Source organism: Taudactylus pleione, unplaced genomic scaffold, assembly GCF_031769625.1.
Source record: "Taudactylus pleione unplaced genomic scaffold, aTauple2 ptg000612l, whole genome shotgun sequence".
Lineage (NCBI taxonomy): Eukaryota > Metazoa > Chordata > Amphibia > Anura > Myobatrachidae > Taudactylus > Taudactylus pleione.
Window position 1 is genome coordinate 5,960,119 of NW_028285014.1, and position 62,930 is coordinate 6,023,048.

Here is a 62,930-nt window from a genome sequence, read left to right on the forward strand (position 1 = left end):
AATTGTGAATAAAAGCCTCTGACACTTATGAAATGCTGTAATTTTACTTCAGTATACCATGGTAACATCTAACAAACAGGTCTAACAACACTGAAGCAGCAAACTTTGCGAAAACCGATACTTGTGTCATTCTCAAAACTTTTGGCCATGGCTGTACTGACAGTGTCGGTATGTCAGTCAGGGAGTCTGCAGCGCTGAAGGTTGGCAGTCTGTCAGTCAGGGGGGCTGCAGAGCTGATGTTCCCGGAAGAAAACTGCTACTTAGTCACAGGCAGACATCTGATGGTCTTGGGAGTGTGTCAGGGGGTCTGCAGTGCTGATGGTCCTGCAGTGTGTCAGTCAGGGGGTCTGCAGTGCTGATGGTCCTGCAGTGTGTCAGTCAGGGGACTGCAGAGCTGATGTTCCCAGCAGATGACTGCCTCTTAGTCACAGACAGACATCTGCCCGTGACTAGAAAGCAGATTGATGCCAGGAACATCAGTGCCTGCTGCCCGCGCCACACACATTCATATGGGATGTAGTTGGCATCCTGGTGGTTGGGATGCCGTGCTCAGAATGCCGGTGCCGTATTCCCGACACCAGTCACCCATTGTAGCTATGCCCCTGGATCAATCCCGGTGACAATGTGATCTAATGACACTGCCACGCTTAATGGGTTGAAGGATCAATCCCATGTAGGAACAGTGATCTGATGACAGTGCCATGCTTAATAGGGGGAGTACTCCTGAGTTCCTGGGAGAACTCCCACATCCCGCCACCTTCTCCAGGGACGCTGAGGCATGATAATGTGATGTGCTGCGAATCGTTATATCATGGCCCATCCACTGTAACATAATGCTGCAAATCGGGGTTGAATGTTGAGGTACAGCGATACGTGATTTATGGAACCATGCCTCACCACTTCCCAGTTTTCCTCTCCTCAGATCTCCCGGAGAACAGAAGGAAAATGCAGGTAAGGATGGGACACATTGACCTAATGTCAGTGACGCATAATGTCAGATTCATTTACAGAACCCTGCTATCAGTGACTATGATGATTTGCTGAATATTACCATAATGATCACTCTGCTTAAGAACAGATTTCCAGAGTCATTTCCTTCCTTTCTATCAACTGTAAAGTGGCTAATAAAGGTACATGTCCTTATTTCATCATTCACACATTTATCTTTACCAGAGTTAGGCAACCTGTGGGTCTCCTCTATTGTAGAAGAAATCCCAGCAGGCCTGCTGGAACTTGTAGTTCTGCAGCATGTGGAGAGCCACATGTTGGCTAAGCCTGATATAGAATGTCTCCCTGATTACACAGTAATGCGAGGTTGGAAGTGGAACAAGCTGGTTGGTAAAAAGACTGTAATGTTTTAGAGAAACATTAGACAATTGCAGCTGTGCAGATGAAATGTGATGGCGACAGAGGGCCTGATTCAGCAAGGATCGCAGTTGCTAATATGCACGCAAACGGCCCGATTGCTGCATTCTGCGCATGTGTATGCATCACAGTGTGTGTACGCGAACCGGCCGCTGCGATGGGGACTGCGATAGCAGAGGCAGTGTAGACCCATCGCAGAGTGATTTACAGGAAGTGCCATTTGTGGGTGGTGACGGGGGGGAGGGCGAACGCAGGCGTGCCATTGCAGGGGCGTGCATAAATAATCCACTGCGATCCCATACGCAGTGTGAGGTCTCATGGAGTGCGCGGCTGTTAGCAATTTCTGAGTAAGGTCAGGGCTTGTGCAAGTGTGCGTATGGGTCCGATGGTACTCGATTGTACCGATGGTTTCGCTATTCTGCTAAGCATTACGGATGTGGGTAGGGTAAAGTGGGTGTAATTATGTGGTGCTGAGATTGCATTGCAATCGCAGTGGTCTGGCTTGCTATCGCAGATGAACTGCCTGCGTACGCCATATAGCGATCCGTAGTGAATCAGGCACAGAGACATTTCCTATTAGGTAAAGGGAATAAAAATAAAATATTTTTGGGGGGGAGCTTCAGTTTGTCATGTGTCACATCACACAGTTCTCTGTCAGATATGGAGTTAAAATACCCTGGGAGCCTGGATAAGCAGTTTTTATTCTTTCCGTTCTTTGTCAAAACACTGGAGAAAAAAACAGCCTATATGAGGTGTGTGACAGGTCACCATTTGTCTTCCCTGTATTATGTGCAGTGACATTAAAGTACAGAATGAAAGAAATGGCATTCTGGGATCTGTCACACAATGGATAACCTTATGCAGTGGAAAGAGTAGTATTTAACTGAATGGCCACTGTATGTGTCACTGTCACTTGTCGAGTCCTGTGCTGTCTCATATGTACAATATGTATGCAGCTCTAATTGTTATCAATTGTCCAAGCACATTTTTAGACATCTATATAATAGTATACAACATGCGGTATTTAACAGCTGTATATATAAAGTACTATAACGGACCTGTCATTCGCCGGGTCGTTAGCTGTTGCAGCCGGCATTGCGGTTTTATTTTTACTCCCCTTTCTCTGTAATCCCACCTTCTCCGTGTCTGCCCCCCTTTTCCCCATCTCTCTGTGTCTCTCCCCTCCAGTTCTATGTCTTATCTGGCTTTCCCCATTTCCTCCCTTTCCTATATCTCTCCATGCATCTGAATATCCACCTCTTAGAAGTCTATTTACTAACGTTGGATGGAGATAAAGTGTACGGAGATATAGGACCTCATTCAGACCCGCTCGCAAGCGCTGAGCGCTTGCAACCGGGTCGATGTTTAGGCCCTGCGCACGCGCAGTGGCCGCACTGCGCATGCTCAAGCCCCGGAGCGAGAGAGAAATTCTCTCGCTCCGGAGCTCACTACAAAAGGGACGGATGTCGATGGTGATTGACATCTCGCCCCGTTTTGTAGGCGTGGCGGGGGGGTTGTTTCACTAACGGAGGCATTCCTTAAGGAACGCATGCCGTTATGTGGGTGGCTGCACTGACATCAGCAGTGATGTCAGTGGAGAGTTTCCTGCTCAATCAGAGCAGGAAGCTCCCTGGGGCTTGCGGTTGCCGAGACCCAACCTTAGGGTCTCGTCGCAAGCCCCCATGGTCGCAATGGTCTTGACCATCACGACCATCAACCTGGTCAGTTGCTAAAGCTGTAGCTAGCGACCAGGAGGCCGCACTTCAAAAGAGAAGTGGCCGCCCACATTCAGAGCAACCGCTCGCATTTTGTGAGCACCTCTGAATGAGGGCCATAGTCTCAATCAATCAGCTCCATACTGTCATTTTTCAAACACAGCCTGTGACATGGCAGTTAGGAGCTCATTGGTTGGGATTTCACAACAGGGCGGGCATTTAAATATGCCCACCCAGTTGTGATGTCATTGTCGCTGGTTCCTGTGGTCAGCATATGGGTCTTTTGTCAGTGTGACACGTTCAGCGCCCCTTCACCCACAACTCTCTGTCTCACTCCTCCCTGGCGGGTGTATCTGCATGTGACATTACAGTGTCAGCCTAGTGTGTACTTAACATTAGTCCCAGATATTATTATTAGTAATGTAATTATGTGTATGCACTAAGCCTTGGAGACAAGTGCTCTTAACTTTCTTAGGGGCTGATTCAGACCCGCTCACTATCTGCGTACGCTTGCTGGATGCGTATGCAAATTTGTGAAAGTGCACCACGGGAAGCGAACGCTCGCCAAGGCATAAGCATGCCCACCATGTCTTATCGAGCGGCCACTTTGTCTGAGCATACGCCCAATCGCACAGGCAGAGCCGCCCACCAGCACACGTCATGTCCAGGAAGTGTATTAAAACATTGGTACATGATGCTAATGCTGTGCTTGTGGTTGCTTTACCCTACCGCAAGCATTGCGAGGAAATCAGTGTAAAAAAAAGGCAAGTGACGTGTACTATGACACTGCCACGGCAAGTGACATGTAATTATGCACGCCTCTAAAACAGCGTTGAAACTCTCAGGCACGCCTACGTTCGCATCTCCGACCCCCCGTTATTAGTGTCCTGCCCCTGTAACCACCCATAAACGGCCTCTTCTGTCACTCATTACCCTGGGCTGCCTTTGCTGGGCGAGCGAGGGGGATGCGATTGCATTGTGTAGTTCGCGCACGCGCAGAACGAAGCGTGCACATACGCAGGACATCAGGCCGCTTGCGAACGCACAGCGAGAGTGAGCGGCTCTGAATCAGGCCCTTAGTCCACAGAACTATGAGCTGTATTGGCTGTTCTTATATCGCATATCTGCACTTATTGGGACTGCCAGCGGACTTTTAGCGACTATCGGTCAGTATCGTACTGGTCCAAGCATTCTGGATTTTCCATCAAAGATATATTCAAGCCGGCCAAAGCTGGATATTGTACACTTGCAGAATTTATATTTTTCATATGCATAGGCCACATTTTACATTTTTGTTACGAAATACAGACTGTTGCTAGAGAAACAACACATTGTATTTAATTGGAGCATACAGCTGGTGCTCCCCATACACAATTTTGGATAAGACCGTGAATGGTTCATTCGAGATTTCTATATTATCTGTGTCTGTTTCTAAAAGGATTTAGATTTGTAGAGCTTATAGATATGGAGCAGTTTATTTATTATTGCTTTTGCCATTTGTCATTTGGTATTCACCTATATACGTATCTAGGATAATACATTGTTTTTACATTTATCCCACATTGTGGTGTGTCTTTTTGGGTCCGGGATAGGCATTGTGGCGCCATCCTTTACTATTTTTCTAAAGTGTATGGAGATAAAGCACCAACCAATCAGCTCCTGACAGTTTATAGGCTGTGTTTGAAAAATGACAGTTAGGAGCTGATTGGTTGGTACTTTATCTCCATCCACTTTATCTCTCTCCAAGGCTTAGTACATGGGGCCTAAATCAGCTTTGGGAATAGAGTGAGAAGCAGCACGTAACGGATCATCTTGGTGAAACCAATGCTGCACTGCAGGTGGGGCAGATGTAAAAGGTGCGTAGACACTGGGCGATCAGGAAGGAAAGTACGATTACGACATCGTAATCCTACAGTCGTTCTTGATCCCCTGTAGTGCCTACACTGAACGATCATTCATTCAATGTAGGCACCCTCCCTCATCACTTTACCTGCACAGCTACTTGTGAGTTTCTGGACACAGCCACTTAATCAGCAGAGTATAGCGCAGCATACATCAGCGTGTAGTGTGCCCCCTATACACAATCACTTTGCCAGCACAGCCACTTGTGAATCCCTGTACACAGTCAGCTATCAGCAGAGCAGTGCGTAGCTTGCGGAGCGTGGAAGTGAATGACAGATTGTTCTGCATGTTCAGGCGATGGACAATGTCAGAAACGACCAGCGGGAGCGCGCATCACTTGTCGTTTCCGTCATTATAATGCACGATTTGTGTACGACTACTGAGCAATTGCACGATTACGATGTCGTAATTGTGCAATAGCTCAGTAATATCGTCCAGTGTGTACGCTGCGTTAGATTTGGGAGGGAGGTGTCCAAACTGACATCTAAATTGCAGTGTAAAAATAAAGCTGTGCAGTATTTGTGAGCTACATGCAAAAGCAGCCAGTATTTACACTACATGCAAAATAAAATGTATGTATTTGCACCCCTTGCATTGCAACATGGTCTGTCCTGGTTCACAGTTACGTGCTCTTTCTCACTCTATTCCCAAAGCTGAGTCAGGCCCATAGACCCCTATATATCTTGAATGACTATTGTAAGTTGAAGTTTTCTATAATAAAAAAATAGATTGCATATAAAAATATATATAAGAAAAAAAAAAACAGTAGGGGGCACTGCTAAGAGCAGTCAGATACCACATGCAGCACTTCATTACAGATACACTGTATGAAATAGGAGAAGTGAGATTATATTATTTACTGCTTTAATTATCAATATACAGCCATGGCCAAAAGTGAGAATGACACAAGTAGGGATGAGCGGTTCTGATCCTGTGGAATCCGAAGCGCTCCGAACAGCGGGGATCCGAGTCCACCCGAGCCGCGGCTCGGGTGTTCCCGTCTGACTCGGATCCCACTGCGAGGCCGAACGTCATCCTCCTGATTTCAGATTCTCGCGAGAGTTCGTGTCTACATAAGGCGCCGAGAACGGGACTCGGCGCCATTTCACTTCCACGCTCCGCAAGCTGCGCACTGCTCTGCTGATAGCTGGCTGTGTACAGAGACTCACAAGTGGCTGTGCTGGCAAAGTGATTGCGTAAGGGGGCACACTGCACGCTTGTGTATGCTGCGCTATACACTGCTGTTTAAGTGGCTGTGTCCAGACTCACAAGTGGCTGTGCTGGTAAAGTGACTGTGTATAGGGGCACACTGCACGCTAATGTATGCTGCGCTATACTCTGCTGATTAAAGTGGCTGTGTCCAGACTTACAAGTGGCTGTGCTGGCAAAGTGAATGTGTATAGGGGGCACACTGCACAATGATGTATGTTGCGCTATACTACTATACTACTGATTAAGTGTTGAAACTCACAAGTGGCTGTATGTACAAAAAAAAAAGTAAAAAAAAATAAACAAAACTTCAATAAAGTTAAAAGTTTAAAAAGAAAAAAAAAAATTTTGGTGCTGTACTCCACTGTGCATACAGGTTCCGTGACTCCTTGGGCCTTAACCCTCTGTGTATACAAGCACCGTGACTCCTAGGGCAGTAGCTCTCTGTGTATAAAAGTACCGTGACTCCTGAATGAGACCATTCATGTGTGAGGTTGCTTCTCAGCCAAGGGAGTGGGCTCACTCACAAGTTTTAGCGAGAAATGGGTATGTGCGCTCTAATCGTCAGAGCTAGGTAATATGGATGGGAGCGGCTCAATGGTCGGGTCACTCACAAGTTTGCCTAAGAACACAGCCATGAATAAAGAATGGTACCAAAACATCCTCCAAGAACAACTTCTCCCAACCATCCAAGAACAGTTTGGTGATGAACAATGCCTTTTCCAGCATGATGGAGCACCTTGCCATAAGGCAAAAGTGATAACTAAGTGGCTCAGGGAACAAAACATCGAAATTTTGAGTTCATGGGCAGGAAACTCCCCAGACCTTAATCCCATTGAGAACTTGTCAATCCTCAAGAGACGGGTAGACAAAAAAAAACCCCACAAATTCTAACAAACTCCAAGCATTGATTAGGCAAGAATGGGCGGCCATCAGTCAGTATATGGCCCAGAAGTTGATTGACAGCATATCAGGGCAAATCGCAGAGGTCTTGAAAAAGAAGAGTCAACACTGCAAATTTTGACTCTTTGCATAAACTTAATGTAATTGTCAATAAAAGCCTTTGACACTTATGAAATGCTTGTAATTTTACTTCGGTATACCATAGTAACATCTGACCAAAAGGTCTAAACACACTGAGGAGGCAAACTTTGTGAAAACCAATATTTGTGTCATTCTCAAAACTTTTGGCCAAGGCTGTACACTGTAGATGACAAGGTGCAGAGTGTCAGAATTGGTTTAATACCACAGTACAGTGCAATACAGTGTAAGAGACAAAACAGCTGTTAATACCGAAGCACTATCCACCGAGATTGAGGAGCTTATTTATTAATAGAGCCCTATTTGCAGTGATAAGGCTGATTTTTCTTTTTTCCACTTATCACTACGATAAAAAAAACACTGTACAACATATTAATACTTTTAATTTGTTTCTTTTCTAAAAATAGTCATACATTACTAATTTGAGGTAAAAAAAAATGAAAATGATTTCAGAATGTTTTTACTAGCTCTATTTTTTGAGCTACACTACTTGCACTATACTGTATGTACATTAGTAATATAGTCATAGTGAAAAGCTATTTTAAAATAATCTGATATTTTCTTGATAGAAAATAAACAACAGTTGTTTTAATTCAATCAATCACAAATAAGAACACAAAACAAAACAAACATACAGCATACGAAACAAACATACAGCATATGAAACAAACATACGAAAATACTATCTAATATAGTGGCCTATTCATGGGGGTGCTTTCTCTTTGCTTGTCGCTTGTACTCCTCTTCTGGGGCATCTCTTGTCACTGTCCAGCAGTAGTGATCACCTGCCCAGATATCTTTGTTCCATTGCTGAAAAGTCTTGGTGGAATCGCTCACTATGCTTGTCACTCAGTGCACCACAGTTATCTTGTGGGGGAAATCCCGTGAATCGCATATATTTGAATAGGGGAGGGGACAAATAACTGATTCATTTAATTAGGTCATTAGGCCCCGCCCCCTCTGCGCGGAACGCAGATTGCTGGTAAGATTCTCTCCATTCTGCCCACTTCACTAGGAATACACCTACATTGTCATAAATGGGCTATATCTCGGGAACTCAGATCTAACTGAGAGTTTTAAATGTCATGGTCATTCTTTGCATGCTGAAATCAACTAGAAGTAACTATTTTCACATCAGAAACATTTTCATTGTTGTGCAGTGAAATCAATTACAAAAATATATTGCTGGGAGAGCTGATGATGGACAATCTATATATATATATATATATATATATATATAAAAGGCTAACGCTGTTCCTCATCTCTATAGAATATAGGCAGAATTTAAGTGTGCTGCGCATCGACGCCCACTAGATGGCGCCCGACAGAGCAATTCAATTGTTGCCCTTTTTGGGCGCGCACAGCCCCCGGCGCTGACATTTCTACTCGCAGCCCCCCGGAGCTGGCGACCAGTAATTACCAAAAAGTGATTAGTTTGAGCGCTCAAACAGGATTTATCACGGGCACGACAATGTACCGTCATTTTGACAGACTGCTAACTAGTCACTGAATAATACCTAAATACAAAGCATTTTGAAACGAAACCAGGGTATTAATACCTCAGTGCAAGGCAGTGTGCTGCATTGAATCTGTGGGTTACTAATACTATATATATTGCAGTCTGTGGGACTGATTTATTAAATATGTTTCATGGCATAATTCTGCACAATACATTATGGTAACTACAGTACCTAAGTAATAACGCTGTATTTGTGTTAAAAGAAAATAGTAGTAAAATGGAGTCACACTGCTGCCATTATGTGATTTGTCTAATTTTCTTTCTTTTTTTAAACCTATTATTAACAGCGCTGAATATATTCACATATAAATGTAATCCATTGGGAACCTCCCTATTCACTTTACAGAGTGTTCTCTGCTGTTCATACTGGCAATTTGCAGATTATTATGCACCTGCGGAACATTCCCTGGAACTAGCTAACCAGTGACTGATGCATACTGATATATTCTACAGATCTGCACAAGCACATTGTGAGATATCTCTCCCTACTCCTCCAGAATCCCCCTCTGCACTTCTCTCCCCCTCTACATAAATCTCTCTCCCTCTCACGTCCCCTCTCTCCTAAAGCATCATTATTATAGAGATCTACTCTGCACAAGACATAAGTCATTCTCAGCTCCCACGGTTTAGTTGTCACACTAGTAAATTAAATTTTTGCACTCTGGCCCAGCATAAACAGAGCAATGAATCTCTATATTATTTAGAAGATGCAGACTCTCTGGGGAGGGTCACAAAGAGACTTTTGTGCTTAACCTAAATGTAAAAAACATCACATATTTTCTTGAAAAAAAAATTACACTGTTTAGTGTTTTTCGACCGCTTCTACCAATTATGTCCAAGGATATATTATGTATACGGTGTTGCAGTAAAAAAAAAGTTAAAACAACTATTTATTATCCATCATGTTTAAGCTTCAATTGAAACCCATCGTCGATGTCAGTCGGTTTTTGCCGCTCTGAATACCGTCGGTTTTGAACAAACTACGGCAACTAGAATTTAAAAAACGACGGCAAACTTGTTCAAACAGAAGCACTGCATAGATCAGTATGATCAGTGCAGGCTTCATTACTGTAAAATATCCCTGCTAGGTCTCATACTTACCCGCATACTTACCTTCGGGATCCCTGCGGTTGGGATGCCGACGTCGGTATCCTGATTTCTTCGGGATGGCGTCATCGGCATTTTGACGGGCGTCGGGATTCCGGCATCGGGATCTTGACGTCCGGGATCCAGTCCGCCGGCATCTTGAAAGGATCGCCTCCCAAACACATCTACCGCAGCCAGGTCTATTGTTTGGCTGGGTTTTCCGCCATTTTGCATATGTTTTATAATTTCTATTTGACGTCGTTTTGATTGGAAATGTGATAAATAGTTGTTTGTTTAGACAGCAACACGTCGTCTATATCCGTTGGTTACTGACGGTTTTGGAACAGAACCAAAACCATCGGTTAGTAAATTTAAGCCCAAGTCTCTTTTTTCATTTAGACACAAATTGCCCCTCCATTATATTCACATTCCACTGATACTGTAGTGTAAATGTAATTCCTGTATACTCATGTCCTCAGCTGCTCTCAGCACTGTTGATCACCTCATTGTCCTTTATGATACAGGGGTCTATTTACTAAGCAGTGTTAGGAGAAAGAGTGAAAAGTGATAAGAAAGTGATAAGGTGCCAGCCAATCAGCTCCCAACTGTCATCTCACAGACTGTGTTTGAAAAATGACAGTTGGGAGCTGATTGGCTGACACCTTATAACTTTCTTATCACTTTTCACTCTGTCTCCTAACACTGCTTAGTAGTCCTTTCCTGGTTCACTTCCAACCTATTAAGCTGCTCATTTAGGAGGGCTTCTTATCATGGCACCCTCTGAGAGGGATCCAATCGGATTCTTCCCAGCTCACCACCCAGTGCAGAAGACGTCATAAGGACTTCTAGCTGAGGCTATCACAAAGGAAAGCTCTTATCGGGAGAGCTGTCCTTTGCGATTTAAACTGCATTCCATAGTACATACCGCGGTAATCAACTCTAGTATGTACCCAAAAAGAGGCAGGATGTACCGCATCACGGAGGCGGTGCTTAGTACATCCCGCCCCCAGTCTCTCTCAGTCCAGTCACCTCCACCTTAGAAATATTGGCAGAATACACTCATTTCTTAACCAATATGCTACCAAAGCCATTATCCACTCATACTATCTGGCACTCTACACACCCATTTATTCTCTCCAATCATTCTCAAATGCCCCACAATGTTGATCTTCCTCTCTCCCCACTTCACATCTGCCTGACCATTTTGCAAACCCTACACTGTCTGCCTGTGTCCTCTGGAGCTGTCAAATTACTCACCCTTACCTGCACAGCCCTCAACAACACCACCCCTTCATACTGTACATCTCAAATATCATAGAATACGCTCTATCTCGCACTATTAGAGCTACCTCTGCACCTTGCCTCATCTGTGGTAACCACCCATCATTCCCGCCTACAAGACTTCTCCCGTGTTGCTATCCACTTGAAAATTCTTTACCATGCCCAACCAGTCTCTCCCACAACCTTCGCATCTTTAAACTCTCTATCAAAACCCATCTATTTATTAGAGCTTAGCCTACTTTGGGTAATATTACCCACATTAGTGCACCCAAGCACCTGTATCAATGTCCACTCTGAGCCACACTCACTCCTCATTTCTGCTGTGTCCACTTTTTATTAGAATGTAATCTGTAATGAGCAGAGCCATCTCTACAGTTGGGTTTAATACCTGCATTCATTTGGTCTAATTTGTATGTCACTGTTTTAGGTATGTCCCTGATTTATGTATAATAATCTTTATATGACCAAGATCAGCAGAGACTGTTATTACTAGTACAGTATACCAAAGGGCGGAATTCAATTGTTTTCTTAAACCCAATCTCCCATCTAAAGTGACAGATCGCGGGGCGAGATTCAATTGATTAGATTATTGTGCTGATCATGCCCAAATGAGGTCAGGTTTAGACCTGTAAAATGGCTACCGCCGACCAAAGCGTTGGGTGCGGTCTCGAAAAGTGCCCTTTGGGCGCCCAAATGGGTAACTTTTCACACATATCAGCTCATACCCCCCGGGGGGTGCGAGCTGAAAAGGTGCGCAGGGAGCTGATCGCGCCGACAGGAGCAACAATTGAATAGCTCCGTCGGGCGCGAAGGAGGCTGGAAACAATTGAATTCCGCCCATAGTCTGTAATATTGTGAGAAGGCCACTTTTACCTACGGTCAGGAAACAACCATATCAAAATCAGTGATAAAACTCGTTGCGTATGATAAATGGTTCTCCAGCTAATCAGCTCCCAGCTGTCATTTTTCAAAAAGATGACAGCTGGGAGCTGATTGGCTGGAGCACCATTATAATACGCAATGAGTTTTTTTCACTCGTTGTGAATGATAAAACTGGTTGATAAATGAGACCCTCAGTCTTGTGCAAAGTATGCTGGCACAGATGAAGTCATGGGTCAGATTTCCAAGGGGAAATTATATGGGAAACTACAGGCAGGGCCACCAAAATTTCTGGCAGGCCCTGGGGCAGCATGGCCGAAGCTCAGTACTTATCTATGATGTGCTCGGAGGCAGGGTCATGGCATAGCAGCCCAGGCCCAAGTATTCATACCCACTGCCACCCTCTCTGTGCCCTTGTCTACAGGGTGAGCAAAAAGTCACTGAGCACCTAGAAAAGAAATGACAAATACAGCAGCTGCATTATTACCTGTTACAAGACCTGATGGATATGGTACCCATGTGCTCGTAGACCTGCACTTACCCATTTTATCTTATTGCCAAATATTTGGGACAGGTTAAAAGGTAAGACATTGTATATAAGTGGTTATCAAACATTTTCCTCCTGTGTAGCCCCAACATTTGCAAACCAAAATATTTGGAATTAATATTAATTAATATTATTGCTATTAGATAAAAAGTTTATATATAAAAGCAATAAATGTGCTATAAGCAAAAAATACAAATTACACAAGAATAGAATGAATTGTATGTATATATTTCCTATATACTGTATTACAATTTAAGGAGAAAAAAAAAGTTATCTTCTAAGAATTACAGAGATGCAGGGATAGACTTCATTTTTTTATTTTAAAACACATTAACATGCAACCATGGGCGCCGAGAGAGGGGGGAGTGGGTACTAATTACCTAAGCCCAGGCTTGCTTGCGGGGCCAGGCGGGGGCCCAGGTCCGTCGCCGCCCCTTACTGTCAGCTGAGCAGCCCAGCACACGCTACTGTGTGCTGGGCTGCAAAGGGAGACTGCTTGCTGCTGCTCTGCCTGTGGGGAGGAGGGATCATTCTGATCGTGCCCCCCCTGGATTTGTGCTGGGCTGAGGGACTCACAGCGCCCCCCTCCCCAGCGCGAAGCAGCACTGTAACAAAGTTTTTTCTTTTTTTCTTAAGGGGGCGTGGCCACGCCACCCGCCATTACGGCCTCTTGGCGGCCCTGCATGCAACATCATAATGTATGTGATAGTCACATGTTTTGACATTACTGGCGCTGTGCCAAAATATATATTGGTTTCACTAAATCCAGATAATCTCTTTTATGCAGGAAACACCAGACACTGTTCTCCCTGCTTGTCTAATTATCACGTAGGTGTCTCCCTTGCAATTACATTTTTTCATACCCCTGAAAGTCACAGCTTGAGAACAAATCACCTGCATTATGAAGCATCTGCTCCATTAAGACCTGAGCCTTGATAAAACCATTTTCAGTGTAACACACTTTGGAACTGCATGTCCTTCAAAGCATCAATGACGAATGAGGGCTGCAGCAGTGTGAAGGAAGGGAGGGAGGTAGGATGGTTGGTGCACAGTGACTTTTGATTCACTGGAGAAGAGCAAAACCAGATTTCTGATGAACAACATAAAAACCTGAACATATTTTTGGTGGAGCACATTTGTTGGAACATACCACAGGGACATATAAATAGCTTAGACATGTCTTAGAGAAAACATATGAAGAGTAGGATATACTTCTAGTGAAGCACATTTGTGGGAACACACCATAGGAACCTTAGGCATCTGTGAGGGGACACAAAGTGCTGGACATATATCTGCCGATGCACATCTATGTAAACACGCTGTAAGAATCTATGAAGAGTTCAGACATGTATGAGTGGATACATAAAGGGCTGAACATACAGTATGTCTGGTGGAGCACATTTATTGGAACACAACATAGCAACCTATGAAGAGCTTAGCCATGTGTGAGGGGACAACTGGAGGGCTGGACATATGTCTGGTGGTGCACATCTGAGGGAACACACCATAAAAACCTATGAAAAACTGAGACATGTCTAAGTGGCACATGAAAAGCTGGATATATTTCCTGGTGGAGCACATCTGTTGGAACCTATGAAGAGCTTAGGCATGTGTGAGGAGACACCTGAAGGGCTAAAACACATTGCAGGAGTCACAGGTGGGTAGGGATGAGCAGGTTGTCACCATATAGTTTATCACAATTGTTTTGATTACCAGTATTCTTAGTGCTTACAGTGTGCACCTGCATTTTCTTTTTGCTGCATGGTACTACAAGTCTCAGCATGGCAGCACCTATTATGTTTAAAATTAGGATGTGTAGTCCAGCACCCTCCCCCTTTTCCTCTGTATAAATGTATATAAAGTACACTTGAATGTAGGAACTCTTTCTGCCTGGTACTAGAACCTCTCCCAACTGGCTTTAGGCAATTTTATTTAGTACAGGTCCTTGCATTGCTGTCTACATATTAGAATGGGCACTATTATAGGTAAGTCCCAGATAAACTGATTTAATGTGTTAGTATTAGGGACGTGTTAGGGACCCATCTGATGAGGTTCACCTTGACTTGGCAGATGGACATGCATTTTTGGCCAAATATGTGCTAAGTATCCTTATTTATACTCCTCAGGCAAGGGGGGGGGGCTGCTGTCATATTGGACAATAACGAAGAAACAACAATTTTATTTTTTTTATCGAAGCAAAAAACACTATACATAGTGAGATATAAATGTAAAGAATCCAGTACAGAAATGGCTAAGCAATACACATATTGTCTATCAGCATAGAAACATATTCCAGGGCATAACCATATGTTCGCATACAGTACAAGCATTCATTTTGCCCAAGGTTTGATCCAATACTAGTTAGAACATAGTCATAGATAGCAGAAAATAAATCAATAATAAATGAATTGATAAATGAAAAGAAGAAGTATGTCCGGCACTCACACGCCAGGCAACGCGATGGGAGGATCACCCAAGAGGATTCTAGTTTCATACCACTGAATAAGACGCATACTATGATAAGTCTGGGTTTGTGTTGAAATTGGCAGAGTCGTAATAAAACTTTCCCAGGTGTGAAAGAAAAAAGTGTCCCTTCTCTCCTTTTCAAACACTGTGTCAACCCCATCCATCCGTAAAAGAAAATTGAATTTCTCCCTATACAATTGAAAGTTGATGGGGGTTGGGAGTATCCAATCATGCAAAATGGTTTTATTTGCTGCGGCACTTATGGCGAGTAGTCATTTCCTGCTACCCGGGGTGAGTCTCTGACCCCTCGGAGAGATCCCAGGATGGCCATTCTGGAGTAAATGGCACAAAATTGACCAGATGGTTTTCAGCCTCCCGCCATACTCGTCTCCAGAAACCTTGGACTACTGGACACTCCCACAGACAATGATAAAGGTCTTCCTCCTCCTTGGCACATCTAGGGCAATTGTGGGAGTTGGATAAACCCATTCGGTATAGTCTGTGAGGGGACAAATAGGTCCTATGGTATATGTTTAAAAATAGTTCATTATATGAACTGGCAGTTAGCAGTGTACGTGACCTCAGTAGCCCTTTTACCAAGTCCTTGGTAGAAAGAGTTGGAAATTGCGTCAACCATTGGCGCATCCCCGGACTGACCAAGTCATAGTTTAAATCCTCACTTAAAAATCTATAGTATATAGAAATGGCTTTACGGGAGGGTATTGGTCCGGAGAGGCGTTGATCCAACGGATTACGCCAGTCAACAGCCGAAAACATCCGCACCACCAAGGCTATATAATGCTGTGCCTGAAAATAAGCTAGGGGATAAGCCCTTAAAGTCTCAAATCTCGCAGTTGCCTCGTGGAATGTCAGGGGTTGCCGCGCATCTAAGTTGAGTAGATGACTTATATTGTGAATCCCCCCGCCCTCCATACCGTAAAAGGATAGGCTGATCCGCCCTCCTGAAAATCTAAGTTGCGCAGTAGCGGAAGATAAATAGATTTTTGAGCAAGAAACTAATTTTTTATTGCCCCTAACCGTCTCCAGTTTGGATCCTGCAATGGCCAATTAGTCTGAAAAAAATGGTCTGTGAGGACCTAGCTATACATTGCTGAGCTTTAGTCCTTAAAGAGTTATTCATGACTGTGTATATATTAGATCTTTATGTCAAGATCAAATATTATTAAAAAAAAGTATTAAAAAAAATGTCTTCATTTATTTGAATTTGATGTAATTTTTCTATGATATATGCATCTTTTTTTTAATAGCATGATGATATACCTTTAAATTAAACATTATAAAGTAACAGCCATTTCATACAGCCATTATTGTACAGAATAGAGCAGGTACAAGAGCAGCAATGTGCAATAAGCATAAGATAAAGATGTGCGGTTTTTAGCTCTCAACTAAGATCACACCACAGTAACAAAAGAGATAAAAAAGACTTTGATTGACCTCAATGGAATGCATAAGACAACTACCAACTCTTCAACTGCACGGTACAAGGTCTAGTCTTTAATGTACTGTGAGACAGTATAGTAGATAAACAATAGATTCACATACCTTCATAATGGTCTCTTGTTAGCGGGATACAATCCAATTGCCAGAAATATACCACCCTTTGTTTAATATCGAGGAGAGACATTCTACTATTAAAGACATAATTAATATATTTAATTTTACAGAATCAGTGGAGCCTCAAAAGGTATGATGCAGTCATTATGTCTACATTGACAATGTGGACATTCATTTAATATTCAAGAGAAACGTCCTTCTATCAAACACAGAATTATTATATTTACTATTATATTTATAGATAAAGCTGAAGATATCAGCGAAACGCGTTAGAATCTATTGGGCTTGGGGTACCCTAACAGAAACTAAAGACTCTCCCATTTCTATATACTACTAAAGTGAAAAGAACTTTTACCACATTGGAAATTTTGCTGAATTTATTATGGAAGTTAAACTATCATTATCTGTATTCTGACAGTGGCATCCAACAACACAAGGCCTGATTCAGCAGTGCAGGCAAGTGATAACAAAGGCCTCAGAGATGGATATGATAAGAGTGGTTTCAGCAGCAGCTACAGTATAAATGGAACAGCCATAATAATAGGAAAATACACGTCTACATGTATGCACATGCAAGCGACTCTAACAGAAACACTAGTCACACCAACATATAGATTTTCTGAATGGTCCCACTAATTACTTCACAATTGGCATCATAGAAGATTTATGTGCACTAGATCAGTGTAGTCTGTGTACTGGATCAGTGTAGTCTGTGTACTAGATCAGTGTAGTCTGTGTACTAGATCAGTGTAGTCTGTGTACTAGATCATTGTTGTGTGTGTGCACTAGATCAGAGTAATTTGTGCTACATCAGTGTAGTCTGTGTACTAGATCAGTGTAGTCTGTGTACTAGATCAGTGTAGTCTGTGTACTAGATCAGTGTAGTGTGTGTGTACTAGATCAGAGAAATTTGTGCTACATCAGTGTAGTCTGTGTACTAGATCAGTGTAGTCTGTGTACTAGATCATTGTTGTGTGTGTGTACTAGATCAGAGTAATTTGTGCTACATCAGTGTAGTCTGTATACTAGATCAGTGTAGTCTGTGTACTAGATCAGTGTAGTCTGTGTACTAGATCAGTGTAGTCTGTGTACTAGATCATTGTTGTGTGTGTGTGTGTGTACTAGATCAGAGTAATTTGTGCTACATCAGTGTAGTCTGTGTACTAGATCAGTGTAGCCTGTGTACTAGATCAGTGTAGTCTGTGTACTAGATCAGTGTAGTCTGTGTACTAGATCATTGTTGTGTGTGTGTACTAGATCAGAGTAATTTGTGCTACATCAGTGTAGTCTGTGTACTAGATCAGTGTAGCCTGTGCACTAGATCAGTGTAGCCTGTGTACTAGATCAGTGTAGTCTGTGTACTAGATCAGTGTATTCTGTGTACTTTATCAGTGTATTCTGTGTACTTTATCAGTGCAGTCTGTGCACTATATCATTGTAGTCTCTGTCTGTACTATATCAGTGTAGTCTCTGTCTGTACTATATCAGTGTAGTCTCTGTACTAGATCAGTGTAGTCTGTGTGTTACATCAGTGTAGTCTGTGTACTAGATCAGTGTAGTCTCTGTACTACATCAGTGTAATCTGTGTACTAGATCAGTGTAGTCTCTGTACTATATCAGTGTAGTCTGTACTATATCAGTGTAGTCTCTGTACTATATCAGTGTAGTCTGTACTATATCAGTGTAGTCTCTGTACTAGATCAGTGTAGTCTCTGTACTACATCAGTGTAATCTGTGTACTAGATCAGTGTAGTCTCTGTACTATATCAGTGTACTAGATCAGTGTTGTTTGTGTACTACAGTACATCAGGGTTAACTACGCACAAAACTGAATTGGTCTGATTCAACATTATGAAACTTCAATCCTCTTTAGACACTTTTCAGGGTATTATTTACCGTCACAGTGTGAACGCACATGCAGCGCCGGCTCCCTCGGCCACTACTAAACTTACGCTTACCGGCCCGGTGACTGGTGCTCCGGTGAGGTCCTCTGGGTCAGCTGGTCTCTGGGATCATGCTCAGTGACCCCGGTCAGCTGCTCTTACAGCATAGAGCAGGTAACCAGGCAACTCGTACTGAGAAGTGGGGAGCAGGATCACTAAATACATTTAGTGAAACATTTAGTGAAACTAAAATAATGTGAAACAGTGTGAAAACACCCTTTCCCATTTTTTAAGTAAAAAAAAAAAAAAAGATTGATAAATAGGCCAGAGACACTCACTTGCAGTGGCGCAGATCTGTCTCAGTGCATCTTCAGACGCACCATCGGACGCACTATTGAAATTTGCTCCAGCCCTGTGGCAGGTGCAGTTTCTCCATCTGAACTTGGCGTCCTGTGTGAGCGATACTGCATCTTTAAATGCAGCCACTGTCAGCAACAAGCCCACCCCACGCCCGCGTCTGGCTAGCCACCCCTCTTACCTCCCAGGAACACGCACTGAAACCCACTGTCACTGCATCCAAATTCATTCTGCGTCTCCGTGCAGTAACCATCGGGCGCTTGCATAGGGCGACTCGGACACATAGGCAGACTTACTTCATCGGCCGTTTGCGTGCGACATCATCATTGCGTCCACCTCTGAACCAGGCCTAGTGAACTTAAAACGCATGTCCATGGCACAAAGCTGGCTGATGGGCTCTCAAGCTAGGGCGTATGAATGTTTATTTTGTAGGTGACATCTGTACATGATGAAATGTAAAAATTCTCATTTAGTGATGGGCAAATACAATCTATGTCTAAAACATTGTAGAATGATGGCGGTGCAGGCCCCTACAGGCAGTCTTACAGAATCACATTCATTATGTTATGGGTAGATAAAAGAAGACTCTTTGTTGGGGGCACTCGAATGGTAAATCAAATTGATTTATGAAACAATTAAAACTTAACTTTTAATCTATTTAATTTAAAATAATGGATGTTATACACTACATCACATATAACTTACAAAACATATACGTTCCTAATCAGCAATTAATAGTCAGTTAAACACTCAAATGAGTGGGAGATGGATGTGCACAGTGCACCTAGTCACATAGATGTGCGAGCTGCACCAAATCAAATATACAGAATGATAACAAATATGTTACCATTCGTGACAGCGAATTTTGTTAAATATGCACTAGCCCAAACAATGTGCTTACCAAAATACCAAAGGATAATTCCAAAATGATAAATAAAATTGTCTCTAAATTCTGCCTATAAATTGTAAGAGACACTTGCAGGTTCACAATATGGAATAGTGAAAGGAGAATAAAAAGTATTTTCCCGGGCTTCCAGAGTATATAATTGTAGGAAGCTAGTTGTATATTAGTTTTTTCTAGCCTCAGCAAACGAGTACAGCTGTGTATTGCTAATACTTAGTATATTGAAGGTTAATTGGATGGATATAAGTCCAGGTCTACTAAAACATAAAGAGTATAATGCTTTGCACTATCATAATGAATATGCTAGGAAACCACAAAATATCAGAATACAATATTCTTGGTTGAAATATAACACGTTAGAAGAGCTACAGCTGGTAAGATGTCATATGAGTACCAACAGTTCCCACCATAGTTGCATGGTAAAAATAGGTTACTGCAAATGTCATAAGATGAAAGGTTGCAATGCCAGAAACCCAAAGCTCAATGAAATACACCAAAAATATTGGATATTCCGACTGTATGGCGGATGGATAGTGACATTGAGTATGAGATGAATCACATTCATATTAGTCAGCAGTTTAAGTTTCGGAAGTGCGCAGCAATATTCCTACTTCTTCATATGGTATTTACTAACTCCCTAAAGATATACATGGAGATAACAGGAAGAGATGATTGGTCAAAAAAAAAAGGGATGGGGTAGTCGCTATTCTCCACTTGGTAAATGTGGTTAATACCCCTTTTAAACTAGTCCTGGCTTCTGATCCGAGATTTGGAACACGGTTCTGAACTGGGACAGACCCCGTTCACATTGCGCCATAACTGGGGTCCTTCCCCGGTCCAACCATACTGGCTACACAGGTTGGATTGATGGGTCACAGGACCCGGGTTATTTTTCTAGGACTTGTTTATACTGGGCCATGATCTGGGTTGACACGGCAATAACCCGGGTTACTTGGCCAGTGTAAATGGGGTATATCAGATCAGCCTGGGGGCAGTATGGGGGTGTGGCTATGATTACTTCAAACTTCCATCTCTATTCTCTTTAGTAACAATGATCTCACCACCCATGTGTAATATGGAAGTTGGACGAATGTTAAGGGACTGCTATCCCATGAGAACCAGGGACTGTTGCGGACACTGGGACATCCGCAGTTAAGAAATGTGCAGATATGCAGGGTGGTCCATGAGTGTGGAAACACCCTTATAAAAAGGAAATGAGCAAGAATATATTAATCCATATGATATGGGAGTGGGGGAAAACTTTTTAGGGTATGTCACCAGTATGGCGGCTATCTTGAAGTCGGCCATCTTGGGGCCGTATTCAATTAGCCGCAATAAGTCAGTTTCTGCGAAAAAGTATCGCCGGTGACGTCATTTCACCATGCGAAAAGTTCTCTCTGTATTCAATTCCAAATCCTTTTTCCCCGTACGGGAACTCAATGCAATGGGACCTGCGTTACATTTTCGCCTATGAATAGGTGTCGAATAAAGTGCAGAATTGGGGTTGTGGAGTGCAAAGCTGCGGGAACCCCCCTGCACCCTTCCCCAAAGGTAAACTGTGTTAAAAAAAAGTTTTAAAAAGTCCTTAGATCACCCCATAAAAGTACTTTTGTTTTGGGGCGCGAAGAAGTCCAAAGTTGGGGGACAAACTTAAAAACTAGCGAAAAATGTTTTTAAGTTTGCAGGTGCTTGCAGCATGTGGATTTTTTAAAATTTTGACAAATTCACTTTAGCAACTTAAAAATATGCTTACACCCATTTTCAGGTACCCCAAATTTGCTGGGACTGGTTATTTTGAGCCTAAAAAAATGCCAAATGCTATTCTTCACCACTTATGCTAAGACGCGAAATAGCAGCTACTGAGAGCATTTAAGTACCCCAAATACCTTCAGCAGGGCTATTCAGGGCATCTACAGTGATCCCCAATGTCAGTTATCTTTGGGGGGTCTCAGGCTGTTTTCCCCAAATCTGACAGCACTATTCGCATGTTACAGTTTCGCCGGGTCCGTTTTCACCGATTTCTAAGTGAATACGGGGAAAAGCGGGCACGTGCGCGATACTTTTCCGCATTGAAAACCAGCAAAGTGGTCGAAAAGTGCTGCATGCGAAAAGTATGGAACTTTTCGCCTGGAATTGAAAATGGCCCTATGATGCAACTAATTTTTTTAATTGGGAAGGTAGTCATGTCACATATCAAACAGATGCAGAATTTCATAAGAAAAACAATGGTATTCTTTATTTGAATGTATCTTTATTGATTCTTGAGTTTTAACTGAGTTTTCTTTTGCAGGTAGAGACATTACTGACAATGACTAACACAAACAGAACGTGTTGAGATGGTCTTGATATCTGGAGAACGAAGCACACGTGCTATTGCATATTATTTTAACCGTCACCCACATAGGCCACCCATTACTCACAGTACAGTTTTCAAACTCCTTGCCAAAGGTAAAGAAACCAGATCATTTGCAGATTAACCAAAAAGTGGACAACCAAAAACTGTTACAGATGAAGCAACAACAACTGCTGTGCTGGCATCATTTTCAGAGAGCCTACAGCATAGCACTCGTCATCTGTCTTGTGTAAGAATTTTGTCTACACATAAATGGCACCCCTACAAGATTCCAATGTTGCACCCCCTGACTGAGGATGACCCAGGCAGTCGGGTGTAGTTTGCACACTGGGTAACACAGCAACTTCAACTGAACCCTTATTTTCCACACAAGGTATTGCTTAGTGACGGGACAAATTTCTTCGTCAATGGTGAGGGAAACAAACAGAACCACAAGTACTGGCCAGATAGAAACCCTCAGTGGATGGATGCCTGTAGGGTTGTAGTCTCGGCAAAACAGTTGGTATGGTGCTGTTTGTGGGGTACCCATATTGTGGGACCATTCTTCATTGATGGAATATTCACAGCAGCTAGTTAAAAGAGGTTGTTATGTGGTACCCCACTATTCTGTTGGGTAGTCTTAGGCTGCCCATACTATATAATAAGCATTACTTTATTGTATGAAAGGGGACTGTTTGCATTTAAAGTGAAATATTGGACTCTGCACTAATGCTAATTATTTGGGGTAATGGACAATGTATTGCCACCCCACTTCAGTGGGCAGCACCTAAAGACTCTTTATAGGATGCGGTTTGCAGTGGCAGAAATTTCAGGGTGCCTGGCATTCACATGGGTCAGGTGGGCAGGAGCCGGCACGTGCAGCAGAGAGAACAGTTATACTTCCACAGCCTCTCTAACTATAGTGCTGACTGAGGCGTGAGGAGAGTGGGGAGACGCAGCACACTTTTCGGAGACAGAGAGGTGTTACCGGTGACCGGAGATCGTCAGAGTGGCTCTTGGACAGCAGTGGCGATTAGCAGTAGCTGGTCCTGGGTGAAGCTGGTCCTAGTGACATCTTCCGGCCAAGTAAGCAGCTTCTTCCCTCCCAGTGGAGACAGACAGAGGGGCGCTTCCTTCATCAGTACAGCTTCTGGTGAGCAATATACAGTATTGCAGGGGCACCATAATCAGCTGCCAGAGGGAGGAACCTCAGATCATTGGGCAGATCCTGCCAGCTCAGGGGGTAAAGTAAACGCCTAGATGGAGGTTAGTAAGCCCCAGTTAACTGACTACACCGTCCTGCATTGCTAAACAGTGAGAGCCCCAGCGATTACCAACAGACTGTGCTACAGACATCTTATTGCAGGATTTGAGGACTAGTATACCAGCATACAGGAGCGAACTCTTTAAAACTATATTATAAGGCAGAACAGATGGTTGTCACAATATTTGGCGCTACCCAATACACCAAGTGCTGTAGTATAAATATGGATTTAATACAGGAAAATTCTCTTTACAAGTATAAAAATCACAGAAGGTGTTGGGACAATGATGAATGGCAGCTTATAGAAAGAATGCAGCAACAAAATTAGGTAACATATTGCAAGTATGGTAGGACACACATTGCTAGAAAATGCAATATGTTGCAAAGTAGTAAGTAGCAACAGCAATAAAAGTACATAAAAATAAATATATTCACATGAGAAAACTCATGTGGGCTCTCACAGATAAAATAGATGAATATGGAGACAAGTGCATCAATGAATAAATAGCAAACATTGGTTTCCCAGAAAAAGTTATAGGTAGACCAATTCGGTAGATCAACTTAATGAATCAAACAGATGGAAAGGTCACATAAACAAGTGAAGAGTCCTACCGCCTGGCTGAGATGGGGCCGCAGGTGATGATAGGGACAGCATGCAGAGTTACCTGTATACCCTGCATGAGGCTCCAGAAGACTTTTACCAGTTGCGGTAGAGGAGATGGCTAGCCGGCGTTTCCGGATGACACAGGGAGTCTCCTGTGGCACCACCGTGGCCAATTCAGCTGAACTGAGTTATACAGTATATCTTTATGGGGACCTGTGGTACCCAATATATGTGATTTCATTTATATATGTATGAAGTTGAACCTGGTAATACATAAACATTGTTAAATTGTTACATATACAGTTTATTACCTAAGGTGATGTTCCTTGCAATTGTATGCTACTGTAATTGAAAGTGTTTTGTGAGACTTTCAAAACAACTTTCAAAATCCTGCAAAATTGAGGTGTTGTGACATTAAAGTTGAGGTCTCAGTGGTAAAGTCCAATTGTGACTGTTTCTGAGTTAAAGTAGACCTCTTACTATTCAACTGGAAAATAAAAAAATTTGTGTTGGAAGGAAAGGCCACCAAGTCCTGCGTATCACAGTTATGGTGCATACACACGGTCAGATCTGTCAGACGAACAATGAACTACGAACGATAAACGACAAACGATTTGAATGATTTTACCAACGATTTCATGGACTACGAACTACAAACGATTTTTGACAGTATTAAAATGAATTAATAGTCTGAATCTGACTGCAAACACATCAGATGTCAGATATCGTTATCTGACAAACGGGAATGCGCATCGTTCATCGTTGCAGGGACACATGTCAGATTTTCTTTTGGCTATGAACGATTTTTAAAATAGTTATTGTACAAATCTGAAGGAAAATCTGACCGTGTGTATGCACCATCAGATGAAGAGATATTTCTGAAATTGCAACTGCGACTCTGTACAAACAATGGCCCTCATTCAGAGCCGCTCGCTATTTGCGGTCGTTCGTTCTAAAACAAGGGGTGGCTATTCAAATGAACCGTTCGCTAATTGCAGTCTGTTCACGCCTCTAAGTCTGAACGAGCGAGCAAAACTTGCGGTTGTAATTTTGAAAAATACGCCCCCTTGCCGCTCGCACCATACGTCATGTCCGGTATTTATTAGATTAATCGAGTACATCGAACAGCGTATGAACTGCTCGCTATTCTTGTGGCTGTTTTTTTCAACCGCTATTTTGCGAGCAGTTCTGAGTAAAAAAAAACCAAGTGACGTGGTCAATGACGCTGCTGTATTAATTATGCACTCCCTTAAAACGCCCGTTTTGACCTTTAAGCACGCCTGCGTTCGAATTCCACACCCCCGTTTTCAAGCACCTTCCCCTGTTACCACCCACATACGCCTCCTTCTGTCACTCAAAATAGCAGGCATTCGCTATATAGCGAACAAACGATTTTCGGCCGCACTGACTGGTTCGCGCATGCGTATTAAAATCCGTACGCATGCGCAGATGTGTGAACATCGGTCAGAACGAACGAGCGGCCGCTTACGAGCGGCTCTGAATCAGGGCCTATGTTCCTGGCATGTGGAGGGCGTTTTGCTAGATGCACATTAGCACAACTATAAATCTCTGAGTATTTGTGGTCAGTGTTGGTAAATAACACAGTGGCGCTGAGGTATCATTTCCCAGCCAAATAATATTAAATAACGCCATCTCCATCCAGCTTCTGGACCCACGATGCCCCACGGTCATTGCTGTTCCAGCATCTCCTCAGCTGCTCAGTGAGCTCAACTGCCATAGCTGCTGCCGCCTGTGTCTGACCCACGGAGCCCAACTGCCAGCATCCTGGTCATAGATGGTGCGATGGCCAAACATTAACCTCAGCCAGGGGGCGTTACAGAATACCCCACCTTCTCCACTCTCCTGCACAGGTTGGTATAATAGTTCCTCCACCTTCTCTCATTACATACCCCATGCTGTCCCACTGTCATCTACATCTCTCACATCCCTCCACCGTGCACAAACTCAACTGTCCTTCTCTCCCCCCTACTCACTGTCCCCACACTTCTCTCCCAAGGATCCTATTTCTCCTTACCACTGGAGGAAACGCGATCCTATGCAGACATATTTTACATATCTAATATCCACCCTTTCTTCTAACCCATGTTCTTTCCTTGCTACCATGCCAAAATCAAATTATATATTGCCCTCCCCCATAAAATCATTCAGACACCCTTGCTAGTGTTTTAGCACCACATGGTGTGAGATTCATGGTATAACTTAGATTCTCTGCCACAGGTAACGATTCCCATAATTTCGTACTATGTCCTGAACTTTGCATCTTAATCACATTGTAGCTGCACACGTATTCATTTATAGTGGGGACAATTAGCGGCGGTAAATTGATTCAATTAGCCCCCGAAGTGAGGCTACCGCAGCACTTATCGGTGACTTTTTTCACCAGTGCACAGGCACTGAAAAAAAATCCCTGATAACTAAGTGCCGCAACCCGTTAACTCACAAATCCATGAACTTTTCACAGATTCTGTGTGTTAAAACGCGTTAAACTCCAGTTAACAAAGGTATCAGGTGAAAAAGGGAATCTAAATGTATAACCTCGGGCGATAAAGCCTGAGGCTACCTCCTTTTTTCACCCCCTTTAAGTTATCTGGGCTAAATGAATTTCCCCCATAGTGTCCTAGGTACTAAGGATTAGTATTGTCACAAAGCAATTGGTAAAAAGTCTCAGATTAAGTACAACGATGTACACCACAAGGCATGGCGCAGGTCACTAGTATCGGGCCTCTTTCTTTTACCTTTTTACCCAGATTAGCGAATGAGTCGCACACAGAGGCTACATGAAATGCCAGCGTCAGTATACAGGGTACAGGTACATTGTATTTTTCTCACATTACTGATGTGAATAAGGTGCATATTTTGGGAAAAAGTCTCTGGCATGACGAATCGCGCTACTAAGTCACAAAGACCATGGTGCACCAAATGGGGATATTTGGTGCGATTTGAGGATTGGTGTATGTGGAGTGTGGACACATCTGTATAATCGGTTTCCTTTGTATGTTCTACAGACACTTACCACATAATTCTTTGATGTCTCGTCTAGGTGTACAGAGAGCAGTAAAGATGGGCAATACGCCATCTGGGGCAAGTCAAAGGCCAAACCAGAAAAAAATATTAAAGCAAAAAGTGTCGAAAGGCAGCTACGAGAAAATAGAGGATGAAACATCTGTCTCAACCCCTAATGCATTTGGTAAAAGTTTATTAACTGTAGAAAAAGAGCTGGTGTTTGTGGGGTCCCTGGCAGAAGACATAGGAGAGGTAAGCATTGGAAATATGCCCTTGAAAGAAGATAGCTTTGAATCAGCGGAATCCAAATCATCGATAAGATGTCCAAAAAGTAACTTAAAATGCCAGTTTATAAATGTACTTAATTTGGAAAAAAAGCAAGTAAAAACAAGCTTTACAGGGTCTAAAAATCCACCATCAGAAATGATGGATAAAAAAGAAGATAACATTGAGGGCAAAAAGAAGGGGACAGGTAGCCCGGCATGTAAGGAGACTTCTGTCATGTTGCCACAGGCACCAAATTTTCCACCTGTGATGCCTTCCAACACCAGCCAGCTGAGCACCAGAGGAACATCTCACAAAGCAGAGACTGCAGCCACTCTATTAGATGGTAGCCAGAATATCAGCGAAAAGGAAAAATCTCAGACATTTATTGAAAAATCATACCCTGTATTACAAGTAAAGTTCACCAAAGCTCAGTCTAGCACTGTGCCCTCTATGGACATTCTGTGCTCAGAAACTAAAAACATTAAACTAGAAACAGTTGAGGCATCAGATCTTATGAAGACCTCCCCATGGGAAAATCAGCCCAGAACAAAACTGCCAGACGCAAAACAATGTTCACCTTCAGCAGGTTTCTCCTATGCAGAAATCCTCAAGCAAAGCTTACCGGTAAAGCCTCCTCAGAAGCTCTCAGATGCTAGACCTGTGGGCACACAACAAAAGGATGCTTCGGTGGTTGATAAAGATCTTACAGGCACAGTTATATTGCTTGGTAAAGGTGAGAATAGGTTGGCAATGCAGCAAACATTCAATAGATGTCAGGAAACAACCAATGTGGAGAAGCAGGAAGGGGTTCAGAAATCAGAGAGCATAAAGAGTGTCCAATTCAGCAATAAGGTTAAAGAAATAAATCAGAGAAAATCAGAGAACTTGCGGGAGAAGATGACCACTACAAACCCAATGACGGAGGACAGAAAGCAAGCACCAGTGCCTTCAAACAGAACTGTGAGTCCACCACGTTTTACATACACAGGTGAAAAGCCCAGGTATGACTGGATATCCCCGCCTAAAATGCCACAAGAGTATTTAAAATTCAGTGGCTCTTGCAAAACCCAAGCCTATGTACCAGAACACTCAGATCTGTTACACAAGAAGGACCAAAGAAAAGAAGTACAGGACATAGTCATATCTTGGCCAAAAAATCCCATTCCTGAGAACCTCCCAGATTCTTCAGTTATTAATGCACAAGAACAAAGAATTGTCTCCTTCACTGGCACTGACAAGCAAGGAGTGTCTTCCAAAACCTGTTCTGTTCTGAAACAATGCAAGTCTACGCAGCAATTCACTGAGAGTGCTACTACTTTTAGTGAACTTGGAGCAATACCGAAGAAAAAAGTGGTAACTATTCTGCCACAAGCCACGGATCTACCAATTAAATCTGCATCATCAAAGGGGCATTCAAGTGAACAGCCGTGCAGTCAACCAAAAACACCACGGAAGCAGCCTAAAATAAAGACTGCCCCACAGAAAACCACTTTCCCAACACATACTAGGGGAAAAGACCAGACTTCCCTGAAGCACCACATTAGTGTCTCTACTTGGAACAAATCATTCCCTCCTGATCCTCATATACAACAGATACAAACAGAGGAATCTTCAAATTGTAAAAACTCAGATCAGTCTCTGCCAGAAGTGGAGAAAGCATCACCTGATGAGCTCACCACCAGTACAGAAACTCAAACTCACAACATCATTCTGAATGAAGAGACTCTGGATGCAGCCTCAGCAGATCCACCTCATAAAATATGGAAAGATTTCTATGTAGACAAGACATGCACCAAGAAATGTAGGTGCAAACATCATCCAGGAAAGCTTCCCCCAAATGTAACAAAGTGGTAAGTACTTTATATCATTAAGTGATCGTCTTAGGGCCTGATTCAGCAAGGATCGCAGATGCTAATATGTTCGTAGACGGCCGATGATTGCTTTCTGCGGATGCATCATAGTGCGCGTGCGCAAGCGGCTCACTGCGCACGGGAAAGCCATTGCAGAGATCACACAGATTCATTGTAAAGTGATTAACAGGAAGTGCCGTTTGTGGGTGGTTACGGGGTGTGGTCGGCCGAACGCAGGTATGCCAGTGCATTTGAATGCTGATACAGGGGCGTGCATAAGTTAGCCACTACGATAGCATAAGTAGCTTGAGTGTTCACTGCGTACAGGAATGTTAGCAATTTATAAGTGAGGTCTGACCTGCCTTAATTGTGCGAGTGGCTCCGATGGTATTCAATGTTACTGATGTTTTAGCTGGATTGCAAGTAATTACAGTTGTACGACAGGGGAAGTGGGCATCTGCATGTTGTCCGTGCGAGAGCTTTGCAATTGCAGACATTAGCATACTCTCGCAGCAGACTTGCGTGCGCGATCGCATTAGCGATCCTTGCTGAATCAGCCCCTTACTTTCCAAATTCAGAACATGTTTTTTTTAACACCGTATAGCATACCATCTTACATATTTCTGGTAGTGTAGCTACCCATGCCCAGACTTTTACTTACTGGGTCCTGCTGTTTTTATTGCCCTAACTGTCCCCATTTTGCATCCTACAATGGTCAATTAGTCTGAAACAGATGGTCTGTAAGGACCTAGCTATCCATTGCTGAGCTTCATTCCTGAAACAGTTATTCATGACTCCTTCATGACTCTGTATATTTTAGATCTTTATGACAAGATCAAATATTATTAAAATTATTTGAATTTGATGTATTTTTTTCTGGGATAGATACATCTTTCTTTTAATAGCATGCCATGGTGATATACCTTTAAATTAAACATTCTAAAGTAGCAGCTTAAAATTAAAATGTTTTACTTAGAATTATTCTTATATTTACTTGTTTTTTCATAAAGCCAGTATTGTACAGAATAGAGCAGGTACAAGAGCAGCAATGTGCAATAAGCGTAAGATAAAGATATGAGGTTTTTACATTTTTAAACCATGAACATATTAGCTCTCAACTAAGATCAACTAAGATCACACCACAGTAACAAAAGAGATAAAAAGACTTGGATTGACCTCAATGGAATGCACAAGACAACTACCAACTTTTCAACTACATGGTACAAGGTCTAGTCTTTAATGTACTGTGAGCATAGTAGATAAACAATAGATTTAAGTACCTTCATAATGGTCTTGCTAGCGGGATAGAATGCAGAAATAATTGCCAGAAATGTACCATCCCTTGTTTAATATTGAGGAGAGCCATCCTCCTACCAAATACAGAATTATTATATTTACTTTTACAGAATAGGTGGAAACCCAAAAGGTATGTCTACGTTGACGATGTTCACATTCACAGCAGCAGAAGGTTAATGTCAACACTTGCAAAATGACATAATGTCGACATTTCCATGAGGCTTAGGGTTAGCGTAAGGGTTGGTATTAGAGTTAGCATTAGGGCTGCCATCAGGGTTAGGGTTAGTGTTAGGATTGCCATCAGGGTTAGCATTAGGGTTACCATTAGGATATGAGTTAGCGTTAGGGTTGCCATTAGGATTAGTGTTAGCGTGAGGGTTGCCATTACTAATAGGGTTAGTGTTAGGGTTGCCATAAGGATTAGGGTTAGGGTTAGCGTGAGGGTTGCCTTTAGTAATAGGGTTAGCGTTAGGGTTGCCATTAGAATTAGTGCTAGGGATGTGAATAGGTGGCAATCTTGCAGATATTGCCGAAAAGTCCTAGCTTTGGGCGCCCAAAGCCAGGACTTTTCCAAACTACTGTTTGGGCACACTAACAAGGACTTAGACGGATTTAACCACTTTACGCGGCTGAACAACAAGTGCGAAAAAAGAATTATTGAATTATTCACCTCGTCAGTTTAGACAGGGGATAAGGCATGATCGGGAGCGCAAAAACAAATACATTTCCCATAATAAAAGCAGTTTCAACTGCAGCTATATATGGAATAACCATGATACACGCTACACAGCTACATGTATGCAGTATACACATGGAAGCAGCTCAAACAGCAGCACTGGTCACAGCATATACATTTTCTGAAAGGTCCCACTAATTACTCCACAAGTACAATTGTCATTATAGAACTTTGTACTAGATCAGTGTAGACTGTGTACTAGATCAGTGTAGTCTGTGTACTAGTTCTGTGTAGTCTGTGTACTAGATCACTGTAGTCTGTGTACCAGATCAGTGTAGTCTGTGTACTAGATCCATGCAGTCTGTGTACTAGATCAGTGTAGTCTGTGTATTAGATCAGTGTAGTCTGTGTACTAGTTCTGTGTAGTCTGTGTACTAGATCACTGTAGTCTGTGTACTAGATCCGTGCAGTCTGTGTACTAGATCCGTGCAGTCTGTGTACTAGATGAGTGTAGTCTGTGTATTAGATCACTGTAGTCTGCGTACTAGATCAGTGTAGTCTGTGTACTAGATCAGTGTAGTCTGTGTACTAGATCACTGTAGTCTGTGTACTAGATCAGTGTAGTCTGTGTACTAGATCACTGTAGTCTGTGTACTAGATCAGTGTAGTCTATGTACTAGATCACTGTAGTCTGTGTGCTACATCAGTGTCGTTTGTGTACTAGATCACTGTAGTCTGTGTACTAGATCATTGTAGTCTGTGTACTAGATCACTGTAGTCTGTGTACTAGATCACTGTAGTCTGTGTACTAGATCACTGTAGTCTGTGTACTACTTCTGTGTAGTCTGTGTGTAGATCACTGTAGTCTGTGTACTAGATCACTGTAGTCTGTGTACTAGATCATTGTAGTCTGTGTACTAGTTCTGTGTAGTCTGTGTACTAGATCACTGTAGTCTGCGTACTAGATCAGTTTTGTCTGACTGGATAATCATGGGTCATAGGGCCTGATTCAGAGCCGCTCGTAAGCGGCCACTCGTTCGCTCCGAGCGATGTTCGCACATCTGCGCATGCGTATGGGTCGTAATGCGCATGCGCCAACCAGCCAGTGCGGTCGGAAATCGTGTGTTCGCAAAATAGCGAGTGCCTGCTAATTTGAGTGACAGGATGAGGCGTTTGTGGGTGGTAACATGGGAAGGTGCTTGAAAACGGGGAGTGGAGATCCGAACGCAGGCGTGCCAAACGGTCTAAACGGGCGTTTTAAGGGTGTGCATAATTAACAAAGCAGCGTCATCAGCCACGTCACTTGGTTGTCTCTTAGCCTGAACTGTTCGCATGATTGCAGTAGGAAAATCCAACCACAAGCACTGCGAGCAGTTCAGACGCCTTTTCGATGTACTCGATTAATCTAACAAATAGCGGAGATGACGTAGGATGCGAACGGCCAGGGGGCGTCATTACAAAATAGCGAGCGCATATTTCGTTCGCTCGCTCAGACATAGAGGCGTCAACAGACCGCAAAGAGCGAGCGCTCTATTAAAATATCCGGCCCCTTTTTCTGAACGAGCGAGCGCAAATAGCGTCTGGCTCTGAATCAGGCCCATAGTTTTATCATTTTTTTTATTTTTTGCATCTTGACCTTCTGTACCTTCTGTCCTAAAAATCTTCAGATTACGCAACAGGTCAACATACTCATATCTGTGGGCCACATTCATGAATATAAAGGTTACTAGGGAGCGGGAGGGAGGCAAGTGTATTGCAGGTTTGGTGGGATTTTGGATTTGCTGTGCAGCACATCCACCTGTTTGTCATGACTGCAGGGCTAGTTGGGAGGGACAGTATGAGTCATTATGCTGCCCTACAGCACGGGGCAGCACAATGGTAAACAGTATGGAGGGACTACACACATACTTTGTCCTATGCACAGGATCTCCACTTATGTATTATGTACAAATTAATCACAGGATAACCAGGCACTAGAGGACTGACACAAACTGCACATCAGAGTTACATGAGATTGTCTGTGACTATGGGAAAAACTTATTTTTTAAAAAGTAGCAAAACATGGTTTTCCCATGGTGCTGATCCGCGGGAGCAACCTCCATGGACCCACCACAGCCCAACACACAGCAGAGTTTGCTGAGCTGGGGAAGACAGGCTACTGCCACTGACAAATAAGGGGGGTGGACCCAGGCCCCCCCTGGGCCCCTCCATCAAGCTTGGGCCTGGGTAATTAGTATCCACTCCCCTCCCCTCTTTGTGCCCCTACGTGGCCCTAATACTGTGGTCTTGGGCAGATGAAGAAACAGGTTGATGCTGAACAGTTGCAGAAGGATAACACAGTCACTTTATCTGTACCATGTGTTAGATTACAGACAATGGGAATCCTGTGGTTGATATTATTCTTACTGATGTATGTTATGCAGAATATGTTTTATTATGACAGTGTTACCATTATAAAAGTCTTACTGGACATTTATAGAAAAATGAACCTAAAAAACAAACAAAAAGTAAATGCTGATCAGTACGGATGGTTGTGCGGAGGGAAGTTGAACTTAAGAGTAATCTGTATTGGCAGCTAGACAAAAGTGTATGTAAGAAACCACTGGTAAATAAGCGTAAGTGGTGTCCTGAGCCCGCATGGGTTTCCCCAGGTGTCCCAGTTTCTTCCCTGGCTCAAAAACATGTGGTACTGTACTGTAGGTGATTTGGCTTCTAAGTGAGGAAATTAGATTGTAAGAACCACTGTAAGAACCAATGGGGAAAGGGGTGAAACTCTCTCTTTAGCTCTATATAATAATAATAATTTTGTAAAGGATCAGAATTGTATTGTTAGAAGAATACAAATGACGGTTATAGTGTATTAGTAGTATTGGTACTTACATTACTGCCTTCACACACAGGTTGTCAGTGTCAGATAACAGGCTGGCAGAACCCGCAGGGATCACCACTCTAAAACTGGCATCCTCTCTGGTCGCAGGAACCAAACTTCTGCTGGATCACACCGCTTTCACTGTTCCCAAAGACAGCGGCATCAAGCAGAAGGAGCAGCTGATATGAAAGTGACGATGGTACTAGTCTGATAAACGTAATACTGCTCCCTCTCTTCCTCATAGCTTACACTTTGCCACGGTTCCTGTAATAGTTCTTGTTTATTTAATAGTTCTATAAGAAAGTCATACCTGATCCCGGGATCTTTGTGTCTTATGCTGCAACTGTCTGGGGCCTATGGAGTTGTGGATTTATATACAGCCATTCACTCACCTATAGCGCAGTAATAAAGAATAAATATCAATACATGGATCCGTAATCAATACTGACAGTATACATGGTTGTAACTAGATGCTACTTTATAACCCCAGAGCCTAAGATTATTATATACATTAATTTATTTGTAATTGTTTAAGTTTTATTGTACGTGTAATTTTCTGTTTTGTTTTTTTAGAATCAGTAAATTGCTCTCATGTTATCCAGTATATTGGTGTTGTTTTGAATTTTTTTTTTTTTTTTATCACAGCACCCTATAAGCAATTTTAGAGCTCCTTTATTTCTATTTTCGTTATTAACAGTTATAGCGCACACATATTACGCAGCACTTTTCACAAAATGTTTTAGTCATTCACATCAGTTCCAGTGGAGCTTATGATCTATGGGCCTGATTCAGACCCGTTCGCTAACAAGCTATCGCTCGGAGCGAGCGATGTTTTGCAATGTGCGCATGGGTATGCATCGCAATGCGCGTGCGCGAACTAGGCCGGGCGATCGGGAAGAATTTGCTCGCCCAGCAGAGACAGCCCAGCTGAATGAGTGACAGGTCAAGCTGTTTGTGGGTGGTAGCAGAGGCAGGGCACTGGAAGCGAGGGAGTGGAGGTGCAAACGCAGGCGTGCCTGGGCATCTTATCGCCGTTTCAGAGGCGTGCATAATTAACAGCCAGCATCATAGTACACATCACCTGGCTGGATTATACACTGAAGTGCTCGCAGTGCTTGCTGTAGGGTGTAGTCAACCTCAAGCACTGCGATCACTTCCTATGGAACCCGATGAACCGATGGTTGCATACACTTCCTGGAGATGACGTGCGCTAGTAGACGGCTAAAGACAGGTTGGTGATCGTCTGCATACACACCGCCATCGCTTGCCAAGACATAATGGGCTTGCTTATGCCTTGCCGTGCGATCGCCTGCCTTGACGTCACTTAGACGAATTTGCATACGCTGGGAGCGAGCATACGCATCTAGCGAACGGGTCTGAATCAGGCCCTATATTCCCTACACATGCGTACTAGGGTTTATTTTATAAGAACCCAAATAACTTGTCAGTATGTTTTTAGAGTGGATGACACCCACACAAACGTGAGAACATACAAACTGCGCACAAAATTGGTATTCAGAGTTGGGAATTGAAGTCCTGACCTGTGTGTAGAGCTACAATTTCCATCGACTTACACTGTACCACATAAGCAGATACACCCAACCATACTGCTGAAGGACACGTTTGAATCACCGGTATACAATATAGATGTGACGCTCTCCCTTCACTGCCTAGGTCAGATGAGGGTATACTTTTCTGTCCAATGGAATACATCAAACTTTGTGTCAGCAATTCCAGAAATCAATTTGGAGGTTAAAATACCCTAAGAGGAAGTAAGATAGAGAACAAGGGCCCTGATTCAGAGCCGGACGCTCTGACCAGAGCGCTCGCTCTGAATCAGGGCCCACCTCCATAATTATGGAGCGTCCTCCTGGACGCTCGTATAGCTGTGGGTCACCACCCACAGCATATACGAGCGTGCAGGTTGATGGTCGTGATGGTCTTGACCATCGCGACCATCGCCACTGCGAGCCGAAGCCTGCGGTTGAGTTTCTCAACCGCAAGGCCCAGAGTGATTTTGGTTCTATCAGAGCCAAAATCACTCCCACTGACATCACTAGTGATGTCAGTGGGGCCGGCTTCTGACGGTAGGCATTCCCTTGGGAACGCCCCCGTCTGGGAGGCACGCCCCCGGCACGCCCATAAAAGGGGGCGTACTGTCAATCAACATCGACAGCACGCCCCCTTTGATCAGACACAACGAGCGAAGGAAAGCTCCCTCCGTCGTGCGTATGCGCAGTGCACAGCATCGACCCACTTGCGAGCGGACAGCCGCTCGCGAGTGGGTCTGAATCAGGCCCAAGGTTCAGAACAATGGCAAAAAATCTGCTCAAAGTAACATTTATAATTTAAACTCCATGTACATAGTATAGTTCTCAACAGGGCTGCCATCAGAAAGGGGCCCGGTACTGACAAAATAGGCAGGGCCCCTTCCCCCCTGGGTATAGGGCAGAGGTGTGGATAATATGGGTGGAGCTACTTAAGGGGTGGTGCATCAATTGGTTTGTAAAAAATCAGGGATGGCTAGACATGGTTGAGAGGGGGGATGGCACAGGGCAGGAAAGGCTGGACAAGGGGGGGCACTGGGCTGGGAAGGGTGGACTGAGGTGGCAAAGGGCAGGGAGGCTGGTTGGACTAGGGGAGGGGCAGGGCAGAGAAGGCAGACAGGCTGGCTGGACATGGGGGGGGTGCAGGGAAGGCTGGCTGGACTGGGGCAGGGAAGACAGGCTGGCTGGCTGGCTGGCTGGACTAGGAGGTGGGGTGCAGGGAAGGCTGGCTGGACTGGGGGAGGGGCAGGGAAGGCAGGCAGGCAGGCTATCTGGACTGGGGAGTGGAGGGGGCTGTAGAGAAGGCAGACTGGCTGGAATGGGAGAGGGGCGAAGGGAAGGCTGGCTGGACTGGGGACGATGACAGTGCAGGGAAGGCTGGCTGGACAGGGAGGGACAGTGCAGGGGCAGCTGGCTGGACAGGGAGGGACAGTGCAGGCAAGGCTGGCTGGACAGGGAGGGACAGTGCAGGGGCAGCTGGCTGGACTAGTGAGGGGGCTCAGGGCAGGTTCAACATACCTGCTTTCTTTATAGTATTTCCTGAGAGAGAGGGGTCCGGGTGGTAGTGGCGAGGAATGCACCGGGCGGCAGGCAGGGAGGAAGAGCATAGGTGCTGCTCCAATTGAACTATGGAGTCGGCCATGAGCCAATCACAGCTCGCAAAACGGCAGCCAATCAGGAGCGGCGCCTCTCTATCCGGGCCCAGAACTGGAGGCCCGGCAGCCCCCCATGATGGTAGCCCTGGTTATTAATGATAGCCATCACGTCCCGTAAGGTTAGGAAGTAGCCTAATTACTTGGTTCCCTCACCACACACCATAACACACAGTCTTAAGGCACACATACACTAGACGATTAAATTGAACGATAACGATATCGTTATCGTTCAATAAGCGTTTGTAAATCATTTGTAGATCGTTAAAAAAAAATTTAAAACGACCAGCGATGCACGCTCCCGCTGGTCGTTTAGACATCTATCAGCGGACAAATATGCTGTACAACCTGACAATAACGTCAGGTTCAACATGTTTGCAGATGATTGATTGTGCCTACACCACAGGTTCTCAAACTCGGTCCTCGGGACCCCAAACAGTGCATGTTTTCCAGGTCTCCTTACAGAATCATAAGGGAAATAATCAGCTCCACCTGTGGATCTTTTAAAATGAGTCAAATGAATATATGAGTAATGAATACACCTGTGCAGCTGCTGGGTGACCTGCAAAACGTGACTTGTGTGCGGCCCTGAGGGCCGAGTTTGAGAACCACTGGCCTACACTGAAGGACTACTCATTCACTGTGGCACATCACAGACTGACAACCGGCTGCACGATTATAATATCGTCATCGTGCCGACGTTTGCCTGTCTTCTAGTGGATGTGTGCCTAACATCTGACTCCGTGAAAACAATCCTTGACCCTAATTTGAGTTGTACCATTGAGTGAATTAGAATAGACATGAGCACTGTCTTCGCATTATTTGTCATTTTGTTTTGGAGCATTAAAGAATAATATACTCATACCTCATTGAAAGGAATCTTTTCATAGGCATTCTCAGTGCAAACTGCAATCTCACACCTGCAACAGGAACACTGTTAGTTGGCACTTCAGGTCTGTGCCCAGTGTACATGTGCCGGAGTAGACACATAAACGTGCAATAGCTTCCAATAAACATTGATAAGAGAAGCTTTAAAAAATGTGCAATGAATGGATTCAAGATATTTGCAATACGCACGCTTGTAAATGGGCCATTCCATGTCATGTACAGGACATAAAGAAAACTTTTACTTGATAATTCTAATTATCAGGGTCCAAATAATTAACATACTAACTCAACGTGAGCGCCGGAGCAATTCGGAGCAGTGACACTAGTGCACATACATAACCTACAGGTCACGCTTATGCACAAGAGCCCTGGTGTCCAGTAGAAGGAGCCGGACAGGGACAGAGGGATCTGAAAGGATCCCTCTTCGCAATCCGGGAATTGCGAGCTGCGAGCTGGAGCAGAATGCTCCCGCAGTCAAGCTCAGATAATATAGTATTTTCAGGAGCTTGATGAATTCTGTCCCCATATTAGTGTATGGGGACAGCGGGCCATTCCGGGAGAGAAAGTTAAGTAGGAGATATCTGTGATACTAGTGTATGGGGACAGCGGGCCATTCCGCCAGGGGAAGGTAAGTAGGAGATATCTGTGATACTAGTGTATGGGGACAGCGGGCCATTCCGGGAGAGAAAGTTAAGTAGGAGATATCTGTGATACTAGTGTATGGGGACAGCGGGCCATTCCGCCAGAGGAAGGTAAGTAGGAGATATCTGTGATACTAGTGTATGGGGACAGCGGGCCATTCCGGGAGAGAAAGTTAAGTAGGAGATATCTGTGATATCTCCTGCTTTACCCTCTTGATGAATGGCCCGGACACTTAATTTCTACAATAGCAGGTGAAAATGTGAAAACCTATGAGAAAGAGCTATAATTTTACTTATCAACTTATGTTGAAAACACAAAAAATACACAGCTCTAGATTTTTCTTTTACAGTGTCACGTATGGGACATTTTATGAAATGGCCCAAATATCTAACATGTAACCCAGTGTGAACATACATGCTAGCACCACACATACTGTCCTGTAATTAATATAATACAGCTACGTTAGGAAAAAACAAGATCCTTCTTGTACAGTGGGATTTCAAGAAATGTTGAAAGTCTACAACTCCTCTTCCCTCTGTATCCTCTCCTTATCAATAACTCCGATTTTTCATATAAGAATGGTAGAAACAAAGTGCAGCTTAACATACCAGTTAGAATTAGCTGTGTACAATCTAGGTTGAGGATGGTGATGGTGATGAGAGGTTGAGAACTGAGAAAGGCGATTAGGGGCTGAGGACAGATGATGGCTGGCTACAGGCACTCTCCCTCCTACCTCTGAGGCATCCACATCACCGGCAACAAGAAGAGACGGCAGACTTGGAAGAGGCGGCAGACAAGAACTACAGCCTGCATCATCAGTAACAGAGAGACAATGTGGTAAGTCAGTGTATTTTTACTTTATTTAAAGGCTAGCATATCTTTCAATTAATATTATGCATCACATATCACACATGCAGGGGAGGGATGTGTGGGTGGTGGGATTGGGGGTGGTGGCGAGGAGGTGGGGGCCCCAGAGACATCAGTGTACCAGGCTCCTAGATTTCTGTAGCCGGCCCTGACCTCAGTGATACAATTGGTCATTTAATATCACTGTGATACAAATAAAAAATGTACTGGTATTTACCAATACTTACCCCTCCGACGAGGTCCTGCGAAGTTCCCCTCCTCTGCGAGGTCCTCCACTGGGCTGCTGGCAGCCTAACGCATGTGCATGACACGGGGACCCGGCAGTGCCTGGAAGGCTTCGCTAAAGCAGGAAAGGCACCGCCGGGTCTCCATTGCCAGCAATGGTGCCCGCATCGCTCTCGCCATCTAAAAGATGGTGAAAGCGATGCTTGACAAACAGTGGTAATCTTAGATTCCAGCTGTTTGTTAAATCCAGAAAGGGTGGCATAACCCCTTTAGCGAGCGCTAAAGGGGTTATGCTTTGTTGATAAATGGGGGCCCCGGTTTTTACCTTGATGGAAAAAAGGCATGTTCCTAAATAGATGGAATGTTCCTGAATAGCAGCAGGGAACTCGCAGAGAAAAACACAGTTAGTAGTTAGCAGGAGAGACAGAATATACCTTGATGGAAAAAAAGTTCTTGAATAGATAGAATGACTGTGTGCTCCACTATATATATTGTAATTGTTAGACTCAGGAGCCCGTCCTCAGCCGTTATGATTAATAACAGTCACACACTAGAATACCCTCCCTGCTGCCGGTGGGCTTCTACATGATGAGGGAAGTCGCCAATATGTCCGTCGGTGGGTGGTGTAACTGTTCGTTTCTACAGGGGTCAGCAGTGTGGTACAGCTGCAAATAATGCAGTCCGAAACTGATAGTGCAGAACGGCCAGCCGGGGAGCGCAGCAAAAGCTACGGAAATGACGCCTGGTTGTTCAGTAGCCAGCTGGTCACTTTCTTGCTGCCCCACGGGATGGTGGTGAAGTGTAGTATAGGCTATTTACCGGAAGAGAAACACAACTGGAGCTCAGAGACAGGACTGGTGTTTCCATTTTAAAATGTTCAGATTTCCTGGACTCTACCTGTATTTTTTACTGGTCAAATCCCGTGTCATAATTTGTACTTTAAATGCTGTGGTTAATATATAACACGAAAGCTAACAAAACTAAGCACAGAAAACAAAAATTCTAAACTGAAACAGTAATTTTATCAGATTTTAAGGCATTTCAAGAATTACATTTCCCCGTAACTCGGAAAAAAATTCCAAAAGTGGAAACATGGATTATATTTACTAAAGTGCGGGTATTTAGAAATGGAGATGAAGCCCAAAGCAACCAATCAGATTCTAGCAAATATCTTCTAGAAGGTGCTATTTAAAAGTTAAATAGAATCTGATTCGTTGCTATGGGCAATATCTCTATTTGGCCATGATGTACTAAGGAAAAAATGCGGTAAAAACCCAGTTTTCATATGTACTAATTCCCGGTCGCCCTATTTTTGGTGCGGAGGGTAACGCCAGGATTTTCTGGCGTTACCCTATAGAAGCCTATGGGCTTCTTACCGCATCCGCTTATCACCGCCCCACACCTCTCCTGCTGGCTCCCCCACTCATCTCAGCCTCCTGCGTGCCAGACCGCGCTCTTCCTGGGTCCTCCACCTCCGTCTCCTCCTATTCTTCTTCCGTGTGTAGGGAGGAGGAGGAGCCCAGGACTTCCTGCAGAGGTCACCAGATGGCAGCTCCCGGGGCTCGGAGGGGGCGGAGACCCCCTCACCCGGTGTCGGCTGCTTCGCAAAGGGCAGCTCTTATCGCAAGGTGCTAATCGTATATGTTAGTACACTACATATGCGATTAGTAATTTTGCAGAGACTGGCGTGATGTACACCGCAAGGTTAGTACATCCCGCCCTTTGTAAAAAAAAAACCTCACTTTAGTAAATTTACCCCTATGATTTAACATTGTCAGATTTCCCTGTAAACAGCAAGAAAACCTGTAAGAGGAAACACCAGACAGGGCACAGAGAGATGGTACAATGGGGGAGATTTATCAAAGCCTAGAGATTTGTATTGCACAATGGATATTAAGCCCACTGCACTGATGATGATTTTAGGCCTGAACTTAGGAGGCTTGCCCTCATTTTGTTCAGTAGTACTGGGCACTAGGTCCAAGTGCCCCGCTAGACACCACTGAGGTGAAATTTGGGCTTTAAACTTAGGCCACACCCGACACATTTTTTCCCTGCCAAAAATCCAGTTGTTCCCACCAAAATGGAGTCAATAGTAATTTATAGAGATGTAAGAGGATAGCTGCCTTTGAAGCCCATATTAGCAAAGCTCAAGCAACAATGTCATCATATCACTTTGTAATTATGTTACCACTCTTCAGGCCCCCGGGTAGGTTAGTGGTGCTCCTTATCTTTGGTTGCCTTGTTGTTTAATATTGTGTAAAATGGTACATTGTTGTGGGTGAGCTGCCTATTTTGTCCTCTTACAGGTGTAGATTGCAAGCAGTCCACTTGTCCAGATTGACCTACCGTAATTAGGATGGTGCGACCTGTGCCATGGCACAGGGCACCGCAGGGCAAGGGGCACTGTATGGGCCTGTCAATTTTCCTGTTTGTTATCATTCTCACTTGTAGCTTCCTCTTTTTTATCCCCAGCACCTCCTGGCCTCCCCTATCTCTTCCCTGGCCCTTCCCCATAAGGCCATGGCCCTTTTTCAGGTGCACTATCTTATTTCCCTTTTTAAAAAATTGGGGGGCGCCAATGCTCTCTCTGGCACAGGGCACCAAAAGTCTAGTTATGGCTCTGGAGAGAAGGTGACGGTGGTGATTCTGTGTTTTTTCCTCTAGACATCATCCCAAACCTTGTCCCAGATCTGACCACAAGAGGTACAATGACCTGAAGGTGATTGTGGTGTGACTGGTAAGTGCATTTCATCCATTTCACAGATTTACTTCCTATTCCTCCCCCTGTGCAACCTATCACTACTATCATAAGCTGTTTTGTGTCGCTCTACCCTTCACTTCCTCCATTCTCCACCCTGCTTTGGTTATACTTTTGTGGTTTTTTTGATAGGGATATACAGGGCTGCAGACAGCTCTGCCAGGCCCAGGTACAGGGAGGGTGTCTAGCTGACCTGGGGAGGTGTGGTCAGACCCCCTACTTTCAAATAAAAAGTAACACGTTCGCGGCCATGCACACCGCACAGGTAAAGTACTGGCGGCGGGGAACGGGGTTTGGACTCAGGCCCCTCCAACAGGCCCAGGTAAATAGTACCCGCTCCTCCCCCCTATCGGTGCCTATGGGGATATATAATTGTGTAGTTTAATCTCTGTGCAGCACTGCAGACACCTTGTTACACCATATAAATAAAAGATAAAAATACCTACATTTGACTGTGATCGTAGTGCACTATTTATAACTTAAAAATAACTATCACCTAACTATCACCTATCATCAGTGCTGCTGAAAGAATTCCTGGAAAATTCACAGTCTGGGAGGTAATGCTCCCACCATCCAGACTGTGCGAACAGCTTCTGAAAAAGGCACTGTTGTTTATGCAACCCTAGTGACTGTGACTATTCTATGTCTTAGTCCATATAATCATTCTCCACCGCATACAGTCTGATTCTGATGGTACAACACATGATGCCAGTGTCCCATACAACCACCTCATTCACGAGTGGTAGCCCAAGACTATCATTTTTAAGTGCACCTTTATTGTTCTTTAATTTACTTATTTACTCATTAATTATATATATATATTCTATTACTACATATCTGCGATATTATAAAATATTATGCTTTTCTATTGTACTGCTTACACATTCGTGTTTATGTATGTCTACCTATCTCTCTCTCTCTCTCTACTTGTTGAAGCACCCAGCATTGCCCGGGTTTAAATCTTCAAGTTATTAGGGTTTATTTTGTGATATCGTCCAAATCCATCCAGTGTAAGGCCCAGAACAGGCTCCCTGGGTCAAAGTTTTTCCCGGCGCACTCCACCATGAGGTCTAACTGGGAACCCAATCACTCCTTTAGGCATCCCAGACCAATTGTCAACCCTCTGTGAAGTTTTCATCCAAATCCATCCAGTGGAAGACCCAGAACAGACTCCCTGGGTCAAAGTTCTGCCCAGCATCCCCAGGTCAAAGTTCTGCCCAGCGTACACCAACGGGAGGTCCGACCGGGACCTCAAACCCCCTAGTATGTCTTCTGGGATCCAATGTTACCACTGTGTGACGTTTTCTTCCAAATCCATCCAGTGGAAGGCCCAGAACAGGCTCCCCGGGTCACAGTTCTGGGCAGTGTACACCAATGGGAGGTCCGACTGGGACCCTACCCTCTGTAAAATCTGGCCAGTATCCAACTGGACCACCTCGCGTTGGTTTCATTCCAATCGGTGCAGGGGTGTCCAAATGCATAAGCGGACAGACAGACAGACAGACAGACAAACAGACCAATGAATTTGATATTATATTACATATGTTAATTAAATTAAATCGAATCACAGTAGAGGCCAAGACATTTTCAAATTCATTTTTTTCTACTGATGAACTTAATATAACTGTCACAGTGACTTCAGTTGATGTAGGTAACGTTAGTGACTGGTGCTATGTTGAATATGATGGAAAGAGTTACAGAGGTGAGGTCAAAGAGGACATCAGAAATAGTGAATACTTAGTGAACACAATGGAGCAAGCTGGCAGCAACTGAAAATAGCCATCATCATATTAAATATTTTATACATCTTCACAGTTAATCAGGAAGATAGCCTACATTGATTAACTAATGTGGATTCTACAGGTTTGAGTAATTTGTATCAGAACCCTTTCACTGGGGACAGAAATGTAACGTGAGTCACATTCATATGTACCATGAGTCACATGTTAAAATTGATTCTAAAAATTAACAAGAAATGTAATGTGAGTCACATGGAATGATATATATATATATATACACACACACACATACACACACATACACTCGCTTGTATCTTGGGAAAGTTCTGATCAGTCATCAGCATTAAATTTTGAACAAAGTGACAGATGTGGGTCTTTCAACTACAGATCTACTAGATCAATGGTGAAGCGCGTGCCTGAGAGTATAGTTTTAGGATGGTTATTTCAATTATATATAAAATATAAGGCTGGGTTGTATACATTATTTAAGCGGTGGTATTTAAGATTTTATTTGTTTATTTTTTGTATTTGTGTGCCAATCCATGAACCCACCTTTTAGTAAACAGGAAGTGGGCTAGTTAATTGGGAAGTACATTTAGGGGACTACCCCAGTACAGTACTACCCCAGTACACCTTGATGAAGACGAAATGCGTTGGTGGAGTCAGAAAAGGACACTGCTACTTCCAGGCTCTGGTGAAGGAGTCCACTATCTCAAGAAGGTGATATACCCAGGCTTTACCAACTTACCCCTCATGCTTCATTGTGTTCCTTCTCAAAAGGCCTATTTTCGGAACGCAGTAACCTTAATCTGTTGTGGTTTATTTTATGTGGCCTTAATGTCTTTAAATAAATTGCAAACAGTTTTACACTATGAGAAGCTATTTTTATGATTTTTTTGGAAGGTATCCATTGATATACATGGAGTACTAGGAAGTGAGGAAAGAAGTGGATAACCAAGCGATGTAGCGATAAGAAATATTTAAAGGACTATTAAAATTAACATGTAAATACAGTCAAATATTTATAAACTGTTACATCTTGACTTCCTGAGTTCATACGGGATGTAGTTATGAGACCGGCGGCATAATCCCGGCAAGGGATTTAACATAGGCGTCGAAATACCGACGCCTATGTTAATCCAGACGCCAGAATGCCGTGGACGCCGGACTGATCGTCCTCTCTGCCGGGTAAGTATACACTTAGCCCGGTGATGGGGGGGTTAGGTTTAGGGACCCCCGGGGGGATTTAGAGTTAGGCACCCCACCAGCCAAGGTTAGTGTTAGGCTAGGAGAAGGGGGGGTTAGGGTTAGGCACTAGGGAGGAGGTTAGGGTTAGGCACCCCTAAGGGAGAGTTAGGGTAGAGAGGGAAGGGTTAGCATACTTACCACCGGGCGTCGGGATCTTCACCTGTCGGCCTGTCACTGTCAGAATTCGAATCGGCGGCTCTTGAGCCACCGGTATTTCCCATACCAGTTCATACGATATCCCTAATTGGGGAGCACTGGGTCCTTTTCTTTTATGTTTTTTGCGGTGGGTGATCACCACTTTAGGAGCTAGCTGCACCCTGGTTTGAGCGCACATGGTATATACTTTCTGATTATGGGACATTCATCTTTTTGTAGTAGTGGTACCAGGCACATGACGGCAGAGTGAAGTACGCCAGAACAAGAAATGAGCACTTTCAAATATTCCTTCTGCACAAACATCACAACATCTTTTCCCACAGCACAGAAGTAGCTACGTTCATCAATCGGCAAGGAGGCAACAACAGCAAAGCAAAGACTTTGGAGGTAACATACATCTTGCCTTGGGCTGAGAATGATGTCCTTGTCGGTGCTTCTTATAGCAGGCAATAGTGTGGCATGGCGTATTATCTCAGTAGATGTCAAATCCATCCAAGAGAATGGCCCCTGCATGAGGCAGTATTCCAATTTTTAGTCCAGAAATTCGGTCTGCCTCAGATCTGATGACAACCAGTAATAACACCAAACTAGTTTAATTCTATTCTTGTCAGAGGGACATCATAAAATTGGCAACAGATACTGGGGTAAGTGTTCCCTCCAGAGCCATAGCTAGGCATTTTGGTGCCCTGTGCCAGAAACAGCATTGGTGCGGCCCCCCCCCCCATATTTTAAACAGTGAGAGCATGCGCCAAAAATAAAAGGGGCCTGGCCTCACGGGTTGGGATGTGGCCACACAAAAGTACACATTACACCGCACATTGGTGTCCGTTATTCACATTACACCTCACAGTAGTGTCTGTTATTCACATTACATCACAAAGTAGTACCCCAAGTCCCTTTATACATGTTACGCCTCACAGTAGAGCCCCTTATACACATTATACCAACACAGTAGTACCCCTTATACACATTATGCCACACAGTAGTACCCCTTATACACATTATGTCACATAGAGCCCTTTATACACATTACACTACACAGTAGTGCCCCTTATACATGTTAAACCACCCAATCACAGCCCACGCTATTACTGGCCCCAGTTATAGCTATCACTGCCCCCAATCACAGCCCCCAATCTCACTGCTCACAGGCCTCAGCTATCAGTGCCCTCCAAGTACAGCCTACACTGTTCCCTGTCACATATCCCAATGACCCCACTCTCACTGTCCCCCTTGTAGATATCAGTGCCACAAATCACAGCCCACACTGGTTCCACTTATAGCTATCACTGCCCTCAAACACAGTCCACACTGCTCCCCCCTCCCAGCTTATTGCCCTCCTCACACAACCCCTACTCATAGCTCACTGCCCTCCTCACACAGCCTGGTCACATCCCCACACTGCTCCTGCTCACACTGCACCCCTCAAAGTGCACCCCCATCACCTGCCCCCCTACAGAACACACTGTCCAACCGCCCACCTCTCCTCTTACCCACGCCCTGCTCCCCCTATATCTCTTCCTCACAGCTAGCCCAGGCTGTGACAACTCTACTTGTGGTGGGGGCGGCAGCTGCTGAGCGTGGTAAGGCACCGGCCGCACCATCCTCCCTGCTGCTCTCCCCTCTTTCCCTCAGCCAGTGCGGCCAGTGTTAGACGCTGAGCCTGCATTGGCTTTCATGCTACAGAGACACTTGGTACATTGTGTTGGGCGGCTGGTTCCGCCCTCAGGGGTGCTCCACTCTGTGCGGCAGCACCGGCCGCACCACCCTAGCTAAGGCCCTGGTTCCCTCTGTTTCCTTTCATTGCTCGCATACTAAAGGAAATCTACTAGGAATAGGCGGAGGGCTATTCTTCCATTTTGACCTTGTCGTCTGTGGTTTGCAGTCACTTGGAGGATGCTTCTAGAGCAACCTTGGTCTCTACCACACCAATCAGATTGCCTGCATCAAGATCTCGTTCTACATCTAAATTCTACTTCCTCTCTCTGATGGCGAGGGGACTGAGCACAAAAGCATATCTGATAAAGTAATTCATAAACTTCTTCAAGCAAGGAAGAAGGTTCTTTCCATTTTTTATTGCAGAATCTGGATTTTTCTATTGAACAGTTTGTGGTGTAAATATATAGAATAATTAGTTACATCTGTGAATCTTTTCAAATGTGTCAGTGACTAATGAATACACCTGTGCAGCTGCTGGGTGACATGTAAAACGTGAACTGTGTGGGGTCCTGAGGACCGAGTTTGAGAACCTCTGAATTAGATAATCCCAACTCTGCCACAGTTCCAAGTATTTTGGATTTTCTTAGAAATTGGTTTGGCAAGGGTTTAGTTCACTCTAATCTCAACGTTCTGGTATCTGTACTCTGTATTTCTGGATAGCAAATTAGCCTCAAAATATTGTATATCCCAATGTATAGAATACAGCCACCTATTAGACCTTGAGAGCTCTTGGAAGCCTTAATATCACATCTCTTTGAACCATTACAAGATGTCTCCCTCATGTAGCTCATAATTAAAGTGCTGTTTTCTTCTAGCAATCACCTCTGCTGGCAGAGTACATGAACAACATGCCCTACCTTGTAAAGAGCCTTGTCTAAACAGTATATTGACAAAGTGGTATTAAGAATTAATCTTGCTTTATGACCTAAAGTAGTTTTCACTTCCCATATCAATCAATAGATCAAACCACCATCTCTCTGTCCACAAACAACTAATAAAAAGGAAGAACGTTTTCATACTCTAGACCTTGTTAGAGCTGTCTCTGTTTACCTTTCCAGGACGAATGCATGCAGGAAGACCAGACGGAATCGGTATGAATCACCGCCGGACCTAAGCCCGGCGGATGAAATACCGACGGCGGAAGGCTGGCAGATGAAGATCCCGACGGGGAAGGTAAGTAGGCTATCCCTAACCCTCCCTTAGGGGTGCCTAACCATAACCTCCCCCCTTAGTGCCTAACCTTCCCCCAGGGGTGCCTAAACCTAACCCCCCCCTCCCCGCACCCTAAACCTAACCCTCCAGGGAAGGGCGCCTAAACCTAACCCCCCCTTCCCCTAGCCTAAACCCAACCCTCCCGGGAGGCACCTAACCCTAAATCCCCCCGGGAGTCCCTAATCCTAAACCCCCCGCGCGGCTAAGCACTCCCGACACCCAGCTTACCTATGATTGGTATGCCGGGCGTCAGGTTTTCGGCATGGGGCTGATGATAGGCATCGGTATTTAGATGCCTAACATCAGTCCCATGCCGGGATTTCACAGTTGGGAAGCCGGCGGTCTGCATTTCGGCAGCCGGCTTCCTATCTACATCCCCACCAGACAGCTGTTGGTCCTTCCACAGTGTTCCCATAAAGGTGCCTGCTGCAGCCAAACCTACTCTGACAGCATATGCCAGAGATATTATTACAGGTTGGGTACGGAATGCCGGCGCTCGGGATCTCGCCAGTCAGAATCCCGACACGACATCCTAACATGATCACAATACCGACAGAAGGAGGTAAGTATACTCTCCTACCCCTCTCTTCCCGCAGCCTAACCATAACCCCAATACTTACTGTCTTCATGCCGGCGGTCGGGATGCCGGCGGTCGGGATTCTGACTGGCGTCGGGATGCCGGGTTACGACATCCCGACAGCCAGGATAATAACTACGTGTCATTATTACACACGCTTACAGTAGAAAGGGAATAGATAAAGAGTGCCTGAAGTATTATAGGCTGATTTTACAAGACTGGGGGCTACTTCATATGTGCACAGGCTGAAGAATTGCGCACCACAATGATCTCTGTACAGCAGCCGCATGATCACCACTTCTTACCATTACTAGACATAATCGTGTGGATGCTGCATCCTCTACTGATGCACAGGAAAATCCTTTACAGAGCTGTTCAATAAAAATTCAATTCAGTTGTTATCAGTGCTAATGTTCTTATTCCCACCCTATTGATTATACTGCTTTGTTACATCCCACTGTAAGGGCTTCCAGGTAGTACGAAAAAGATAAGAGAATTATACTTACCATTCATTTCATTTAATTTCCTGGAAATATATGGGGAAGATGCACTAAGCCTTGGAAAGAGATAAACTGGAGAGAGATAAAGTACCAACCGATAAGCTCCTGTCATTTTTCAAACACAGCCTGAAACATGATAGTTAGAAGCTGATTGGTTGGTGCTTTATCACTCTTCAAGGCTTGGTGCATCTCCACCCATGGCAGCTCATTGATCCCACACAGGTTCGGTATTTTTTTTGTCAACATTCATTACGTCGACATGCCGCCTTTGTCATGTTTAGTATGTCAGCTGATGATATGTCGACATGATTAGAATGTCAACAAATATTGGGACTTGGTGGTGTAACGCTGACTTACCTGCATTCCAGCTCCGGCGGTGCAGCAGTGTCTTCTGGTCCGACGGTGTCAGCTGATGGGGAGTTCTGCCGGAGTCATCTGATCCAACTATTCACGGTCAGTACCCTAATGGTCCCCCCAAAGGCAAACCCTAACCCCGTAACCTAACGCTAACCCTAATGTCAGCGTTCTACGCAATATCGGCATTTGACATGTCAACATTTCAGATGTTGACAGTGAGAGCATGTAGACATTCTGCAGATGGTCCTCAAATCTTGAAGATGACTTCCATCAAATGCTACCATCTAGAACAGGCCTTCTGCTCCACGGGAGGTTTCTGTCCTCCCTGAGCTCGCCTTGGAACAGCCGGGCGAAAACACTTGGCGACCAGTACCTTCAATAATATTTACTTGTGCATACATAAGGACGCATACAAAAAAAGTAGCCAGAAATAAAGGACCTGTCCCTATACAATGCCTTTAGCAGGGAATAATACAGTACAAAAATTACATTTACTTTACACGGCCAATATAGACTGAACCTGGAGCTATAAAATGCTGAACACCCCGTGATCCTTGTAGCTAAGATTAAGCACAACCAGAGACTGAGCACAGACGTCACCGGAATACACTTGAAATATTGGGAAGATTAAAAATCATTTGCTACATCAATTTCTTGCAATCATGTTTGTATTGCATACAGCATGTCATTGCTGTAATGTGGGAAGAATACACAACACAATGCTAAAGCAATCACAATGCTACCCTATTCCCGCCATGGTTTTCTCATGAGTGAAACAGCTTGTGTGTATGAACAAGTAACCTACATCCATCGTTACTAGAATGAATAACCATGTCCACAGTTTACAGCGAGTGTTTCAGTCCTTTACATCAGTCCTTGTCCCAGTCCCTATCCCAGAAATTAGGTATTTTGGAAGCATATTTTAAGCACCGAAGCTTTTTTGATTTAAATAAAAACTAACAGAAATATATGTAGTAGAGCCAAGAATACCTAACTTGTAGTAATAGTTAGATATACCCTGGCATAGCGTATCTAATATTCTCCCTTATACCTGCCCCTACTGAGTCATCGTCCACTGACAGTAGCTGGATTTAATTTAATTTTCTTGAGGGAGAAATCATCAGTGAAAAACATATTAAATTAGTTTCAGAAATGTCAAGATGCCACAGTTAGACAAGCCAGTCTAAAACCGGCCTGATTCCACAGATGGGACTTTTGGGTAAACCAAATTGTTTTTGATTCTACAGTAGTGGTGTGTATTTTATAATGACTATGGGGTTTGATTATGAGTTGTGAGACAAGCAAAAACAAAAAGTAACTTTGCACCAGTAGGGTAAATACTGATTGCCTTTGCATGTAGCAAGGGCTATAGCTAGTTGTGTGGGCAGTCACATAGAGCATAGGGCCCCGTGGGCGGCACTGTTACTTCCCACTGGAGCCTGCATGTGGATTGCGGGGTACGGAATGGCACCATGCAACCAGTAGCGCTACTGCAGAGTCGCCTGGAGCGTTCAAGAGGCAATCCGGACAGGCACCCTGCAGCCTGTGGAGCTGCTTGCAGCATGCTCTGAGCATTGCTCTACGTCCCAGAGCCAGCTGCCCACTCTCAAGGTGTGACGTCATGATGCCACAGGTTTAGGGACGGCACAGGGCGCATTGCAGGGCGCACTACATGTAGCGCACAAATGCTGAACAACTTTATTTTGTGGGATGAGGAGAGCTCTGGTGTTGCCCCCATACATGCTACAGACACGTAACTGAGCCAGTGGTCTCTAGGACCTGCTGGAGCTCAACAAAAATCTGACCTCTGACATGCGCTATTGGGCATGCGAGGCAACTCCACCCGTCTTTATCGCTGGCGTTCCTCATGGATAGACGCAACCCTGGGACTTTCCATCTGTGCTGATTACAGAGCCTGTAAAGCTACCGCAAGTTCACTATAGCACAGCCGCTATAGTGACGGGGCATAGTGCTAACATTCACCGGTGCTTTTACCACCCAGACGCCCAGCGCACTACAATGCCCAGAAATACCCATAAGCTCCAGGCTGCTTTTACACCTCAGTTATACCTTATATCCCTGTGTCTTATGCTACTTGTTACTCTTTCTGGTTCAATAAAAATAAGAACCGGTTAAGCTGTCCCACGCGTGGACTAACCGCCACCAGCACCAACTACTGCGCTTAAAACATCTAACATCATATATGCTCTGGCCAAGTGTATTTAAGCTTTGTTGGAAATCTGTCTGGATAATAAATATATCTATATAGAAAATGGGCCTCAGACTGCACACCCTGAATATATATATATATATATATATATATATATATATATATAATACAAGTGCACAACTCCAAATAAACTAATTATATATAAATAAATACATTTTTGCAATAAATAGAGGTTTTTGGCATAATCTTGGCCAAGGTTATGGGCCTACCCACCGCATCCGGGTAACCTCTGTTGGGTAGGTCCCTAACATACTAGGGTTCAAATACAGAGTGCAGGACACCCCCAAACTAGCCAAGCTAAGCCACCCCAAGGCACCGCTATAATAAGAAAAGTGAAGTGTAAAGGAAATAGTTAAGAGCAGCCGCAGCTGCATATAACAAATAAAAATAAAAAAGTGAAATACATATATGAAAGACAGTGAAGCGTTAAAATGTGTTGATGGAAAAATGTGTTATATTGCAGTGCCTTGAAGCAGATCAACCAAAGCAATCCCGGGGGACCCACGCCCCAAAAATGAACCAAAGCTGTACTACACAGTCTAAATATTTGCAGGACTTACCTATATTGTGCCTCTGACTGGTGTGCATATTACAATGCCAGACTCCATGCTCTAAACCAAAGTGGTAAGGGTACTAGTCTGAGTGGAAAGTGTCTCAAGCTTTCAGGTGTGCAAAGCAATGCTCTGATTGGATTTATATAGAAAATGGGCCTCAGACTGCACACCCTGAAAAGCTTGATAGTTTGGAGAATAAAAACTCCGGGGGGCACTCACCAGGCTTCATACAAATATCCTTTAATATATCCTTAGAAAAAAGCTTACAAGAGCAGCATATAATCCAACGTTTCGGTCCTACATCATGGACAAAGGTCCATGATGTAGGACCGAAACGTCGGATTATATGCTGCTCTTGTAAGCATTTTTTCTAAGGATATATTAAAGGATATTTGTATGAAGCCTGGTGAGTGCCCCCCGGAGTTTTTATTCTCCAAACTATCTGGATTAATGGGACGGAGTCCTGTATGGGTTGGTCCCCCCAGCAAGTGTTTTCTAACAACAAGTCGTGAGTGCAGACCTCTCCTTGGTTTTATATATATATATATATATATATATATATATATATATATATATATAAAATTGGAGATGCTACCTGTGGAGACAATTGATATATACAGAAAAGGGAATTCAAGTGCACAACTCTAAATAAACTACCCTCTGTTTTACCGGTTATATCCCTGTTATGGTCCTCATAACCTACTAACGGACAGAATTTTACACTGCAATTCAGACTTGAGTTTGGATATGCCCCTCTCAGATCTAAGGATCTGAACATTTTACATTTACCCCACCTACAGAGCAGCATGGTTTTGCCGAGGTGCAAAGTCACTTGCTCCTTTTTACTTCGCTTCTAACTCAGAATCAGCTCCTAAAATGCTAATTTGCACTGTAAAGGTTTGATACAGATTAGAACGCAAATCTAACATAGTTACACCATGGCTAAATATGCGAATCTATGTTCCTGCACCACCCCTATCTGTACACTTGGTTTCACAGCTCTCATAATGCAAGAGATCTGTCTGAGAACAGGAATATTTTTGGTTATTCTCATCTCTGTCTAGCACTCTGTTTTATCAGCACACCCTCACTAGGCTGTGCCAATGCCTCATTACGCCCCCTTCAGCCTCAGATGGAGACACACCCAAGTCACGTGTGTTCAGCTTGAGTGTGACTACACATAAGATGTGTCTGTTTTGCATTCAGCTTGGCATCAGACTCTTTGGGCTTTTGTTTTTGAGAAAATTTAGCCTAAAAAAATGTCGCCAAATTCAATTCCAGGACAATTTTGCCTAAGCGGAAACTCGATGCATTGAATTCTCCAAAATAGATTCTCCAATCAATAGCAGGTGACAAGAAGTGCAAAATCTTTATTTTGGGGTGCAAACGTGGGGAAACGACTCAGAACCCTTGGGACAGCCCCCAAAGGACAAATCTGCAAAAAAAAAAAAAAAACCTAAGAACACCCCAAAAAAGACGGAATTTTTGGGGTAAAAATGTAAAAAGTGGGGGGACAAGCATAAAAACTAGCAAAATAGGCTTCTTGGGGGGCTGCAAGTATGGGTCAGGTGTTTTTGGGATTGCAGGTGCATGCAGTCGGTGGATTTTTCACGTTTTTTAAAAGTTCACTTTAGAGATATAAAAGTATGCTAGCACCCATTTTCAAGTACCCCAAATTTAACTGGACTAATTATTTTCACCCAAAAATACTGCTTTATGCCATTCTTCACCACTTTTACAAAGACGCTAATAGCAAGCAATTTACACAACTTAAGTACCCAAAATAGCTTTATTAGGGCTATTAGTACACATCTATATTGATTCCTATGTTATTGTATCTTTCTCTGGGGTACAGACTGATTTCCCCAATTCTTTCAGTACTTTTCGCCTGTTTTGCAATTGAATTAGTCGAAAAGCGGGGACGCGCATGGAATGATTTTGCCACTGAAACAGGCGAAAAGTCGAACAGGCGAAAATTTTCCGACGTTTCGTATCTAATTGATACCTCTCTTTGCATTCTCAGTAAATTTAAATAGTGTACATTTTTGCCTGTCTGGTCTATTCAAGTGTATACAACTACGGTATGCGGTCAGGAAGCCGGCGGTCGAAATGCCGACCGCCGGCTTCCCGACTGTGAAATCGTGACATGGGACTAATGATAAGTCTCGTAATCCCGGCGCCAATCATTATCCACCCACCGAAATCCCGACGCCCGGCATACCGAACGAAGGTAAGCCGGACAGCCACGGGAGGGGAGGATTAGGTTTAGGGGCTCCCGGGGGGACTTAGGGTTAAGCACCCCCCCGGGAGGGTTAGGCTAGGGGAAAGGGGGGTTAGGGTTAGGCACCCCCAGGGGGATGTTAGGGTTAGGCACTGGGGGGAGGAGGTTAAGGTTAGGCACCCCTGAGGGAGAGTTAAGGTTAAGGGGGGTTAGGTATTGTTAAAATACTTACCAGGTCGGGATCATCAGTCTTCTGGCATCGGTATTATATCCGCCGGGCTTATGTCGGGTGGTATGTCATACCGATACCAAACCTACGTTACATAATGTTATTAATACTTTTTCAGTTGAACAGCAAGCTTTGGTGTATTTCAGTTCAAATTCAAGGTTCCAATTAGCCATTTGCATGAACAAAGTTTGAATATATTATTCAATGTAGGGTTTTAAAATTGAAACACTCCAACATGTATGTTTTGCCATTCTAAGGTATACAGTATATATACTTTTTTTTTTTTGCTTTTTTAAACTTTGTAAATCTATCTCAAATCCAGTCATTTGTCATTACCAGACATATGGGGCTTATGTAATAGGGTGCGAGCTGCAGCCGATACAGGAACTCCTGCGAGTCTTCACGTATTTTTAAAGCGGCAATAATTTTAAAGGCAAAACCAAACTGGTGCAGCTCGCACCCTATTGCATAATCCAATTGGTCCTGATTCCGAGTCTGATATACTGCTGATGTCAGACGTCTTTGAACGTCTTTATCTTTTGCGCATTCGTCTAAGTCTCACTGCGCTTGCGTCCAGAGTCCGTGTGCACAGAGTCACAGTTGCGTGCGAGGCCCACAGGCCCGGAAATGTCTTCAAAATGTATTGGGCGCTCCTGGGCGATCACAGGGAAATGACTAAGAGCACACATGGAGATGGACCTTCTTTCTGGGCGTGCAAGGTCGCAGAGAGGAGGGGGGGAGCGGGTACAATTTACCCGGGCCTGTTGAAAGGGCCTGTGTGGGCCCGGGTCCCCCACCCCCGCCGCAGCTGCCGTCGTTCGGGCAGCAGAGAGAGAGGTCTGACTGCTGCAGCCTCTATCCCCAGCCCAGCACACACGCTGCTGTCATGCTGTGTGCTGGGCTAGGGAGAGAGACCGCTGCAGCAGCAGTCAGTTCTCTCTCCCTGCGTTATATGCGGGAGGGGGGAGCGATTGCACCCCCACCCCAGGACACCTGTGCCCCCTCTGCGGTGTGTGCAGCCGCGAACATAATCAATTTTCTTTTTTTTTGGAAGGAGGGGGTCTTGCCACACCTCCCAATTTTGTCATGCCCCCTCCCAGTACCTGGGCCTGGCAGAGCTGATGGCTTCCCTGTGGGCATGTTATGGGAGTGTCGTGGACGTGTCGCTTATTCACATTGGAAGCCACACTAGTGTTCACTCTAGGGCAGGCAGGGGGCCTATCAAAAAAAGGCACTTCAGCGCCCAAAAAAAGGGAGTGGTTCCACAAAGGGAGCGTGGCCTGCTTTTGTCACTGTAGGGAGCATGCCCAGCACTCACGGAAATGCTGGGCTGGCCCCCAAGCTCTCTCCGCAGTGTGAATAGATGGTGCGACTGATGGTAGCATATAATGACGCACCAAATGGTATTTGAGCATCTCAACATGCTCAAAGTGGGCGTCTCAGTGCTGGCACACTTAGATGCACCACTGTGCACCAGGGAGGGGCTTGTAGCGACATTTGCAGAAAGCTGCAGACGTGCGACCGCCATAAGGTGAAGACATGGACATCGCTACATGCGAATCAGCCCTATATGTGTGGTTTATACACCCCTATTGTATATTCACAGAATAAGTGGTGTACTAGTTAGGAAGGATGAAGAGCTATGTAACATTACAGGTTTGTATAAGTAGAATACATTAAGACAAACAAGCAAACAGCAGAAATCTCCCACCCGTCAGATCAATCAGACCCCTTGGAGTTGTCTGTCATCCTTATTTTTGCAATCAAGATGACTGAATCATGTATTGACCCAAATGGGCTCAAGCAGAGATTTTCTGCCAATATTTTACATTCTTGTCCTACCTGCAAAATCCTCTTTCACTATGCCACATGATTTATGTCACTCCATCGCCCCCTGGTGCCAGCGGACAGGTATGTCATACATGCCAAAATAATATTGACACCACAGGTGTGAAACTTAGGAAAAGGCAGTTTCCCATAAGAAGTCATAAAACTGACTTTTTTTTTAAATTGAATTCTATGTGTCCTTTTGTTTTTACACTGAAGAGAACATTTCACATGTATCTGTTATTCTAAAATTAGCTACAAGCTGCCAAACTCTTCACTGTCCTCCAAAATTGCCAGACTCATTATTGTTCCTCTTCCTTTTCCTTTTCTATTCAGTTTAGAGACTTCCAAATGTTTGTACTATATGTTTATTTTTATATGAATTCATCAACCCTCAACCATTTTACCGGAACCCCGGTTATGTATATTGTTGCGGTGTCTGATTGGACACATAGGGTTACATTTATTGATTATTGGGTTTAAGACCTGATAATTAGAATTCCTTATCGCGTTCCTGTAATGAATTAGAAGTGATAGGCTAATGCAATCCCTTCCCGGTTCGATGGGCGGCGGCCGCACTACATGATAATCAGATCATGCATGTGCAAGCGGCCATTGCCGAGGAGGAATCCTACAAATCCCTCTCCCGGTAGCTTAGGCTACAATGGCTAACACAATGTGAAGGCTATGGGGGCTGCTTTTGGAATCGAAAATGGGGAATCTCGGATATCTGCTGCAATCGCCCGTACTAAGTCATACATGCCTACTCTCCCGGAAGTTGCGGGAGGGTCCTGCTTTTTAACGGGTAACCCCCCGCACTCCTGGTAAAGTAGGCACTACTCACAAATTCCTAGTGAAGCCGGCAGAATTACGAGAATTTTCACAGAGATCGGAGCTCCCAAGGTAGGGGGCGGGGCTTAATGACGCCATTCTAGAAGAATTGCTTCAATTGGTCCCGTCCCCTATTTAAATATGCGGTATTCGCAGCAATTTACCTCAAGGGGACAGGGATTAATGATGCAAACAGTCAGGCCCCGCCCCCATCACCGCCCAACTGCTTTTCCTCCCTGAGCTTCTCCCGGGGAGGAAAAATTAATATTAGGCAAGTAAGACATAGCGGTCTATTTACTAAGCAGTGTTAGGAGACAGAGTGAAAAGTGATAAGGTGCCAGCCAATCAGCTCCTAACTGCCATCTCACAGGCTGTGTTTGAAAAATGACAGCTGGGAGCTGATTGGCTGGCACCTTATCACTTTTCACTCTGTCTCCTAACACTGCTTAGTAAATAGACCTCATAATAACATAAATACACTTAGTATTAGCGGTAGCCCCCGAAAACAGCCGTTCTCCTGCAAATACTGGCCCCCATTTGCCAACAAAGCATAACCACGTTAGCGCTTGCTAAAGGGGTTATATGTCTTCGTTTCTGCATTTAACAAACACAAACTTTTAGATGGCGAGAACGATGCGGTCCCCATTTCCGGCAATGGAGACCAGGCGGGGGCTTTCCGGCTTTATCGAATTGGTAAACACCAGTGAGTTTTTCGTTTGTATCACAGTGATACTAAATGAAAAATTCCGCTGCTATTTGCCTTCGTTGGTAAATGGGGCCACGGTTTGATAAATATCTTGATAAATCTTCTGTTTCAGGTCATTGAATGTAGTTTAAAATATATATATATACACACACGAAACCATCGGCGCTAATTCGGTTTCTTACATACAAATGAATTCACAAAAATGATGAGAAGAAATACGTTCCTTATTGTTTGCTGGTTCGTAAATCCGTTTCCTTATACTCTCCAGTGTGATACCATGAGGAAAGAGTCAGAGAAAACAAACGTATTGGTATAGTTGAGATAGTGAAATTATAAATCACCATTCAGTGTAAGCTCCTGTATACAGAATAGTGCTTATATAGAAAGTCCACCACCATATAGGATAACATGTATGCCACACTGGTAGTAATCCCATGAAGGCATCTTTTTTTATATTTCACAATAACTGTAAATACTAGATGTTTCACACAATTCTTCAAAATCCAATATGCTCACGTGTATGCTTACACAGATCATACAGGATAAGGCTTGTCAAGGTATCTTTTATGTTCTAACCAACAACCTTCCCCGATAAGCGAGTTTCAAAGAACACAATTTTATCCAAGACAGTAGGGATGCTTACACAGGGCTTACTTGTATAACGCTGTATTCATGCATTTCAAGGTTTCTTTAACAGATAAGCTGATGGATCTCCCACAATACGAATCTCAAAGCTCCAGGGACACGCTCAATTCCATATGTGAAAAAACATAGGAAAACTCCATAGTGTTGTAAAAGAGATTTTAATAATAACTTGAAATAAACAAGATAAAAATAAAGTGGGCACTTGTACCAGAACTGGAGGGCGTCCTTTACACACCTGATGACACATATAGCGAGACGTCCAGAGATCCGCTAGGGCAAAGAAAGGCAGTCCTCCTGCAAAGTTCCTCTGCCCTACTCCTCTTACCAACGCGTTTCAACGCCTAACTGGCATCTTTTTCAAGGTATAGGAGTGTGGAGTAGTCGGTCTTTTAAGTCCGAATCCCGGAAGTTGCTGAACTTCTGGTTTGGTTTCATTACAAAAAAAAGTTTGTTGTATTTGCGGTCCATTGCCGCTAGTGTGCGTTCTAGCCACATTCATATAGTACATTTTTGCTCTCCAATTACATATAAATCCCGGCATATAATGTAGTGATAAATATATAAAACTAAAGCATACTGCATCCAAAAAACATTAATATATATACACATCAAGATGTGCAAAAAAAATAACAGTATTACGATGTTACTTTTTGTACCGTCGATGTTTCCATCGGAGCTTTAAAATACATGATATTTTCACACCTAAAGAACAGAAATAATTTGCAAACATTCTCAAGTATTTGTAAACATTTTCAAGTGGTTCCGATATTATTATATCATATCTAAGACTAAAATATCACTGAAAATCTTACAATCGATGGTGTAGAAACAGACTTGGCGCCGATGGTTTAGTATATATATTTTTTGTCCTATGATGTTTTAGAGGATTAGGTGGTTTTCTTTAATATGGAATGTGGCCGCTTGTCTTTGTTTTGTGCCTTTGAAACCTATCCAAATACTGACCTATATACATTGAATGTAGTTTGCTTGTATGACATTCACTTCAATATAAAGTGCTGCATAATATGCTGGAATGTTATAGGATAATAATCCAGCCAGAACAGTGCAAAATCATGTGGATTGTGGTAGGCATCCTGTGTGCTAATGGAAATGAGAACCATTTATCATCACACATTTTAATAGCATGTGGTCTTTTTCCTACTAATGATCAATGTCCAATTTAGCCCGGGCCCAGCCTGTTGGAGGAACCCAGCGGGGGTCTGGGTAGGGATGGACATCTGCTTGTGGAATGCCAGCCAGATGCTGGGTTTCCGATGTCGATACCTAGGCCCAGCCCAGCTACTGGGGGAGACGGCAGTGCACAGCGAGGCTTCACTGCAGTGTGCATAGTATTTTATATATTTTTTTTTTATTTTTTTTTTAAGATAAGGGGGGGCATGCCACCTGGATTTGACCACGGCCCCTCAGCATCACCCGGGCCCCGCAGATGCCTCAACAGCCCTGACTAAATTAGCTGGGTCTGGGAAATTTGGTGGTGAATCCAATGTGGAATGGGATGGTGTTATTGTAAAGTCACGGCGGATAACGGTGACACAATACACCTACAGTGGATGAATGATAGAGCCAGGGAAAACCAATCCCTGCAGGCAGACCACCTACACATTATCTGGATGTACCCAGACTCAGACCTTGGAACGCGCTTTTTTAACACACACTTTCTAGCAGCAGTTAAGCAAAATTTGCAACAGAATATGAAATAAAAACGGAGCACTCAGCCGCACCTGTATTTTGTGAAGGGAAGTAAGCTGAACAGTAATGTAATGGCATGGTGAGGCCAGTGTACACGATTCCAATTGCATTTCAGGGAGATTTAAGGCGCTGCGGAACACTTGTGGCGCCATATAAATAAACGATAATAATAATAATAATAATAATTTAGCCCATAAAGCTGACAATAAGTGAGGAACCTTAAAGCTGTGTTGCAGATGTAAATGTTTAGATGAACCAATACTTCCATTGTGCTAGATATGTACAGGTTTACATTGGTAAGGGCCAGAAGTGACAAGTGCAGTATCAATAGTGATCAATCTAGCACCCTGCACCTGTCACAGCCAGTGCAGTTCCTCTTTCCTGCCTGGGGTGTCTGCTCTGGTGCTTCTAGCACACTCTGGTCTGTAGCTTATCAGTTTGTTGCATCAGCTGCGTGTGTTAGAAGCACCAGAGCAGAGAGCGACACCCCTGGCAGGAAAGAGGAACTGCAGGGGTTGTAACAGGGGCAAGGTGCTAGAATGAACACTAGTATCAATTTAGTGCCTTAAAATATACTGTTACTGGAGAGCACTGGCATATTTATTTCCTGTGAATATTCATTGTGTGCACATCTGCAGTTCAGTAATTGAGCTCTATGGAGTAAGCACAGAGGGCCTGATTCAGAGCTGCTCGTAAGCGGCCGCTCGTTCGCTCTGAGCGATGTTCGCACATCTGCGCATTCGTATGGGTCGTAATGCGCATGCGCGAACCAGTCAGTGCAGTCGAAAATCGTGTGCTCGCAAAATAGTGAATGCCTGCTAATTTGAGTGACAGAATGAGGTGTTTGTGGGTGGTAACAGGGGAAGGTGCTTGAAAACGGGGAGTGGAGATCCGAACGCAGGCGTGCCAAACGGTCAAAATGCATTTTAAGGGTGTGCATAATTAACAAAGCAGCGTCATCGACCACGTCACTTGGTTGTCTTTTAGCCTGAACTGCTCGCATGATTGCGGTAGGAAAATCCAACCACAAGCACTGCGAGCAGTTCATACGCCTCTCGATGTAGTCGATTAATCAAATAAATAGCGGAGATGACGTAGGATGCGAGTGGCCAGGGGGCGTTTTTTACAAAATAGCGAGCGCATGTTTCGTTCGCTCGTTCAGACATAGAGGCGTCAACAGACCGAAAAGAGCGAGCGCTTAATTTAAATAGCCAGCCCCTTTTTCTGAACGAGCGTCCGCAAATAGCGTCCGGCTCTGAATCAGGTCCAGAGTATCTGGCTCCTGCCGGCGTCTGACTCCAGTTAATGCGGAGACCATGTTAGAAAGAAGCCGTGTATAAAACTGAATGTTCCCTTTAATTCCAGTGTATCTATTGCTGTACTTTGTAATGTTCAGCACAACCCAGCATCTGTACGCTGCTAGTCTATGGCATGGGCTGTTTGCTGCCACACTAGCAGTTTACAAACCATCTAATGCTCAGGCAGCATTTTCATCTCATGGCCAAAATAAACTCTGCAAATAATGTACAGTGAAGTGTTACTGGAATCATCTTTTGCTGACACACAGAGGACAAAACTCTTGGGGGAAGCGTTTCTAACGGAAGAAAACCTTGAATATGCTACAAATAATTAATTATTTTTAGGTCTGTGTTAAATTTGTTCATGAAAACACTCTTAAAATTTAGTTTACTTTCAATTACAGCTCATTTCTGCACAACTAAACCACAGGATTCAGAATACAACTCATTAAACAGAAAATACATTATGTGGGGAAACACCGCCATCTAGTGGTTACATACCATACTAGAGATTGAATGTATTATGCATGCATTTTTATAAGGAATACATTATAAAATATACACAAGTTTCAATTTGAAACTAGGTAAGTTGGTTGCATTAGGGGACACTTGTATGCAGAGTTTTGAACATTCACTGACAGCTATATATTCTGTTATAGGATACTTCCAAATATAACCTGG

The 62,930-nt window shown here is 43.9% G+C and overlaps 1 protein-coding gene across 1 annotated transcript; it reads left to right on the top strand.

Annotated features, from left to right (window-relative positions):
- Positions 1-27,010: 27,010 nt before the first annotated feature.
- LOC148480499 (uncharacterized) lies at positions 27,011-34,099 on the top strand. Its single transcript, XM_088454310.1, has 2 exons — positions 27,011-29,070; positions 33,943-34,099. The coding sequence occupies exons 1-2, from the start codon at positions 27,011-27,013 to the stop codon at positions 34,097-34,099; spliced, it is 2,217 nt and encodes a 738-aa protein (XP_088310436.1).
- The last annotated feature ends 28,831 nt before the right edge of the window (positions 34,100-62,930 follow it).

Excerpts from the sequence above, each read along its gene's own strand:
- LOC148480499 (XM_088454310.1), top strand. The coding sequence starts at position 27,011 with ATGGGCAATACGCCATCTGGGGCAAGTCAAAGGCCAAACCAGAAAAAA. Across the intron at positions 29,071-33,942 it reads CCCCCAAATGTAACAAAGTG|GTTGTCAGTGTCAGATAACA; the intron begins GTAAGTACTTTA and ends CTTCACACACAG.